The sequence below is a fragment of the Bidens hawaiensis genome, unplaced genomic scaffold (assembly GCF_021521415.1).
Source record: "Bidens hawaiensis isolate Kalapana, Puna unplaced genomic scaffold, B.hawaiensis_p1.1 tig00027335_1, whole genome shotgun sequence".
Taxonomy (NCBI): Eukaryota; Viridiplantae; Streptophyta; class Magnoliopsida; order Asterales; family Asteraceae; genus Bidens; species Bidens hawaiensis.
In genome coordinates this window covers 39,311-111,399 of record NW_027494425.1, presented here as the reverse complement: position 1 = coordinate 111,399, position 72,089 = coordinate 39,311, and the positions used below count along the sequence as shown (strand labels likewise).

The 72,089-nt window shown below is 37.1% G+C and overlaps 3 protein-coding genes and 5 pseudogenes across 5 annotated transcripts in view; 4 read left to right on the top strand and 4 right to left on the bottom strand.

Moving 5' to 3' along the window:
• Positions 1–1,597, top strand: part of LOC143575320 (exosome complex exonuclease RRP46 homolog) — a 4,151-nt gene extending 2,554 nt beyond the window's left edge. For both annotated transcript variants that reach the window (XM_077059724.1, XM_077059722.1), the window contains 2 exons: positions 1,132–1,249; positions 1,342–1,597. In XM_077059724.1, coding sequence (XP_076915839.1) covers positions 1,132–1,249; positions 1,342–1,457 — 234 coding nt within the window. In that variant the 3' untranslated portion in view covers positions 1,458–1,597. The remainder of the gene's footprint in view (positions 1–1,131; positions 1,250–1,341) is intronic.
• A 2,845-nt stretch (positions 1,598–4,442) lies between these two features.
• On the top strand, positions 4,443–5,820 carry LOC143575319 (E3 ubiquitin-protein ligase ATL42 pseudogene; annotated as a pseudogene).
• A 169-nt stretch (positions 5,821–5,989) lies between these two features.
• LOC143575313 (putative glycosyltransferase At3g07620) lies at positions 5,990–9,035 on the bottom strand (annotated as a pseudogene).
• Positions 9,036–10,271: 1,236 nt separating this feature from the next.
• Positions 10,272–12,602, bottom strand: LOC143575316 (bark storage protein A-like; annotated as a pseudogene).
• Positions 12,603–28,913: 16,311 nt separating this feature from the next.
• On the top strand, positions 28,914–33,082 carry LOC143575317 (exosome complex exonuclease RRP46 homolog). Of its 2 annotated transcripts, XM_077059721.1 has the most exons (9): positions 28,914–29,067; positions 29,279–29,387; positions 30,225–30,338; positions 30,454–30,554; positions 31,094–31,114; positions 31,190–31,262; positions 31,343–31,410; positions 32,617–32,734; positions 32,827–33,082. In XM_077059721.1, exons 2-9 carry the CDS (start codon positions 29,282–29,284, stop codon positions 32,940–32,942), a joined length of 717 nt encoding a protein of 238 aa, XP_076915836.1. In that variant the 5' UTR covers positions 28,914–29,067; positions 29,279–29,281; the 3' UTR covers positions 32,943–33,082. The 2 variants fall into 2 exon arrangements, with proteins under 2 accessions (XP_076915836.1, XP_076915835.1); XM_077059720.1 differs by lacking the exon at positions 28,914–29,067 and having other exon boundaries at positions 29,079–29,387.
• Positions 33,083–34,907: 1,825 nt separating this feature from the next.
• On the top strand, positions 34,908–36,230 carry LOC143575314 (E3 ubiquitin-protein ligase ATL42 pseudogene; annotated as a pseudogene).
• Positions 36,231–36,397: 167 nt separating this feature from the next.
• LOC143575312 (putative glycosyltransferase At5g03795) lies at positions 36,398–39,346 on the bottom strand (annotated as a pseudogene).
• Positions 39,347–41,386: 2,040 nt separating this feature from the next.
• Positions 41,387–43,188, bottom strand: LOC143575315 (bark storage protein A-like). Its single transcript, XM_077059719.1, has 5 exons — positions 42,893–43,188; positions 42,593–42,660; positions 42,160–42,315; positions 41,812–42,051; positions 41,387–41,725 (listed from the first exon to the last, which is right to left on the bottom strand). Exons 1-5 carry the CDS (start codon positions 43,101–43,103, stop codon positions 41,387–41,389), a joined length of 1,014 nt encoding a protein of 337 aa, XP_076915834.1. The 5' UTR covers positions 43,104–43,188.
• Positions 43,189–72,089: the final 28,901 nt, after the last annotated feature.

Below are 72,089 nucleotides of genomic sequence, written 5' to 3'. Positions count from 1 at the left end.
GTCTATAACGAATATGTTCGTTTTTGTCTTTATATTGTCATGTGTGAAGTGGTTGCCATGTTGGCTAATTTTGCTGACATTGACATAACAAGTTAAAGTATTATTATTATCAAAGACAAGTAAGGGGCTTTTTTGTGAAAAAACAGGAGTCTGTAGGGTTTTTTCTGCAATGTCTTTTTTGACATTTTTTAATTGGTTTGACATTTTGTGTTGGGAAGGATTTTTCATTGAAGATTACTAACTTTGTTAATGTAAAATAGCTATTTAATATAAACCCTATGGATTTTGTGATTTCATGTATATGTCAATTTACACTTGAATTTGTAACGTGTGTCCGTTTCTATCTTTTAAACAGTCGTAATTGATGTGATTGCCATTTTGGCTATTATTGCTGACATGGACGTAGGGGTGTAAACGAGCCGAGACCTAGCTTGATTAAGCTCGAGCTTGAATCGTTAACTTACCAGCGCTGAAGCTTGATTTCGGCCCGTAAGTAGCTTTTTCATGCTCGTAGTGAGTAATTTTTTTTAAGCTTGAGCTCGGGTAGTGAGTAGTTTTATTAAGCTTGAGCCCCGCTAGTTTCATATTTATTAATTAGTTTATATACATTTAAAATTAGTTTTTATACATATGTATAATTAAAATTTGCATATTGCATAATATATATTATTTAGTTATTTTTATAATAACTTTATATATGATAATATTTGGCATATAAATATATATAATTAATGGGCTCGTGTAAGCCGACTTGAGCTCGATAAATGAAGCTTTGGCTCGGGCTTGATAACTAAAGCTTTGGCTGGCGCTCCTTGATTAAACAAGCTTATTTTGAGCTCGACTCGATTCAAAGCTTGTAGCAAGCCGATCTTGATTATCTTACAAGCGGCTTGGCTCGTTTACATCTCTACATGGGCGTAACAAGTCAAAAGATCCATTCTTGTACAAGATGTGCTTATTTACTAAAAAGGGAGTCTGTAGGGTAATTTTCTTTTTTACATTTAAAGAATCGGGTTGACTTAGTTAAAGCATCTTATTCATGTAAAAATGTGAAAAAAGTATTACAACGATTTTCTTGATACTTTCTCAACTTTCTAGTACTTTTTAGTAACATTTGGCCTTCACTTGCAGACTACAAAGGCATTTGTATATTTGGTCTTTCCAAACTCGACAATGTCAGTCCTTCCACAAGGTTCCGAGGTTAAGGAACATGGGATTATTACATCCGTCACTCATGGCGTAATGGCAGGTACCATTCAGACACACACGCGTTACTTCACTTTTCCTGAAATTAATTAATGTTTTATTAAACTTACAAATATATGTATCGTATTGTATTAGTGGATGACTACTTTAGCTGCGTGAAGATGGGACGCGCTGCGGCAGCTGAGCTGTCCGATTATGTTAGGAACAGTTTGAAGTTGAAAGCTGGGAATGATCTATCTAAAGCCGGTTGACCGTTGACGCGATTAAGAATATGAAGTTGTTAACATTATCATTGCCAGTTTTATGAATTGGAATTAGATGAACAGATTACATCATTTAAAAAATCAGTTTTGTTGTATGTTTTCTAATTTGGTGTTCTCATCTCCTTAAAGATGAAAAAATCATTGCTTCTACAGCACATCATAATCAGTATGATTAAATGGATGTGTTTCTGTTTAGCTAAACGAGTTGTGCTTAGGTTGACTTGTTTAACTCGTAGCCCTGTAGGTTGACCCACCAACCTGTTTATGACCATTTAACTGAATTTTTTTACAACTTACCAACCTTTACAACTTGATTATGACCGGTTAACCTTTTTGACACTCTTTGATAAGTGGTTTGATTAACACATCCAGTGATATAAATATATATCATTATAGAAACATCCTGATTGCAACAAATTATGTTCTTAACATTAACACACCAAATGAATGAATGTTTATGATAACCTGGTATTGTACACATCAACAATATAAATGGCTGGTATATATAAATAGTATTATTTATTTTATATCGACAAAATTTGACAAGTGTATTTGTTTATATTACTAATCATATGTTTGAGTGGGGTATGCTGACCTAAAAAAGTTTGTAAATGGTCCATGGATATGTGTCCTGTTATCAAACAATGACACATTTGTCCTCCAAACACCTTTGAAATTATATGATTTTAAATTATATCATTCGTAACGCTCTGCTTGCGGTGCACGCATATAATGTATATATGTGTGAACCCTCGGGTGAGCCAAAGTAAAATTGCACTAATTTTGACGTTATTTTACTAATCTCATGAAAATAACGTTAAAAGTGGCGGAAGGTTAATCAGGCATCATGTGGTGGCGTTGATAGCCGAAAGACAAGGGCACATGCACCAATCAGCCGGTGTCCCGATGATTGAGTGCTATGTGCCTTATGTCCAAGGCTTGATGCAAAACTACTATCGAGCCGGGGGTCTCACTGGAAGCAGCCTCTCTATCCCTATGGGATAGAGGTAAGGCTGTCTACATCTTACCCTCCTCAGACCCTACCATAGCATTGCTATTGGTGGGATATACTGAGTACGATGATGATGATGAAATTATATCATTCGTGTTAAACAAGTATAAAATATCAACCCATTATATTAGGAAGACATAATTAGTCATTTGGAATTTTTAAAGCACTAATGTTTATTAAAATCATTTTTGGGTACCTTTGCCTTGATTATCCTTGATTAATTTAGTTTTTATTGAAGCCTTATCTTAATCGACTCTTAATTTTTTTAAGAGGTTATTTAATTAGGAATTAACAGTGAAATAAAACAAATAAAAGTGAATAGGAATTAACAAGAAGCGTAGAAGTAAGAACTATCAAGAACTAAATAATTAAACTTATGCATTTAATCTGTGAAATAAACAGGAACTTAACATGTATTAAAAGTAAACTTATCAACTTAGAAAAAGAAGAAATCACAAGAACACTATTTTTATTAAACATTTTTGGGGCATTTTTCCCCTAATATGTCATTATTGATTAGTTTAACTTTTATTCAAGTTCTTAACTTAGTTTACTCTTTCACGTATAATGTTTAATGAGTTATTCGATTAGGATAAGTGTCAAATCAAGCACAGGACATCTTTGTTTTTATCCATGGTATTCTTTGTATTTGTCCTCTGTAACATTTTTGGATCCGTTTAGTGGTCCAATTAAGTACTTGACATTTTTTTTGATTTTTTCCCAAATACTTGAATTTGTAAATAGTAAATAAATGACCCACTTATAATTGACTCTTTTGGAAGCGGCTAATAATATTAAAAACTTCAACCAACAAAACTGGCATAAGGATGGATAGAACCACCTTTGACTTAGTCTTGACAGCCAACTTCGATTTCTATGTACAATGTAGCTTGATCATTACAATACTGTCAATACACCCATGCATTGATGACCATCAATCCCTTATGCTTATGTTCATTCTAGATTAGTTTGTTCTGTAGTTTGATACTCTTGTTTATCATAAGCTAGTTGATGCATCCTATGTATTACATATGATAATCAACAGGGCCAACTATACACACACCATCTTATATTTAATTCTACACAATTTTAAACGCTCATCCAGATAGAGATGGGACAATCGTTTTTACCAAATATGTTTAAAGTTTGAACATCCATGGTCATAACGTTCGTCCGATTGTTAGCTGAACGACCTTTCTGACCAACAATTTTAAGAGTTTGAACAACATGTGGTTAGAACGGCTGTCCGGATAGTGTTCAAACGTCTGCTTAGACCAAATTATCAAAGTATTGACTTTTTTTTTGTCAAAACGGTCAACTGAGTGTATTGTGGACGATCATTTTATAATGTGAAATTAGATGGATATGGTGTAGCTAATAGCATGACCCTAATCACTATATTCCAAAATTTTTGAGGTGCATTTCATCAAACCTTACAACTCCATTGGATCAAGAACTTTTAGCCCAATTGTTTCTTATGTGTTGGGACGACTACGAGCTGCCATAAATACAAATATTGTACTATTTAAACCTTGGCCTGACCCGTGTCAACCCACATTTTTCTAAAGTTTACACAACACGACACATCCGTTTCCCTACTCGCGTAACCTTACAATACAAGTTCAACTCATTTTCGTTGATGTTGTAGAAATATTTTTAGTAATAGGAAGGTAAATACTTTTCAATGTTATATTAAGCATTTCATTATCAAATAGTGAAAAATATTAACATTATGAACTAAACAAGTAAAACTCAAACATTTGTCATTTATTAAAACACGATAAAATACATTAAATAGATGCGGATGGTAGCACGGCACCTTAAAGACAATGAAAGACAAAGGCGGCCAATGAATAAAACAAATTAAGAAGACATGGACCATGAGACCAAATTTTTATTATTTGATACTAAATTTCCACTAATTTATAATATCTTGAAAATGACCAATAAGACAACATTCCATAAAATGAACCAACCAACACCATGTGTTAAACTTAACTGTTAATATCACTCAAGAACTCCAAATCTCTTGAATGAATCACTTAAAATTGATCAAAACCCTTTTCTTGATCTATATCTTCTTCAATCTCTTTTCCAATGTTTTTGCCCAGCAAGATTCACCCGATTCTAGTTCTGATGATGTTCCGCATCCGGTGCATCCTAGTGTTGTTATCATCATTGGGGTCCTATGTACCATGTTTTGTTTATCGTTTCTGATACTCGCGTGCATGAAGTTTTGCAACTCGGATTTCACTCTCCAGGTTCCTATTGTGATTCCTAGCTCACGCTCACGAATCTCTGGGATTGACAAGAAAGCGATAGAATCTTTGCCTCTTTTTAGATTCTCTGCGCTTAAGGGATCTAAAGATGGGCTAGAATGTGTAGTATGCTTGTCGAAGTTTGAAGATTCGGAGCTATTAAGGTTGTTGCCTAAGTGTAGGCATGCATTTCATATGAATTGCATAGATCAATGGCTAGAAAGTCACTCTACTTGTCCTCTTTGTCGGTATAAAGTTAATTTGTCAGATATTACAAATTTTACTTTCTCGAATAGTTTAAGGTATACTCCGGATGAGGGTTTGAACAATCTTGAAATCTTTGTTAAGAGGGAACATGATGGTTCATCTAGGTCATCAAGGTTTAGTATTGGAGGTAGTTTTAGGAAATTTGGGAAAAGTCCTAAAGAAGATGTCTTGATTCAATATGGAGATCAAAGGTTGTTGGATAAGTTCAAACATAGGATCATCGTATCCGACATTGTTTGCAAGAGCCGATGGAGCGATGTGAATTCCTCAGATTTAATGTTTTTGAACTCCATGATGCTTAATGACGCATCAAGCAAGCGTTTTTCTCCTTCAAGTAGTGAGAGATTCGGAATAGATATTGAACAAGTAACGAAGTTTAAGGAGTATATGGAAAGAAGAAGATTATGCGAGTCCATGATCCGTCGAACCACTGATGGTGGCGAAACATCTGTTACAACTTCACACTTTCCTAGGTTTGTGAAAAATGAGGATTATGAAGGTATTGAGAAGAGATCCATGTCAGAGATTACAAACGTCTCAAGATTCAAAGATACTAGAAGTTCGCTTATGGAGAGTAGTCGGAAAGATGACAACTTACAAAGGGTTTGGTTGCCCATGGCGAAAAGGACCATTCAATGGTTCACAAACCGGGAGAGAACTTCGCTTCAATTGAGAACCTGATCACGTTTGAACCTTGTTTGGTCGGTTTTCATTGTTAAAAGTTCTATTTTATAGCTTTAGTTCACACAATATGAAAATGAACTAAAAACAAGATAACTTGTATCATTTACTACTTGTAAAAAGAAATGAAAGTGGACATATAGTGTTTGCAAAGATATATTGTGTAAACTTTCAAAGTTAATATTAATCTCATATTTACTTATAAAAATTGCATGCGAAACTATATATTATTTTCCTTCAAAAATTACACACAAGATCTTTGTCACATTTGTTGACAACAGTTAAAGGTGTTCAAAGCCTTATCACAATGAATTTACTCTAAAAACTCTGTTGCACCATATTGAATGTAATATCATATTAAAAATATCATACTTCACAGGTGTTAAATGCCATAGAAAATGTTGTTGTACCTTCTTAACTCTCTGGAACATCACTAGATATCTCCTATTCGATATCGAAAGAAGAATGTTCTTCAAACTCACGATATCCTTCTCTTTAATAAAGACCGAAAACGACTCCCAACTCAAGATCTCAAAGAACGGTGGCCGACAAAAGTGTTGGATATTATTACAGGAACGCATTCGTAAAAAGTTATTAACTTCATAACCTTTAGCACATGTACAATACTTGCTACTCTTCATGTATTCAGTATAGCTTATCTTGTTTAAAGATTTGTTAAGATTACTGAAGATTTTCATGTCAGGGTCTTTGTTTTCCCAATGTTGCAAGAGACTTGACCGGACTTCACCGTGCATTCGGCCTGCAAAGAAAGCGAGAACCTTGCGTCGAGAAGGGGGTTTTCCTCCAAGTCTACCTTAAAGGGTTTTCAGGTGAACGAATGAACGTTTCAGGGGAGAGATACATCTTTTCCTAATTAGAAATGTTCTTTTATATCCGAATTGCATAGAGCCCTTATGCAACCATCCATAGATCTCCTTGTTTCGTATGTCGCCTGAATGGAATTACAGTGTTCAATCGAATACAAAGAATACCAAGTCAATTAAAACTTGCAAAACTGGAACATATTTTCACACCTGTACGTTTTTATCAAGATAATGATTTAGAATATTACGAGAAGAAATAACATACTTCTCTTAGGTTGATCAAAGCCGTCATGGTTAAAAATTATTAAAATTTGGGTCTGTTTATATGCACACCGCCTAATAACATTTTCGCTGTATTATACGGGCAATAAATATTTTCGCCGTATTATATGGGCAATAGAAGATATGACGAAAATGTAAATACACGCCCATATAAAGTGATATACAGGTTGTATATGATTAGATAATTTGTTTTCTATGGCTCGTATGATTTGAAAATTTGTTTTTACGGCCCGCATAATGTGACAGTTTAGTCGTTTGCGAAATACGAGCCCTAACTTTATTTAAAAACCGTAGAATGTTGTGATTGTATCAAGATGGACGTTGCTACTTGAGTTTTATACATGGGTTAACAGCAAAACGAAAATGTAATATTAGAACATGTAGGCCTACCTAATCATGACAAGCAACAACAAAATGATTCGATCTATATGTTCGATTCCAAAATCTGTATTGTCGCGATCAAATGAATGTAATTCTTCAAGTGTTGTACCAGGTTCTTCTTATTGCGAGACCCGGGCACATATAGTTTCACTTCTAAGATTGGAGAGCTTAAAGGAATGTAAAAAAGATGGGCATTTATTGGGTTCCTAGTAACAAAATGTTTGCTTTCTTTAATATTCTTCATGAACCATCCCTATAGATGCATAAACTCCTCTAAGCATAGCCTCCGGCTCGTGGCATATCGGTTTCTCCCCTTCTTTGTAAATGTAAACCTTAAGAGTCTTTTCCATTAATTCATAGCTACTGCATTATGTCCAAGAATTTTAAATTGAACTTGATCTTCACACATACAGTTGTTAGTGTGGCCAGATGATGACATTGATAGATTGAACAACACAAATATACGTGTTGTCTATCACTTTATTTGTTCAATGTTACGGAGTTGATCCAAGCATAACTTGGGTAGAGAGTGAAGTTACGGGGTTCATAATAGTGGAGGCTAAGGTCTCAACAGCCAGTTGATCATGTGGCAAACAGTCATAGGCGGTTTGACCATTTGTGGCTCCGATTTCATAAAATTTTCCCTCTAATTTTGCATATTTTTAACCATTCCATTTCTGGTGTAAAAACGAGTAAATCATTAATTGCCTTAAGTTAAACATTAAACATATATTTATGTCTTTAATTTTAGTATTTAATTACAAGTTGTCAATCTACAAAACTTAGCAATAATTGTCACATTTAGACTTTTTTACAAAATGGACCCTAATGGGATGTTTTATTCATTCAGTAATACACTACTTTCTTTGAGAAATTCATCTGTTAACTTGTTTTGCTTTCGCTCGACGTCATTCTTGATCATACAAAAACATATTTATCTAAACATAACATAGTCAAGTTTTGCTTACCTCTTAAACCTTGAAATGTATGATAAATAGGAATAAAAGGTTGATCACTGTCATTGACATGAGTATTCTCAATCTGCAACTTTGCATTTAGTAATTCCTGATCAACTGTTGATGACCATTGCGGTTTCTACAAAAGAACAGTAGCAATGTTAATTAATTAAGCAACAAAAAATATCTCGTCGCTATCATAAGAAGAGTTTGTGGAGGTTGCATATATACTATTGAACGAACGGAAGCACGATAATGTCTTAAAGTATCACGCATTTCTGCGATTGTCAATATATCCACAGTAGGACTTTTAGAACTCATTATCACCGGTGGAACAGTGTTCACATACGAGTCATCTGTCGACACAAACGTGGTTTATTGTAAAAGATAGAGCTGATATTTGAAATGTGTTGTTATCAAAAGCCATTGAGGTAGCCTTTATAGCGGTAGACCGGTAGTATCTGTTAAACTTTTGGCAAGTAAATCAATACCATAAACTTTATTAAGAAAACGACAAACGAGAAAAACTTAATAATAACTAACACATTGAGCCTAGGGTATATATAAACCCAGGTTCAAATCTTACACTAACTCAAATACAGAATTTGAATCCAAAACAAATAGGATTAAATAAAAATAAGACTACTATCTTATAATAATAAACTAATTATTATATTAAATATCTCCAAAATACTAAGAGTCTTTAATCTGTTTTGGTGTTGGACACGTTTAACAGTATCGGCAGTCATTTGTGGTGCTTGATGGCTGCTGGAAGAATATAAGGGAATTGTAACACCAACATATGGATATTCAAAGTACTGCCTCATTATTACCACACCAAAAACCACTGCCAATAGCCAAACTAATCTCTTGTGTTTTAATTTATGCTGACTTTGATGACCCATTGCTGTAAAGTAACCAAAGCTTATGTATTTCCACCTGCAAAGGGGAAATTAAGTGCCTTGATATGTAAAATAGAGAAATTAATAAATTTGAAAATATTGTATTATTTAAAAGGAAACATGGTTGAATATTTGGGAGTTTGTTCGAGGTTTTTATGGTAGATGTGCCAATGGGCAAGTGTGAATATATTAATTTTATTCTCAACTTGATTGGAAAACGATGCAAGATCCTTTGTGTATACGCGAATGATAGACAAAATTGCAACTAGCCCTTAGTTTTTAATCTCAACTAAGTAGCAATACTATTAGACATGTGTAGCGGTTTAACTAAAAATTTAGAAACGTCTCATAGCGTCATTGTAACGTAGGCATGCATAGGACACTCACTAATATCTTACTAAAAAATCCGTAACAGTTTAACTAAAAACACAGTTATTATTTTAATTTTTTCTTAACATAAAAATAAGAGTGGGGAATTTTAAATGGTTAGAATTGATTTTGGCCCCACTCTTAAGCCCCTTTGTCATTAATGCAATAGCGCCCATGTGGGTTGTTTCCATTTGGGCGCCCTTGGTTGTGGGGTTGGTTTTGGTTTTAAACTTTGGAAGGCGTAAGTGTGCATGTCCCACTATGAACGGTCTTGTTATAAATTGAATCACAACAAAATCAATTAATATAGTTGAGACTTACTTGATAGTTGATACCATATGGGTTTTAGATTAAGTTATAACATAAGTGCATACTTAGATATATAAGTAGAAAACAAATTTGACTTGTTGGTTGTTTGCTGTTTGAAAAAAGGGAGGGGTTGAAATATTAACTAAATATTTTGTGAAACAGTTCAGTAAAGCTAGGACTAATGTTAGTTTGTTTTAATATCAGGTTATATAAATTTTTGAAATTACAAAGTTGAGGGATTGTAGCAAGACGGGCTTGTGTCCTCCAGATACAAGTGTGAGGGGCTTATAAGTTATAATTATCAAAACAAGGTAGATTGCCCCGCGCGTTGCCAAACGTGAACAGGGACTACATTTGTATTAATGTTTGACTTGTAACAAAGCAAGCGAAACCCATGCGATAACAGAACGTAATTTTTATTATAGTAATGCCAAAGGGTGTAACTTATTACAATTTATGAGAACCAATTGGCCCTTTGCCACCAAACCATCATATTTAAACTACAGTAGTAATTTTTATTATAGTAATGCCAAAGGGTGTAACTTATTACAATTTCATAACTATATTCAAAAGCCCTAAACAAATGAACAAATTCTCTTAGGAACCTTAAGGGATCAACTTAATAAACTCCACTGCGGCTTTGACAGAATTGTTAGCCGCAAGAGTGATGAACGTATCCGCCTCATTGGAGTGTTCACCTCCACCCGCTAAGTCAGAAAGTGCCCTAATCACAATGAATGGCACCCTTTGTTGGTATGAAATGAGAGCCACTGCGGCACTTTCCATCTCCACGGGACTAATGTTGAATTTTTCATAAATGAAGCTTCTGTAGGCGGCGTTGTCTAGGTAAATGCTAGCACTTGTTCCTCGTTCAACTGTAGTAACCTTTGGTGGAGTAGATAAGCATGTTGTCACATTCAAGCATCCTTCCAACTTCAGCGACGACTATATATGGTTTATGTTTCCATAAAACTGTGTTAGTGTCTACTAAAATCAATTAATTGTCATTATTTAAGGATTAAGTTAACTACCTCTAGAGTTTTTGCTAGAATGAAGTAACTTGAGTCAACAGGTACCCAAAAACGCGTGTTGTCTCTCCTCCGGTGTTCCATCCACAGGAAAGATTTCTTCTGGTTGATACCAAATGTTGTTTAGTAAGTTATCAGACTTAATATCAGTCGAATAATTTGCAATGTGTAAGTAGCCGATGTCACGTGTGTAGTCTCCACTGTCTTCAAGGGGTAATTTGTCTTCTGGACCATTTCCATATCTCTACAGTATATAAAAAATATGTTCCAACATACAAATAAATAGATTTAATTATAATCTAAACTTATTATTTTTTTGTTACAATTGAAAATAAAAAAGTTTGTAATTTACCTGCCAACTCCATAGAGCAGAATGAGACCAATATTGAGGAATTGCAACATCTCCAATATTAAGTGAAGGGTTAGCATTTCCAGCTATGCCATAATGTACAATTCCTTCAATGTCAAACAAACTTAGTAATAACTGTGTTGCAACTCCTGCATTAAGCTGTTGTGCATGCACACAATTAAATATAATTAAAACCTACATAATTTTGAGTTTTTAAATCACTCTTTTTGTATTTTGTTTCATGACTTGTCCATATATGATCAATCACTGAATTCAATTTCAATTTCAACTTTTTTTTTGACAATTATATTGAGTGTTTACAAGAGGAAAATTATTTTATAACGAATTACATGCAAGATTAAAACCATCTTGTTTGGTAGTCAATTAAACTCAATATATGATGATAACTTTTGGAAAACATTATCAACCTATGTACCATGCCTAAACCGGTCATAACCAAAACAACCCGTTTTTGGCCAACTGATCCAAACCGAAATCTCCTTCCTATACAAACAATACCAAATCAAATGAGAAGCAAACACCTTAAAGGTATGAATGTCAACGTCTTATCAGTCGGGCATAACGAATTTTGACACCAGAACTTGACGCCTTCACAAGTTTAAGGAACTTGACAATTACGTTATGCAATATCATAAGCATCACATTACCTAAACTTTCACAGTTTATGAGAAAGCTCGTGGCAAGTCAATCATGAGTATTTATTATATATACATACCTCCTACATCGATGACGAGTTTACTAGACTTGTACTCGGGATAATTGAGTAGAGGGTTCATTTCAAATAGGTTAGGGATCACAATGCCTATATATGGCCCCTTTCTGTTAGCCTTGTGGATCAACCTTTTGGTTTCTCCAATCCTTTTACCATTTCCTTGTACAATAAGCAAAACTGAAACAACAAAAACAAAGAAAGTAACATTTTTCATCTTGTTAGAGATAAAAGAATGAGGACTTGGTACTTGAGGGATAAGATTGAATCATATTTATAGAGTTGAGGGTTTCTTAATTTCTTTAGTTTGAATAATGATTCACACATGTGTTGTTTAATAAAATATCTCCAATCACATAAAATATTAATCATAAATGTATTAGGCGATCGATACAACTAATAAACAAAGAGATTTAGTCTGCTTGAAAAAACATGGTAGGATCTTAATTTGTATGTGTGGTTACTGTTAGAAAATATGATAATTATTATTAGGGTGTTGCTATTCGCATGCCATCCCCACTTTTACATACACCTTGCATACAAGTCCTATACATACGACTCGTATGAACTTTGCATACCTGACAGCATACAAAACGTGTCAATTTTGTTGTTGACGGAGCTTCTATAGGAGACCCGGGCTAATTATAGAGACAATAACACTTTCCGGCCAAGTGCCAATTATTGTTTACGACTTGTATAGTGTCATATGATTCGCATATACATGATAATTATTCGAGCCATACCAAGATTCCCATAGGTTCGTGTGACAGAAATTATTTGACACGATACAATCAACTGTCAATTATTTGACAAGATATAATATTCTACCGAAATGAACACACACACACACATATAAGACTATATGTTTCTTCATTTTCTTCATGTAACTATCGTTTTCTGGTTAACTATAGTAGTTATGGAGTTGAGTTTATATTTTTTTTTAAAAGGGTTGGAGATGTTGTATTTAGACGATGACAATCAAGTCAAGATGAAATAAAGGAAACTCAATGGAATAAGGCAATGGATAACGAGATAGCCTCAATGGATGGAAAAAAAGAAGTATGGACGCTGGTTGATACACTACCCTACGTTAAACCTATCGGGTTAGAGTGGGTTCATAATCAAACAAGACGCAAAAGGGGTGTTGCTTAAATACAAGGCACGAGTTTAGAGAATCATGGCTGATTTCGAGTTTAAAAGGCAAATGGAGACCCATTTCAAGATGAGTGATATCGATCTCCTACACTATTATTTAGGTATAGAAGTTGCTCAAAACAACCAAGAGATCGAACTACCGCAAATGAGATACGCCATCAAAGTGTTAAAGCAATCCGGCTAGTGGGATTGTTACTTGACCCGAGACTTATCCAATTTAATATAGGAAAAACAATTGGAATTTTTCGATATCTAACCCACACACTACCCAATATCAGCTACTTTGTCGGTTATATAAGTCATTTAATCCAAGATCCAACTACGATACATGTTGAAGCGGTAAAATAGTGTTATGAGATTTGAAGGGGAGTCTTGGTCATGATATATGATATAGTGTATCCGAGGGGCGGTGACAAAGTTTTATGCAGATTCAATAGTAGTGGTCATTCAGATTAAAGCATTACGTAGTGCCTCATAGGATGGAGTGGAGCCATAAAACGTAACATTAGGGGTTTCCTTTTATTATGCATGAAAGAAATGAGAGTGAAGATAGAAAGAAAGAGAGAGAAAGGATACCATTTGTTAGCGGTGTCCGTGACCATGCTCATGCTCACCCCGTCACTAGTGAGATGGAGGTGGACGACATGGTGTTCGTGTGAGACCATTCGTGGCATGTTAAAGCAAAGTTTTGAGTTTTTTTTAGTTTTCATTTCCTTAAAATTTCGGTAACAATTGTTCTTCATCAACCACTCTTTGTACAAGTCAAATATCCAAAAACATGGATAGTTTAATGCATATGTGAAAGATGAAGGATCAATAGAGTTGAACTAACAATCTATTAAAAATCATGGAGATGCTTTGTAGAATGCAAAATGTGTTTTTAAAATCAATTTCACACCTCACATTTTTAAATTCACTCATAAAGGTAGTGTGTACTATTAAGCGTACAATAATATAAGCTTGCAAACGAATCAAGTCATTACCAATCAAGAAAATGATGCAAACATCAAGAAATTAAATGAGTTAACTTGTAACGAGGCAAGGGTTCAAAGGTAAAACCATCTATAATGGAGCATGATGCCATTACATAATCTCTCACCATTATAAATGCATGGACGTTTCCATAATAAAACTATATGTGACTTGAAATGGTAATGATTGAAGAGACATTAACCATTACATAGCTTGGCTAAAAATAGTAATGATGATGATGCACCGGAAATTGCCCCTTAAAAAGCATTAAACATTAAGTATGGCTAAAGATATTTAGGAATAAATGGCTTAACGTATCAAAACTAGGCGTGTTAAATGATATCATGAAACAGACTAAAGTCAAATTCATTTGGGGTACGAGTCATGATATTAATCCTATGAGTTTTAGGTATATTTGTTTTGCTCATTTATGCGGTTACAACTATATACATAGTTTTTCCTCTTATATTCCAGACTATTATGTTTCATTTCTTTTTAACTTCCTTTTCGTTATTCTTTCACGCTTATACAAAAGTAGACTAACATGGTAGCATACATAAAGATTTCGAGTTTCGATAAAAATAAACGAAATTCTGATTTGTGGATTATTGATGTAGGTGAAAGAAAAGAATGGATTATGCTTAAAGTGTCAAATACGGATAACAAGAGGGTATGGAATATAAACCAAAAGGTTAGCACAGGGCCATCTCCTAAAACTGTCTCTAAAACACTAATAAACAACTCATTTCATGTTCTTTAAACGTATATAATAAACAAACGTGTTACTCAATAAAGACACGTCCATGTTCAAAAAATTAAACTAAACATATAATATGATATATGATCTGTCATACTCAAATTTCAATATACAATCCGGATACGTATTAAGCATGTTTCACATGAAAAAGACTCAAGCAATGAAAACACTGACAGTGCATTCTCGGATTTAAAATACAAAGAAAAGAAATGATAATATTGTATAGGGGAAGAAAGAAAAAGAAATTATATACTTAAAAGACATTCTCGAGTTAAAATAAAATATAAAAAAGTGTTAATTGCATTCTTTAGTTAGATCGGAAAGAAAAGATAGGAAAAAAAATGTAAAATTACAATTATGTTCTCATAGCAATATAAAAAGGAGAATTAAAATAGGGTAAATTAATAACATTGTAATAAGCTTTAAAGTTTTCCTTCACAAATCAGGCCATATTATTATTATTATTATTATTATTATTATTAACTAGGTTTAGTGTATATAGGTTTTGGATGGTATCCATTTACTTATTTTGAACATAATTACTTGAATGTGATACACAAGTAGACATGCACAAATCGGGTTCACCTTGAAAACCCGAACCGGTTCGGAACCGGTTTTTCTTACACCGGGTAGAAAATGACACCGGTTCCAGTCAGGAACCGGTTCGGTTCCCGACCCAAACCGATGCCCAGAAATGCAAACTTTTAGGAACCGAGTAGGGTTGGAACCGGGACCGGTTATTACGTAAAAACCGGTGAAATTCAAACATTATAGCCGTTAGAAACCGATTCCAACGGCTATATAGCCGTTTTTGACCGTTGGAACCGGTTTTATTACTATATTTAGCTAATTTTCATTCTATAAATATCAATGTATGAGTGTGTACTTGTTAAACCACTTCCAAAACTATAAAACACACTCCAAAACACAATTAAGCTTAAACCGACAACAAATGGCAACTAATGACGACGTTGTTATGGTGATCGAAACAACAAGATGCCCCGATGTTTGGGTTCATTACGATTTGTGTCTAATGACCGACTCACATGAGATGGCACGTTGCAAATATTGCTTGAAGTTTCTTAAAGCAGGGTCCAACTCGACATTACGAAAACATACGAATAAGTATTGTCGAGAGAAAAGAAGTTTGGATGCTAAAAAAGCGGAAGTGGGAGAATCGTCCGACTCTACAACCCAAAAATAAGTATTCCCGAATTAAAACGACGGAATTTGTTTTTTAAGTTTTAGTTGTTATGTTTAGTATCGTTTATGTTTTAATAATGTTTATAATAGTTATTGTTTAAATAAATAAAATGTTCGTCGTTATTAAAAAAGTAACAAAAAATTAATCATGAGTAACAAAAGTAATTATAATTAAACAAATCAAAACTAAATATTAGTTGAACAAGTTACAAATAATTTTACTAAAACAAATAAAAAACACAAATTACAACTCTTCTTCGTCTTCATTCTCGTCTTCACCCTCGTCTTCGTTATCGGAAGAAACCCCGTCCTCCGCCTCCTCATCATGAATATGACGCTCTATTGGGTCCTCCGTAGCAGGAACGGGGGCAACAAAAACACTCTTCTTAGCCTTCTTGTTAGTTTTTTTGATGGGTGCCATAATAATATTTAGTTGGATGGTCGGGTAACGGAACGGGTTTGCTAAAGGAGTAGTATTTTAGTTTGTTTTTGAGTTTGGTGGTGAAACAAGTAATGGAAAACAACTTATATATAGTTTTTGGGCTACAAGAACCGGTTTCAACGGCTATATTACCGTTGGAACCGGTTCCAACGGCTATTATTTGTCTCAAAAACCGGTTCCAACGGCTATATTACCGTTGGAACCGGTAACAACGGCTATTTTGTGTTTCAAAAACCGGTTCCACCGGCTATATTACTGTTGGAACCGGTTCCAACGGCTAGTTTGACCTGTGTTTGACTTTTCAAAAAAAACCCGCCGGAACCGGTTTTTTCGGGTAGGAACCGAACCGGTTACAATTAGGAACCGGGTAGGAACCGGGTTGGAACCGATGGGGACATACAAATAGGAGAACCGGGTACGATTTTCAGGTACAAAAATACCCAAACCGGGTATAGGGCCAACCAGGTAGGAACTGGAACCGGTTCCGGTTCGGTTCCACCAGTTAGGTTCAGGAACCGGTTTTTTTGTGCACGTCTATACACAAGTGAGTTAAAAATTTTACAAAAAGAGGTAGAGAAAAACAATTTTACATTCCAAAGATGCCTAAGTACTATCATACGGACCACAAATTAAGGTGTCTAAGCATATTTCAAAGATGCATGATCAAGAAGTGTGTTTTGGCTCTAAAGTACGTTGCCAAAGTATCAACGAATAGTTGACAAAGATGCCTAAGCATATTTCAAGATTGTATGGAGTAACGTATTTGGGCTCCAAACATGTCTTAAATATTAACACGTCGGTTATAAATTAGGTTCCTAAGCGTATTTTAATTCTTAAGATTATATATGGTAGTGTTTGTGAATAATCACTCAACGAGTCAATGACTTTTACTCATTTACGACTTTTGTTCGTAATTCCAATTCCAAAATTTAAGATCCTTTTGAGATAGTTATGAATTTGTTTATTCTTAAGGAGGTAGGTAGCTAGTTTGGTGGTGACCTGGTCATGGCCGACCTAGATATAATAAACGATTAAAAATCAGTTTTTAACTTATACAAAAAGTTATTCGGCACCTATTAATATCTATAATCTATCTATATCTATCTATATTCTATATAAACGAAAACATAAAAATCTTACGTGTCACGATATAGTTGCTTTCTCTTTTTTTGAAATCACCAGATTTGCTTGATTTTTTAAAAGGATTTTTACATATATCCCCTTATTAAGCCTTTTAATTACATATTTCCCCAACTTCAAAAATCTAATTACATATCATATTAAATTACATTTTTACTCTTCTTAAAATGCTTAAATATCCTTTACAACTATAAAACTATAAAAAAACAAAAAAAAAAAATTAATAATTAAGAGAGACATCTTCTTCTCCAACCTAGACTTAGTGACTTGATTTTCCGGTGAGGCGAGTCTCCGGCCACTTCACACTACCGGAAACCACCGTCATCTTCTCCAACCTACTCTCTTTCCCCCTTTATTTATGAAAATGTCAACCTTAATTTCATATTCTACTTGCTCCACACCCTCTCCTCTTCCACCGTTTCCCTCTACCTAACCCCACCGGTGATGCCGATTCCTCACCCCGCTGCTATCAACACGATTGTAGAATCAAACGATTGCCTGAATCTTGAGCTTACTAGTTGTTTGGATAGGTTTGCTTCACATCTGAAAAACTTGAGTGTTGTGGTGTTCGCCGGAAATCGGATCTGCCAAATTGGTAAAACAAGATGGTTGGTTGCGTGTGCTGGTTCGTTAACTCCGATGACGAATTAGGAATCGAGAAGAGTGGCAGATGGAGTGGATGAAGTGATGGTGGTGCGATGGTTGCTCATCGGAGACGAAGACTCTTTCATTTACCTCTTTGGGGCACTAGACATAATACTTGGATAAGATGATGTTTATATATTTTTTTAATATAAAGGGTAAAATAGTAAATTCAAAGGTTATTTTTTATAAAATGGATAAATATGTAATATATATGGTTTAAAGAGGGGAAATATATAATTGATTTTTATGGTTGGGGATATACGTAATTAAAGATGTTTAAGAAGGGGAAATATGTGAATGCCCCATTTTTAAATGGAGGCTTCTTATGTATTTGATCCGAATTCACGGGTATGGGTCTAGCTATAAGCGTTTATTGGAGGATTTCCAAGATATAGCAGCTCCTCCAAGGGTAAACACATAACCACTTGTGGATTTAGAATATTTCATGTCGGATATCCAGTTAGCATCACTGTATCCTTTTACAACAGCTGGGTCTTGGCCATAATGCAGTCCATAACTCCTTGTGTATCTCAAATATCTTAATAATCTTGTCATACTCTTCCAATGTTCAGAGCTAGGATTACTAGTATATCTACTTAGCCTGCTCATAGCATATGCTAAGTCCGTCCGGGTACAAGACATAAGATACATAAGACTGCCAATTATCCTTAAATACTCCAATTGAGCAACACCCTCACCTCTATTCTTTGACAAATGTTTGATAGTATCAATTGGAGTTTGAGCTATACTCGTATCTCCTGTATTAAACTTTTCAAGGATTTTATCTACGTAATGAGATTGACTTAACTCAAAACCGTTTTGGGTTCTAGTGATCTTAACGTACTCTAAAATCACATCGGCTAAACCCATATCTTTTATGTCAAATCTCTACTTCAACATATCTTTAGTAGATTTGATCATCTTATCATCGCTCCCTATGATAAACATACCATCCACATACAGGCATAAAATCACATAACCTCTAGATGTGTCTTTCACATAGACACACTTGTCGCACTCATTTATTTTAAAAACATTTTCCAGCCTGGCTTGGTCAAATTTTTGGTGCCATTGTTTTGGAGCTTGCTTCAAACCATATATGGACTTGACGAGTTTGCAAACTTTACTCTCCTGGACAGGAGCTGAAAAACCCTCAGGTTGTTCCATATATATTTCTTCGTCTAACTCCACATTTAGACATGCAGTTTTTACATCCATTTGATGTATTTCCAAATTTTCTCAAAGCAGCAATCGCAAGCACCAACCTTATAGAGTTTATTCGAGTCACAGGTGAGTATGTATCAAAATAGTCTAGACCTTCCTTATGTCTAAACCCTTTGATTACTAACATCGTCTTGTACTTATCAATGGAACCATCCGTTTTAATCTTCTTTTTGAATATCCAATGATATCCAAGAGGTTTACAACCCCGTGGAAGATCCACTAGTTCCCAAGAATGATTCTCTAAGATAGAATCAATTTCATTTTTAATGGTTTCTTTCCATTGTGGTTCTTTTGAAGAGGTGAATGCCTCTCGATAGGTTTGGGGCTTACCCTCAACCAAGTAAGTAAGAAAATCAGGTCCAAAGGATTTCTCAGTCCTTTGCCTTTTGCTTCTTCTTGGCTCAACCTCCTCAGCCTCTGATTGTTCTTGAGTTTCATCTTGAAAAATCTCATAAACGTGTGTTGATGTATGATGGTCGGTTAATTTGTATATGTTTTAGTTCGTTTATTATTTAGTTTTAATTGTTTATTTTAGGAACTTCGATACTTCATACGTGCAATATTGGATTTCATGTCACATGCATTAAAGTACTCAATTTGGACCTGTTATGGCACGGAATGAAGACCCGGGATTTCCAGCACGCGAAAAAAGATAAGATAATAAAGATTGCTGGTGACAAGTCCTATCGCGATACGCGATGGGCTTGGCTGAAGGCCCATCGCATATCGCGATGGGTTTTAAATTAACTGTTGACTTTCTGGTCCATCGCGATACGCGATGGACCAGCGAAGACCCCATCGCGATGGGGTGTCTAGACGAGAAAATTAGGTTAAAAACATATTCTTCATCATAAAACAACCCTAACTCCGTTTTTATAAAGAAGAGGCGATTTCCAGCAGCTTCAAGAGGCAATTTCACTATAATAGCTCGTTCCAAGACCCTACGTAAGATCCATATCATCCATATTGAAGATTTAACAATGTCAAGGCTCGGCTAATCTTCTCGAATCTCACCCGGGATGTATAGTTTGTAAATTTTACAGTTTTTCTCATGTGATTAAGAACACTCTTGTATAATTATTGATGATTGACATAAAATTATGGATGTTTGGTATTTCTGTGTGTTCAGTCGGTTTAGGTTTACGTTAGCCTGAACGATTTGTTACCAGTTGCTAGATAATTGATCATATGATTGTTTGGTTAGATTGAATACGATAAAACATACGATTGCCCTTGACTGAGTCACACTAGCAAGGACTGTTTGATAACCAGTGCCGTGTGTAAAGTGATTGTTGATGTCTAAGGTTTTGTCTGATTAATCAGTCTGTAGTTAATCATTAATAATTTATCTGTTAGGTTGCATGAGATTCCTGTAGGTTGTTTACTTGAATTCCAGGGTGTGATTTGCTTTATTAATTGCTTGAAATTCGTTTATTTTCTTACTTGCGTAGTTCCATAAATTCACTTTATTTGCTTGTGTGATCAGCACTAAAACCAATTACTTCATAATACTAAATCTGTACACGAATCAGATTGACCACATACTCCTGGTGGATATGATACCTTACTTATCCTATTTAGGTAGTTTAATTAGGTTTTTGCATGACTCAAACGACGGTCATCAAAATGGCGCCGTTGCCGGGGATTTAGGGCGCTTAGTGTTATTCCTGTTAGTTGATTTTTGAGTTTATTTTAGTTTTAATTTTAGCTTTGATTTTCAGTTTTTAGTTAAATTTTATTTTTCTTTATTTTACGCGGGATGTGTTAGTTGTGCAGATAACAGGTTTATGCGTACCCGCCATTCGGGCCGACAGTCACTGTTAATTTTCGAGCCCGAAATCGAGAGGTTAGCTTGGCAGAATTGAGTTTAGAAAAGAAATTCAGAGATGGATGATCAGAACCAGAACCAGAACCAGAACCAGAACCAGAACCATAACCAGAACCAGAACCGAAACCAAGACCCACTCCCACAAAATAACGCATTTCACCCAGATAAAATACCTGACCCATCAAACTTCAATAACCAAAATGACCAAAATCACTCAGCTCGTGCTTCCAGAACCCGAAACAAAAACCAAAACCAAAACCGAAATCGAAACCTAAGACGAAACCTAAACCTCAACTTTGATCAAGCCGAACTATCAGTTCCAAATAATAACCCCAACCGTAGAGTTTGGATAAGTATTCTGACAGAAGATGAAGAAGAGGGGGGAAATAATAATAGGAACGAGGGTTTTGAGATTGAGAACGAGGTAGATCGGTGGGTTAGGAGAAATCAGGCGGTTGAGCCCGAGAACGAGGTTGTGGAGCCGGAAGAAGTGGGTGATGATAATGGGGATGAAGATGTAGAAAAGCCAGTTAATTGAAGACGGGCTGAAGCATTTAACAGAAACGAAAGGGGTCGAGACAGGGTGAATCAGGCGGAACGGCCCGAAAGAGTTCGTGGTATTCAGGTGAACCGGGGTGGTTTGGCGAACCCCGAGGGGATTAGGAGGAATTATATGGCCCCTGTTCATGGTGTTAACAATCGGTTTAGACCGACTATCTCAGATGGAGCATCCCCGTTGGTCCCACAGGAATGACTGTCGGCACATCAAACTTTTAAGTCCCGGCCATCTTACATCAACATTGTTCCTCATTTCCACGGGATGGCTTCGGAGGACCCGTATTCTCACTTGACCGATTTTTCGGCTATTTGCGGGTCTATTGGTGATGGTACGTTTGATCAGGATGAGGTCCGGTTGTGATTATTCCAGTTTTCTCTAAAAGACAAAGCAAAACTCTGGTTTAATTCGTTGCCGATGCACAGTATCAGAAATTTAGCCAAGATGCAGCAGGTGTTTCTAAACGAGTTTTATTCACAACTGAAGACTAGTGAGGTCCGTTCGGAAAATCACAACTTTTCACAGTTTTCTGGCGAATTATTCCATGAAGCCTTTACCAGGTATAAAGATTTGATCAGAAAATGCCCACATCACCAAATCGAACTATGGGAACTAGTAAAGTGTTTTGTTGCAGGTTTGACATACGAGGACCGAAAGCATCTTAAGGCCTCATGTAATGGTCAGTTGCTGAATCAGCATGAGGAGGATGATTGGGATTTTTTGGAGTTTATGTGTGAATACTCAAAATCAGAAGCAGCAGCTGAGAGACGAAGACGTGGTAATTCCTCCAGGTCAGTCATTTTGAGAGGTAAAGCGCCACGTCCTTTTTCATACCCTGCCACCAATAAATAGATCGAAGATCGAAGTACATCTTATCCGCACCGGGATGAACATAATATCGCGACATATGAGCTTCATCTAGGATGAAAATACGAAGTTCATCACTATCTGGAACCCACAAATGATTGAGAAAATAAAGCAAACCATCGTGTTTGGTTTCGAGTTGAAGTTTGGCTCCACATGACATTTCGTCTACATATTGCCAACATCAATAGAGGCGCATTGGGCTCGATAGATGCGGTCTTGAAGATGGGTTTGGATGATAATTCTATGAAGCAGAACGGATTTGACATTAACTTTACTAATAAGGGCATCGGCCACGACATTCTCTTTACCGGGATGTTAGCGAATTTCTCAATCGTAATCACAAAGTAATTCCCCATCGACGTTATATCATGTTGAGATCTTTTTGGTCAAAAATGTGTTGAAGACTTTTATGATCGGTGAATACAACACATTTCTTGCCATAAAGATAATGTCTCCAGATTTTGAGAGCGAAAACGACGACACCAAGTTCGATATCATGAGTTGTGTAACTCTTTTCATGAACCTTAAGTTGTCTTGAGGCATATGTGATAACTTGACCTCGTTGCATGATAACGCAATCGAGACCTTGGTTGGATGCATCACAAAATACCACAAAGTTATCGTTTCCATCGAGAAGGGTTAAGAAGGGAGCATTGCAAAGCATATGCTTTAGAGTTTGGAAAGCTTCTTCTTGTTTCGGTCCCCATTTATAAGGTTTTCCCTTATGAGTTAGTGCGGTGATGGGTAACACGATTTTGGAGAAGTTTAGAATGAATCGCCGATAATACCCGGCCAAACCAAGGAAAGATCGGAATTCCGTGGGTGTGAATGGAGTTTTCCAATCTTCTACCGCCTCGATTTTGGCAAGATCAACATGAATACCTTTATTATTAACGATGTGTCCCAAAAATTGAACTTCCTTTAACCAAAATTCACATTTTGTGAACATGGCATAAAGTTGTTCTTTTCTTAGGAGATCAAGAAAGGAACGTAAATGATGTACATGTTCGGCTTTGGTCTTGGAGAAGATGAGGATGTCATCGATAAAAACAATTACGAATTTTTCCAAGAATGGTGTGCAAACGCGGTTCATGAGGTCCATGAATACCACGAGTGCATTAGTTAATCCGAATGGCATAAGTGCATAACCATGAATTCGTAATGTCCATACCGAGTACGAAAAGCGGTTTTAGGAATGTCATTTTCATGAACACGCAATTGATGATAACCCGATCGAAAATCAATTTTCGAAAAACAAGTTGTGCCTTGGAGTTGATCGAAGAGGTCGTCGATTCAAGGCAAAGGGTAACAATATTTGAAGGTGAGTTTATTGAGTTTACGGTAATCGATACATATGCGAAACAAGCCATCTTTCTATTTCACGAAGAGAACGGGAGCGCCCCAAGGGGAATATCTTGGGCGGATAAAGCCCTTATCGGAAAGTTCTTGAAGTTGGTTCGATAACTCTTGCAATTCTGAATGAGCTAAACGATAGGGAGCCTTGCCTACGGGAGTCGCGCCGGGCACAAGGTCGATTCAAAATTCAACCAGACGAATGGGCGGGAGACCAGAGACGTCTTCAGGAAAACGCCAGGAAATTCACAAACAACGGGAATGTCTTGCATTTTCTTTTGTTCGAGGTCTTTTACCACCGCTTGGGCTAGGAAAGGAACGTACTTTTGGCATAAGTACATTCGGGATTAGAGAATGACATGAGGTTGAGTTTCTTGGGAATTGTTTTGCCAAATACTTTGAGGGCTTTGCCATTGACGAGTGGGTTTCGAATAAACTTGTCATAACAAACGACTTTGGCACGGTGCAAAGCTAACCAAACCATACCTACTCTAATGTCGAAGCTTCCAATTTGCATCGGAATGAGGTCGATCGAGAATTCGTGCTTGCAAAGAGTGAGGATACAATCGCGAATAACCGAAATATGGCGACTTCGACAGAAAAATGGCGAGAAAGTTTAGTGCAAGGCACGGAAAGGATAGATTCAAATTTAAAAGAAACAAAACTCGTTTCAGCTCTGGTATAACAAAAATTGAAGCTAAATTCTCATTTACTAAAAACGTACCGTTCACCACGTCATTAGCAACTTGAGCTTGGTTGGCGTTCATCATAAAAGCATGCCATTGGTTTCCGTGGTTGACTTGTTGAGCTGGAGGATGAGGAGGAAGAGCTTGCATTGCTTGCGGAATGGCTTGCATCGCTTAGAGCGGTTGAGCCGAAGGAGCCAAGAGTTGCGGAACTTGCGGTTGATAGGTTTGAACTTGGTAGGCTTGGGTTTGGTAGTATGGTGCGGGAATGATTTGAGCTTGGTTAACAAACGCAATTCGAGGATAAACATTGTGGAAATGATTCGGATCTCCACAATTGAAACAAGCTCTAGGTTGATGAGGAGGTTGAGCAAAAGGCACGGGACGGTTTTGGTTGGATGGAGCAAATCTTGGTGCAGCGGGTTGCCCACGGGAGGTTTCCCAACACATGTTGCTAAGGTGACCATAGCGGTTACATTGCGTGCAATGGCGACAAGAGGAGTAGGAGGGATGATGGCGTTGGCAAGTGTTACACAAGGGATGCGAGCCGGAATACGGTTTTCGGTTTTGAAGTGTTTGGGATTGAGATTGGGGTTGAGATGGGTGAGTGACGACATAGTTTCGGTAGTTGGGTTTGCTTTTCTTCTTGGAGTGGTGGGATGAGTTGGAGTAGTTGATGGATTGAGGTTGAGGGTCAACTTTGGTGAGGGTTGATGGTTCGGGTGTACTCTTTTCATTGGGTTTGTTGGAGCTTTTGATAGTGAGGGTACCGGCCATGACATGGTTTTCAGAAAGAGCACCGGCTAAGGTAATTGCATCATGGAGTGTTTGCGGTTTACTACTCATCACTGAGTCACGGATTTGCATATGCAAACCGCCGCCATACTTGTCAATTGCCCGCTCGAGGGGAGTCACCAAGTGAGGAACCAAGAGGCTAAGCTCATGAAAGCGGTTGGAGTAGGCGGATTTATCACCACTCTCTTGCTTAAGTTCCCAAAATTTGGATTCGAGTTTTTGAAGTTCATGTTTCGGGCAAAATTTCTTCATCATGACTTTTTTGTGTTTGGTCCATGAGTAGGCCATAGCTACTTCCATCCCATTGGCGAACATTTCGCTATTCCACCAAGTGCGAGCGGTTTTCTCGAACATGCTTGAGGCGTATGTGGTCTTCTTGGATTTGGGGCATTCACAAAGATTGAAAACACTTTCCATGTTTTCGAACCATTGCAACAAGGTAGTGGCACAGTTCTTGCCAAAATATTGAGATGGGTTGGCACCGGTGAATTGTTTCATGGAGAAAGGTGCGGGATTAGGTATGGCTTGGGTAACAGTGGGTTGGGTGGCTTGAATTTGAGTTATCAGTCCAAGAATCACAGCGTCAATTTCTCTAGCAACCATAGCGGCCATCCGACGACCGGAGTTAGTCTTGCGAGTGTGGCGACGAAGAGGAGGCATTCTAAAATAATAAAAGAGAAATGACATAAGTTTAGGGTAATTGATATAAGTATGAGGATGATGTGTAAACATGGAGTGTTAATGATTGTGTTTCCTAGAGTTATGAGGATGAGTATGTTAGAATTTTTTTTCCCTTTTATTAGTAAATCAAGTAATTAAATAAAATGTTAAGTCTTTGGAATTTGAAAATTATGTGTTAGGATTTAAAAGCGAGAAAACTTGCATGAACCACCATGACTAGTTGTCCCAACATTAAATCTTAAAAATTGTGGTAAAGTGGGGAGTTGAACATGTGCACGAAATCCCCGTGTTTGACATGTTTTGTCCCAAATATCGTAATAATAACAATAACAAGTAAACAATGAGGTAATCGAAATGTTGAAAACATTAGTCCATGTATCACCGTGGCTCTTATACTTCCAACAAAAATATAAGGAGGCCATCAGAACGCTTTCATTCGAAAACTTAAAGTTGTTGACTTGTATAACACGGTTCGTTGGCCTAGAAGACGAACACTACAATTCAATCATCCCAGGTAAGTAAATTACCTTCGACTCTTGGAATATTTGTATCAAATGATCGTTTCATATTGTTTCGCCCCCTAATGTGGCTACAAACCCATTATAGCGTCAAGCTTTAAGAAGATTATAAATAACGGGATCCAAATTAAGTTTGTGATCCATAAAAATTATCACAAAAACCTACTTTTTGCGGTAAGGTAAGGATACCTTGGAATACTATAAGAGTGTGTGCATGTGTATATTTTTGGGATTAAATAAAATAAATATATAAGTGTAATGAACAATCAAGTAGGGTAACATGTATAAGCAACATGTATAAGGACCCTAAAGCAAAACTATACTAGGTCGTTACGTCTAACCGCCTATCCTAAATTCTTGGCTCTAATACCAATCTGTCACACCCCGACCAAAGGCGGTGGAACATGCCGGGATGCAACGGATTTCTCAAGAACACAAGACACTATTAAAGTGACAATATTTAAACAAATCATTAATTTCATTCAATCTTCAAAAGTAACACATCGTGTTCATACAAAATAACACCAAATATAAGAATTTAATTGTTCATTCTTCTAATAACCTGAACGGTCTCAAAATAAGATAGCATCTTCAAACTCTAATTAACCAATAATCAAAACTGTAACAATGCATAAAATTATATTTGTCAACACGAATGTTGGTGAGCAATTTTATAGTTTTGAGTATATATAATATGAGGCAAAATCCACAACTCGTACATGAAACGATAAATAAAAGCAACAACTGCGGTATATAAATCATAAATAAACGAGGATCCTTTCTAATCGGTAACAACCGACATACTCGGATAATGAGGCCATATTCTACTGGCACAAGACTAAAGTAGTTAAGGGTGCGTATGATCATACTTATTGAGGCTCAACAACACCAAAAAAGTAAACACTTGTGCACGTAAAACATATGAAACATATAACACACAATAAAGCAAGTATTCTAAGTATTATACAATCTAGAGTTTGTGGTTTGAGGATAGAGTATTATAAATCATTCTTGTTTTGATTAGGTATGCATGTTACCCCCAAAGTATAAAAAGGAAAACGGGGGATGAAATGTACTCATGTGAAATAAGTAAAACGGAATGGTAAGTTCAGCGAGCAAGACCTAGATTAAAAAGGGTCTTGAGTTAGTAGATGGACTTAAAAGCTTTAAAGTAAAATAACATGACAAGTAAGATAAATAATTAAAGTTTGAGGGTTTAAGTGTAAATACATAAGAATTAAAGTAATGGTTTTAGAAAAGTAAGTTTACTCGAAATCGGGTCTTAGTATTCTATTTATTTGTTTTACTTAACCTTTGTTAAGTAAGTATTTGGGTATAATTGCGATATTGCAAGACCCTTTGTTAAATAAATACTAAGACGAGATTTTACGAGTGTTCAGATTTGTCGGTTCGAGTCTTGATAATTGGTCAAGCCCAAAGTCGAGATTCCAAAGTGATAAATGTTATGAAATAACTCAACGAAAACAAAAGAAACTTAACCAAGTGTGTAGTTCTATTAGACCTTAACGCCCGTTAAATGAGTGTTTGGCTTTGTCGGTCCAAACTTGTTATAAGATCAAGTTGGATCCAACATACCAAGTATTTTGAGAAAACAATTAAAATTAGTTTATAAAATAGTTTTAAAGAAAAATATGAGATTCAGTGGCCCAAAACACAACTAGTGTGTCTTAAGCAAGTGAACTCGGTTTAGTTCGGTCTTGATTCGGTCCTTGACTCGGTATAAGACCGAGGATGGTTACCACATACCCAATACCATAGAACTTACTATAATAAACTTATAAATAGATAAGGAACCAACCCCAATCAACACACCCATCCAACCAACCCCAACATACATGCTCAAATACAAAACAAATATTACATATACAAATAGATAAGGAACCCATTTTGTGACACAAAACTTTCTAATTATATTATAGTAATAATTTTTGGATTATGTTCTGATACCATTACGAACCTTATCGATGTTGATCAAATTCATGTCGACTAGGCACGCAGTATCGGTGTTTTACCAATTTATGTTGTTTTAAATATGTTCATTTATAAACTTAACTTTTGAGGTTAGTTATTCTACCGTAACGAACCTAACCGATACCTACATCAATTGATCATTGCAACTCCCAGGTTTTACCAACGCATGTTAACCGATGCCAATCAAACTCGCGTAGCCGCAATGCTGCAGGTTTTACCTAGTTATAAACAATGTGACTTTTTTAAAAAAAAAATACAATAAAAATACTTGACTTAAAAAAATACAATAAAAATACTTAAGCATAAACCCTAAACTGCTAAACCCCACGGTAGAATTGAACAAGCACACACATAATCCCCAAATTAAAACCCTAATTTACTCTCCAGCAAAATTAACCAGAAATCGATTACCTTTAACTAATAATCCGATTCACAGGTTAGTTTGTTGTTCGATTATTAGGGTATACGATTCCAATTTCTTGTTCGATTCAATTTGTATGCTGATTTTTTTGGTTCGATTGAGTATGGGTATTTGTGGGTTTTGATTATTAGTTAACTGGGTGTTCAGTTTTGTTGCTAATTTGAAGTTTTAGATGTTCATTTTGTTCAAGTTAGTTATTTACGAAAATGCCATTTTGTTGTTGAAGAGTATGGAAGTTGATAGATTGGATGGCCGGACTGCGAATCAACGAAGGCCGGTGGTCTGTACCCGAGGCGTACTGCATCGGGCTCATGGGTCTGCTAGCTGGGCTCAAGGTAGTTCAGTTTTTCTATTTCGTTTCGACTAGGTTCAAGATTTGCTCGTTTTGACTTACGAGAGCTCGGCTTGTTTTAAGCTCTTTATATAAAGCTTGAGTTCTCTGGCTCGGCTTGTTTATTATTTATTAAATAGTTATATGCATTTATAGTTCTTTTTATATATTTTATGAAAACCTTTAATGAGCCTAAGCTTGGCTCGAGCTCGTGTGCAGTAGAGGTGCACATAGAAACCAATTAACTGACCTGACACGAGGAACCGAATCGGCGATAGAAACCGTAGGTGCAGGATCAGTTTATAATTCTCACCGTCGAAACTGGTTAACCGAACCAAATTGGCCAAAAATTGATCAAAGCCGGTCAAGAAACTGATCATAACCCGGTCTAGAAACCGGATTGTACTCAACTCGGTTTGATAACCCACCGGACCTGGTTTCAACTGAACCGGTTTGTGCTCCTCTAGTGTGCAGTACCTTAAACGGGCCAAAGCTCTGCTCGAGCTCAGCATTGCAGTGTGAAATTAAAACAAAGAAGCCCTAAAGAGGTTAAACTTAGAAATATACAGGCCTGCTAAGGCTCGACGAGCCTAAATGAGCTTCCCATACAAGGCTCAAGCTCGAGCTGGATAACTAAACGAGCTTTATTTGAGGCTCGGCCTGAGCTCGAAAAAGCTCAGCTTCTTTCGAGCTTTTTATCGATCCGAGCACGAGTAACTTGTGAGCGGATTGGCTCGTTTGCACACCTAGTTTTAGTTTCAAAATTTACAAAATATCTATAAATTGAATGAAAAACTCCAATTTGGATTCAAGATCACATATCGTGTGTTTATGGTATTAGGTGAGACAAAGGTGATTGCAGCTGTTTATGGACCCAAAGCTGGAACAAAGAAAAATGAAAATCCTGAAAAGGCTTGCATTGAAGTCATTTGGAAACCAAAAACAGGACAGAGCGGTGAGTGTTTTGTTTAATGATTATCTGCTACGTATGTCGATTCTTTTTGTTACCATTTATTTCACGGGGTTAGTTTTAGAACAAAATACTAAATTGGGATTGGTTTGATTATTAGGGAAACAAGAGAGGGAATTTGAAATGGTATTAAAGAAAACCTTGCAAAGCATCTGTCTTTTGAATGTTCATCCTAATACAACAACATCGATTATAGTTCAGGTTTGTTGATTCTTAATTCCTTGCTTTTATATGTGTACATATGTATCTATGTGTTTGTGTATGTATATTGGGAAGGGATCATGGGAAAAGAAGTTATGAGAAAACTACGACTAACCAATCAAGTTTTTTTCTCTCTTTTTCTTATAAGGTTAGAATGTATAAAAAATTAAAAATTAGCTCAAAACGTTATCTAATTTTTACGCTACATATGTGTTCCTTGTATGAGTTACGTTTATGTAACTTCGTGACCTACATATATGTAACTTCATGAGTTACATATTTTATTTATTTACTTTTTTTAAATTATTTTTACATTTCTTACCTTATAAATAAAAGATATGAAATATAAATTAAGAAAAAAATGATTGCTTGGTAGTAGTTTTCTCGGTTTTCTCTGGAACCCTATGTATATACGTATATAAAGGGATTCATACGCATTGCTCTAAATGTGACATTTAACGGTTTTATTAATGATTGTTGGCTTCTTTTTCTTTTTCTTGATATTTATGATCAGCTTGATTATTATATATTATGTGCAGGTTGTCAATGATGATGGTGCCGTATCCTTTTAATCTAAGATGTTTTAAGTTTTTCTTTGATCGGTTTTGGTGTTTCTTGACTATATATATGTTTAGCTACTTCCATGTGCGATAAATGCAGCCTGTTCTGCTCTCGTGGATGCTGGAATTCCTTTAAAACATCTTGCTGGTAATATGTTGTGATTGAAATCCATAGTTTTATTTTCTCTATATTAAACGAACTTCATATGGCATTACTGGTTATTGTAGTTGCAATATGCTGTTGTATGGCTGAAAGTGGGCATGTTTTTCTTGACCCCAGCAAGTTAGAAGAGCAGGTTAGTGCAATTTTTCGTTAAACCCCATGGACGTTGGTGGCTTTACAGATACACCCTTTAACGCTCTAGTCTATAACGAATATGTTCGTTTTTGTCTTTATATTGTCATGTGTGAAGTGGTTGCCATGTTGGCTAATTTTGCTGACATTGACATAACAATTTAAAGTATTATTATTATCAAAGACAAGTAAGGGGCTTTTTTGTGAAAAAACAGGAGTCTGTAGGGTTTTTTCTGCAATGTCTTTTTTGACATTTTTTAATTGGTTTGACATTTTGTGTTGGGAAGGATTTTTCATTGAAGATAACTAACTTTGTTAATGTAAAATAGCTATTTAATATAAACCCTATGGATTTTGTGATTTCATGTATATGTCAATTTACACTTGAATTTGTAACGTGTGTCCGTTTCTATCTTTTAAACAGTCGTAATTGATGTGATTGCCATTTTGGCTATTATTGCTGACATGGACGTAGGGGTGTAAACGAGCCGAGACCTAGCTTGATTAAGCTCGAGCTTGAATCGTTAACTTACCAGCGCTGAAGCTTGATTTCGGCCCGTAAGTAGCTTTTTCATGCTCGTAGTGAGTAATTTTTTTTAAGCTTGAGCTTGGGTAGTGAGTAGTTTTATTAAGCTTGAGCCCCGCTAGTTTCATATTTATTAATTAGTTTATATACATTTAAAATTAGTTTTTATACATATGTATAATTAAAATTTGCATATTGCATAATATATATTATTTAGTTATTTTTATAATAACTTTATATATGATAATATTTGGCATATAAATATATATAATTAATGGGCTCGTGTAAGCCGACTTGAGCTCGATAAATGAAACTTTGGCTCGGGCTTGATAACTAAAGCTTTGGCTGGCGCTCCTTGATTAAACAAGCTTATTTTGAGCTCGACTCGATTCAAAGCTTGTAGCAAGCCGATCTTGATTATCTTACAAGCGGCTTGGCTCGTTTACATCTCTACATGGGCGTAACAAGTCAAAAGATCCATTCTTGTACAAGATGTGCTTATTTACTAAAAAGGGAGTCTGTAGGGTTTTCCTGCAATTTTCTTTTTTACATTTAAAGAATCGGGTTGACTTAGTTAAAGCATCTTTTCATGTAAAAATGTGAAAAAAGTATTACAACGATTTTCTTGATACTTTCTCAACTTTCTAGTACTTTTTAGTAACATTTGGCCTTCACTTGCAGACTACAAAGGCATTTGTATATTTGGTCTTTCCAAACTCGACAATGTCAGTCCTTCCACAAGGTTCCGAGGTTAAGGAACATGGGATTATTACATCCGTCACTCATGGCGTAATGGCAGGTACCATTCAGACACACACGCGTTACTTCACTTTTCCTGAAATTAATTAATGTTTTATTAAACTTACAAATATATGTATCGTATTGTATTAGTGGATGACTACTTTAGCTGCGTGAAGATGGGACGCGCTGCGGCAGCTGAGCTGTCCGATTATGTTAGGAACAGTTTGAAGTTGAAAGCTGGGAATGATCTATCTAAAGCCGGTTGACCGTTGACGCGATTAAGAATATGAAGTTGTTAACATTATCATTGCCAGTTTTATGAATTGGAATTAGATGAACAGATTACATCATTTAAAAAATCAGTTTTGTTGTATGTTTTCTAATTTGGTGTTCTCATCTCCTTAAAGATGAAAAAATCATTGCTTCTACAGCACATCATAATCAGTATGATTAAATGGATGTGTTTCTGTTTAGCTAAACGAGTTGTGCTTAGGTTGACTTGTTTAACTCGTAGCCCTGTAGGTAGACCCACCAACCTGTTTATGACCATTTAACTGAATTTTTTTACAACTTACCAACCTGTACAACTTGATTATGACCGGTTAACCTTTTTGACACTCTCTGATAAGTGGTTTGATTAACACATCCAGTGATATAAATATATATCATTATAGAAACATCCAGATTGCAACAAATTATGTTCTTAACATTAACACACCAAATGAATGAATGTTTATGATAACCTGGTATTGTACACATCAACAATATAAATGGCTGGTATATATAAATAGTATTATTTATTTTATATTGACAAAATTTGACAAGTGTATTTGTTTGTATTACTAATCATATGTTTGAGTGGGGTATGCTGACCTAAAAAAGTTTGTAAATGGTCCATGGATATGTGTCCTGTTATCAAACAATGACACATTTGTCCTCCAAACACCTTTGAAATTATATGATTTTAAATTATATCATTCGTGTTAAACAAGTATAAAATATCAACCCATTATATTAGGAAGACATAATTAGTCATTTGGAATTTTTAAAGCACTAATGTTTATTAAAATCATTTTTGGGTACCTTTGCCTTGATTATCCTTGATCATTACAATACTGTCAATACACCCATGCATTGATGACCATCAATCCCTTATGCTTATGTTCATTCTAGATTAGTTTGTTCTGTAGTTTGATACTCTTGTTTATCATAAGCTAGTTGATGCATCCTATGTATTACATATGATAATCAACAGGGCCAACTATACACACCATCTTATATTTAATTCTACACAATTTTAAACGGTCATCCAGATAGAGATGGGACAATCGTTTTTACCAAATATGTTTAAAGTTTGAACGTCCATGGTCATAACGTTCGTCCGATTGTTAGCTGAACGACCTTTCTGACCAACAATTTTAAGAGTTTGAACAACATGTGGTTAGAACGGCTGTCCGGATAGTGTTCAAACGTCTGCTTAGACCAAATTATCAAAGTATTGACTTTTTTTTTTGTCAAAACGGTCAACTGAGTGTATTGTGGACGATCATTTTATAATGTGAAATTAGATGGATATGGTGTAGCTAATAGCATGACCCTAATCACTATATTCCAAAATTTTTGAGGTGCATTTCATCAAACCTTACAACTCCATTGGATCAAGAACTTTTAGCCCAATTGTTTCTTATGTGTTGGGACGACTACGAGCTGCCATAAATACAAATATTGTACTATTTAAACCTTGGCCTGACCCGTGTCAACCCACATTTTTCTAAAGTTTACACAACACGACACATCCGTTTCCCTACTCGCGTAACCTTACAATACTAGTTCAACTCATTTTCGTTGATGTTGTAGAAATATTTTTAGTAATAGGAAGGTAAATACTTTTCAATGTAATATTAAGCATTTCATTATCAAATAGTGAAAAATATTAACATTATGAACTAAACAAGTAAAACTCAAACATTTGTCATTTATTAAAACACGATAAAATACATTAAATAGATGCGGATGGTAGCACGGCACCTTAAAGACAATGAAAGACAGACAAAGGCGGCCAATGAATAAAACAAATTAAGAAGACATGGACCATGAGACCAAATTTTTATTATTTGATACTAAATTTCCACTAATTTATAATATCTTGAAGATGACCAATAAGACAACATCCCATAAAATGAACCAACAAACACCATGTGTTAAACTTAACTGTTAATGTCACTCAAGAACTCCAAATCTCTTGAATGAATCACTTAAAATTGATCAAAACCCTTTTCTTGATCTATATCTTCTTCAATCTCTTTTCCAATGTTTTTGCCCAGCAAGATTCACCCGATTCTAGTTCTGATGATGTTCCGCATCCGGTGCATCCTAGTGTTGTTATCATCATTGGGGTCCTATGTACCATGTTTTGTTTATCGTTTCTGATACTCGCGTGCATGAAGTTTTGCAACTCGGATTTCACTCTCCAGGTTCCTATTGTGATTCCTAGCTCACGCTCACGAATCTCTGGGATTGACAAGAAAGCGATAGAATCTTTGCCTCTTTTTAGATTCTCTGCGCTTAAGGGATCTAAAGATGGGCTAGAATGTGTAGTATGCTTGTCGAAGTTTGAAGATTCGGAGCTATTAAGGTTGTTGCCCAAGTGTAGGCATGCATTTCATATGAATTGCATAGATCAATGGCTAGAAAGTCACTCTACTTGTCCTCTTTGTCGGTATAAAGTTAATTTGTCAGATATTACAAATTTTACTTTCTCGAATAGTTTAAGGTATACTCCGGATGAGGGTTTGAACAATCTTGAAATCTTTGTTAAGAGGGAACATGATGGTTCATCTAGGTCATCAAGGTTTAGTATTGGAGGTAGTTTTAGGAAATTTGGGAAAAGTCCTAAAGAAGATGTCTTGATTCAATATGGAGATCAAAGGTTGTTGGATAAGTTCAAACATAGGATCATCGTATCCGACATTGTTTGCAAGAGCCGATGGAGCGATGTGAATTCCTCAGATTTAATGTTTTTGAACTCCATGATGCTTAATGACGCATCAAGCAAGCGTTTTTCTCCTTCAAGTAGTGAGAGATTCGGAATAGATATTGAACAAGTAACGAAGTTTAAGGAGTATATGGAAAGAAGAAGATTATGCGAGTCCATGATCGGTCGAACCACTGATGGTGGCGAAACATCTGTTACAACTTCACACTTTCCTAGGTTTGTGAAAAATGAGGATTATGAAGGTATTGAGAAGAGATCCATGTCAGAGATTACAAACGTCTCAAGATTCAAAGATACTAGAAGTTCGCTTATGGAGAGTAGTTGGAAAGATGACAACTTACAAAGGGTTTGGTTGCCCATGGCGAAAAGGACCATTCAATGGTTCACAAACCGGGAGAGAACTTCGCTTCAATTGAGAACCTGATCACGTTTGAACCTTGTTTGGTCGGTTTTCATTGTTAAAAGTTCTATTTTATAGGTTTAGTTCACACAATATGAAAATGAACTAAAAACAAGATAACTTGTATCATTTACTACTTGTAAAAAGAAATGAAAGTGGACATATAGTGTTTGCAAAGATATATTGTGTAAACTTTCAAAGTTAATATTAATCTCATATTTACTTATAAAAATTGCATGCGAAACTATATATTATTTTCCTTCAAAAATTACACACAAGATCTTTGTCACATTTGTTGACAACAGTTAAAGGTGTTCAAAGCCTTATCACAATGAATTTACTCTAAAAACTCTGTTGCACCATATTGAATGTAATATCATATTAAAAATATCATTCTCAAACTCACGATATCCTTCTCTTTAATAAAGACCGAAAACGACTCCCAACTCAAGATCTCAAAGAACGGTGGCCGGGACAAAAGTGTCGGATATTATTACAGGAACGCATTCGTAAAAAGTTATTAACTTCATAACCTTTAGCACATGTACAATACTTGCTACTCTTCATGTATTCAGTATAGCTTATCTTGTTTTAAGATTTGTTAAGATTACTGAAGATTTTCATGTCAGGGTCTTTGTTTTCCCAATGTTGCAAGAGACTTGACCGGACTTCACCGTGCATTCGGCCTGCAAAGAAAGCGAGAACCTTGCGTCGAGAAGGGGGTTTTCCTCCAAGTCTACCTTAAAGGGTTTTCAGGTGAACGAATGAACGTTTCAGGGGAGAGATACATCTTTTCCTAATTAGAAATGTTCTTTTATATCCGAATTGCATAGAGCCCTTATGCAACCATCCATAGATCTCCTTGTTTCGTATGTCGCCTGAATGGAATTACAGTGTTCAATCGAATACAAAGAATACCAAGTCAATTAAAACTTGCAAAACTGGAACATATTTTCACACCTGTACGTTTTTATCAAGATAATGATTTAGAATATTACGAGAAGAAATAACATACTTCTCTTAGGTTGATCAAAGCCGTCATGGTTAAAAATTATTAAAATTTGGGTCTGTTTATATGCACACCGCCTAATAACATTTTCGCTGTATTATACGGGCAATAAATATTTTCGCCGTATTATATGGGCAATAGAAGATATGACGAAAATGTAAATACACGCCCATATAAAGTGATATACAGGTTGTATATGATTAGATAATTTGTTTTCTATGGCTCGTATGATTTGAAAATTTGTTTTTTACGGCCCGCATAATGTGACAGTTTAGTTGTTTGCGAAATACGAGCCCTAACTTTATTTAAAAACCGTAGAATGTTGTGATAGTATCAAGATGGACGTTGCTACTTGAGTTTTATACATGGGTTAACAGCAAAACGAAAATGTAATATTAGAACATGTAGGCCTACCTAATCATGACAAGCAACAACAAAATGATTCGATCTATATGTTCGATTCCAAAATCTGTATTGTCGCGATCAAATGAACGTAATTCTTCAAGTGTTGTACCAGGTTCTTCTTATTGCGAGACCCGGGCACATATAGTTTCACTTCTAACATTGGAGAGCTTAAAGGAATGTAAAAAAGATGGGCATTTATTGGGTTCCTAGTAACAAAATGTTTGCTTTCTTTAATATTCTTCATGAACCATCCCTATAGATGCATAAACTCCTCTAAGCATAGCCTCCGGCTCGTGGCATATCGGTTTCTCCCCTTCTTTGTAAATGTAAACCTTAAGAGTCTTTTCCATTAATTCATAGCTACTGCATTATGTCCAAGAATTTTAAATTGAACTTGATCTTCACACATACAGTTGTTAGTGTGGCCAGATGATGACATTGATAGATTGAACAACACAAATATACGTGTTGTCTATCACTTTATTTGTTCAATGTTACGGAGTTGATCCAAGCATAACTTGGGTAGAGAGTGAAGTTACGGGGTTCATAATAGTGGAGGCTAAGGTCTCAACAGCCAGTTGATCATGTGGCAAACAGTCATAGGCGGTTTGACCATTTGTGGCTCCGATTTCATAAAATTTTCCCTCTAATTTTGCATATTTTTAACCATTCCATTTCTGGTGTAAAAACGAGTAAATCATTAATTGCCTTAAGTTAAACATTAAACATATATTTATGTCTTTAATTTTAGTATTTAATTACAAGTTGTCAATCTACAAAACTTAGCAATAATTGTCACATTTAGACTTTTTTACAAAATGGACCCTAATGGGATGTTTTATTCATTCAGTAATACACTACTTTCTTTGAGAAATTCATCTGTTAACTTGTTTTGCTTTCGCTCGACGTCATTCTTGATCATACAAAAACATATTTATCTAAACATAACATAGTCAAGTTTTGCTTACCTCTTAAACCTTGAAATGTATGATAAATAGGAATAAAAGGTTGATCACTGTCATTGACATGAGTATTCTCAATCTGCAACTTTGCATTTAGTAATTCCTGATCAACTGTTGATGACCATTGCGGTTTCTACAAAAGAACAGTAGCAATGTTAATTAATTAAGCAACAAAAAATATCTCGTCGCTATCATAAGAAGAGTTTGTGGAGGTTGCATATATACTATTGAACGAACGGAAGCACGATAATGTCTTAAAGTATCACGCATTTCTGCGATTGTCAATATATCCACAGTAGGACTTTTAGAACTCATTATCACCGGTGGAACAGTGTTCACATACGAGTCATCTGTCGACACAAACGTGGTTTATTGTAAAAGATAGAGCTGATATTTGAAATGTGTTGTTATCAAAAGCCATTGAGGTAGCCTTTATAGCGGTAGACCGGTAGTATCTGTTAAACTTTTGGCAAGTAAATCAATACCATAAACTTTATTAAGAAAACGACAAACGAGAAAAACTTAATAATAACTAACACATTGAGCCTAGGGTATATATAAACCCAGGTTCAAATCTTACACTAACTCAAATACAGAATTTGAATCCAAAACAAATAGGATTAAATAAAAATAAGACTACTATCTTATAATAATAAACTAATTATTATATTAAATATCTCCAAAATACTAAGAGTCTTTAATCTGTTTTGGTGTTGGACACGTTTAACAGTATCGGCAGTCATTTGTGGTGCTTGATGGCTGCTGGAAGAATATAAGGGAATTGTAACACCAACATATGGATATTCAAAGTACTGCCTCATTATTACCACACCAAAAACCACTGCCAATAGCCAAACTAATCTCTTGTGTTTTAATTTATGCTGACTTTGATGACCCATTGCTGTAAAGTAACCAAAGCTTATGTATTTCCACCTGCAAAGGGGAAATTAAGTGCCTTGATATGTAAAATAGAGAAATTAATAAATTTGAAAATATTGTATTATTTAAAAGGAAACATGGTTGAATATTTGGGAGTTTGTTCGAGGTTTTTATGGTAGATGTGCCAATGGGCAAGTGTGAATATATTAATTTTATTCTCAACTTGATTGGAAAACGATGCAAGATCCTTTGTGTATACGCGAATGATAGACAAAATTGCAACTAGCCCTTAGTTTTTAATCTCAACTAAGTAGCAATACTATTAGACATGTGTAGCGGTTTAACTAAAAATTTAAAAACGTCTCATAGCGTCATTGTAACGTAGGCATGCATAGGACACTCACTAATATCTTACTAAAAAATCCGTAACAGTTTAACTAAAAGCACAGTTATTATTTTAATTTTTTCTTAACATAAAAATATGAGTGGGGAATTTTAAATGGTTAGAATTGATTTTGGCCCCACTCTTAAGCCCCTTTGTCATTAATGCAATAGCGCCCATGTGGGTTGTTTCCATTTGGGCGCCCTTGGTTGTGGGGTTGGTTTTGGTTTTAAACTTTGGAAGGCGTAAGTGTGCATGTCCCACTATGAACGGTCTTGTTATAAATTGAATCACAACAAAATCAATTAATATAGTTGAGACTTACTTGATAGTTGATACCATATGGGTTTTAGATTAAGTTATAACATAAGTGCATACTTAGATATATAAGTAGAAAACAAATTTGACTTGTTGGTTGTTTGCTGTTTGAAAAAAGGGAGGGGTTGAAATATTAACTAAATATTTTGTGAAACAGTTCAATAAAGCTAGGACTAATGTTAGTTTGTTTTAATATCATCATCATCGTACTCAGTATATCCCACCAATAGCAATGTTATGGTAGGGTCTGAGGAGGGTAAGATGTAGACAGCCTTACCTCTATCCCATAGGGATAGAGAGGCTACTTCCGGTGAGACCCCCGGCTCGATAGTAGTTTTGAATCAAGCCTTGGACATAAGACACATAACACTCAATCATCGGGACACCGGCTGATTGGTGCATGTGCCCTTGTCTTTCGGCTATCAACGCCACCACATGATGCCTGATTAACCTTCCGCCACTTTTAACGTTATTTTCACGTGATTATAAAATAACGTCAAAATTAGTGCAATTTTACTTTTGCTCACCCAAGGGTTCACACATATATATATTATATGTGCGCACCGCAAGCAGGGCGTAGTTTGTTTTAATATCAGGTTATATATATTTATGAAATTACAAAGTTGAGGGATTGTAGCAAGACGGGCTTGTGTCCTCCAGATACAAGTGTGAGGGGCTTATAAGTTATAATTATCAAAACAAGGTAGATTGCCCCGCGCGTTGCCAAACGTGAACAGGGACTACATTTGTATTAATGTTTGACTTGTAATAAAGCAAGCGAAACCCATGCGATAACAGAACGTAATTTGGTATCGGGTCATAGTGCGGAACTGTAAAAAATATAAGTTCATTTACTTTTATTCTTTCGGTATCGGATTATGGCGCCGAAAATAAACTAAATAATAAAATTTTCAACACCTAAATACAAAAAAGTCACATATTTAAAACGGAAACCATGACGAAGATGAAAAGAACTGTGTGCCGTGGTGACGAACAAACACGAATTTGGCCGGAATCAACGATGTCAACACTTAGTATATAACAAAATGTTACAACTAAATTTGTTTTAAATAAGAGAACAGAAAAACTAAATGAAAAACAAAAAACAAAAATGAAATCAAAATTTTGTTTTAAACAAAATAACAGAAAATAAAAAATAAAAAACAAAAGTATAATCAAAATTAAAAGGACCAAACTGGTGCCACAATATATGAGAACCAATTGGCCCTTTGCCACCAAACCATCATATTTAAACTACAGTAGTAATTTTTATTATAGTAATGCCAAAGGGTGTAACTTATTACAATTTCATAACTATATTCAAAAGCCCTAAACAAATGAACAAATTCTCTTAGGAACCTTAAGGGATCAACTTAATAAACTCCACTGCGGCTTTGACAGAATTGTTAGCCGCAAGAGTGATGAACGTATCCGCCTCATTGGAGTGTTCACCTCCACCCGCTAAGTCAGAAAGTGCCCTAATCACAATGAATGGCACCCTTTGTTGGTATGAAATGAGAGCCACTGCGGCACTTTCCATCTCCACGGGACTAATGTTGAATTTTTCATAAATGAAGCTTCTATAGGCGGCGTTGTCTAGGTAAATGCTAGCACTTGTTCCTCGTTCAACTGTAGTAACCTTTGGTGGAGTAGATAAGCATGTTGTCACATTCAAGCATCCTTCCAACTTCAGCGACGACTATATATGGTTTATGTTTCCATAAAACTGTGTGTGTGTCTACTAAAATCAATTAATTGTCATTATTTAAGGATTAAGTTAACTACCTCTAGAGTTTTTGCTAGAATGAAGTAACTTGAGTCAACAGGTACCCAAAACGCGTGTTGTCTCTCCTCCGGTGTTCCATCCACAGGAAAGATTTCTTCTGGTTGATACCAAATGTTGTTTAGTAAGTTATCAGACTTAATATCAGTCGAATAATTTGCAATGTGTAAGTAGCCGATGTCACGTGTGTAGTCTCCACTGTCTTCAAGGGGTAATTTGTCTTCTGGACCATTTCCATATCTCTACAGTATATAAAAAATATGTTCCAACATACAAACAAATAGATTTAATTATAATCTAAACTTATTATTTTTTTGTTACAATTGAAAATAAAAAAGTTTGTAATTTACCTGCCAACTCCATAGAGCAGAATGAGACCAATATTGAGGAATTGCAACATCTCCAATATTAAGTGAAGGGTTAGCATTTCCAGCTATGCCATAATGTACAATTCCTTCAATGTCAAACAAACTTAGTAATAACTGTGTTGTAACTCCTGCATTAAGCTGTTGTGCATGCACACAATTAAATATAATTAAAACCTACATAATTTTGAGTTTTTAAATCACTCTTTTTGTATTTTGTTTCATGACTTGTCCATATATGATCAATCACTGAATTCAATTTCAATTTCAACTTTTTTTTTGACAATTATATGGAGTGTTTACAAGTGGAAAATTATTTTATAACGAATTACATGCAAGATTAAAACCATCTTGTTTGGTAGTCAATTAAACTCAATATATGATGATAACTTTTGGAAAACATTATCAATCTACGTACCATGCCTAAACCGGTCATAACCAAAACAACCCGTTTTTGGCCAACTGATCCAAACCGAAATCTCCTTCCTATACAAACAATACCAAATCAAATGAGAAGCAAACACCTTAAAGGTATGAATGTCAACGTCTTATCAGTCGGGCATAACGAATTTTGACACCAGAACTTGACGCCTTCACAAGTTTAAGTAACTTGACAATTACGTTATGCAATATCATAAGCATCACCGTACCTAAACTTTCACAGTTTATGAGAAAGCTCGTGGCAAGTCAATCATGAGTATTTATTATATATACATACCTCCTACATCGATGACGAGTTTACTAGACTTGTACTCGGGATAATTGAGTAGAGGGTTCATTTCAAATAGGTTAGGGATCACAATGCCTATATATGGCCCCTTTCTGTTAGCCTTGTGGATCAACCTTTTGGTTTCTCCAATCCTTTTACCATTTCCTTGTACAATAAGCAAAACTGAAACAACAAAAACAAAGAAAGTAACATTTTTCATCTTGTTAGAGATAAAAGAATGAGGACTTGGTACTTGAGGGATAAGATTGAATCATATTTATAGAGTTGAGGGTTTCTTAATTTCTTTAGTTTGAATAATGATTCACACATGTGTTGTTTAATAAAATATCTCCAATCACATAAAATATTAATCATAAATGTATTAGGCGATCGATACAACTAATAAACAAAGAGATTTAGTCTGCTTGAAAAAACATGGTAGGATCTTAATTTGTATGTGTGGTTACTGTTAGAAAATATGATAATTATTACATACACCTTGCATACAAGTCCTATACATACGACTCGTATGAACTTTGCATACCTGACAGCATACAAAACGTGTCAATTTTGTTGTTGACGGAGCTCCTATAGGAGACCCGGGCTAATTATAGAGACAATAACACTTTCCGGCCAAGTGCCAATTATTGTTTACGACTTGTATAGTGTCATATGATTCGCATATACATGATAATTATTCGAGCCATACCAAGATTCCCATAGGTTCGTGTGACAGAAATTATTTGACACGATACAATCAACTGTCAATTATTTGACAAGATATAATATTCTACCGAAATGAACACACACACACATATATAAGACTATATGTTTCTTCATTTTCTTCATGTAACTATCGTTTTCTGGTTAACTATAGTAGTTATAGAGTTGAGTTTATATTTTTTTTAAAAGGGTTAGATATGTTGTATTTAGACGATGACAATCAAGTCAAGATGAAATAAAGGAAACTCAATGGAATAAGGCAATGGATAACGAGATAGCCTCAATTGATGGAAAAAAAGAAGTATGGACGCTGGTTGATACACTACCCTACGTTAAACCTATCGGGTTAGAGTGGGTTCATAATCAAACAAGACGCAAAAGGGGTGTTGCTTAAATACAAGGCACGAGTTTAGAGAATCATGGCTGATTTCGAGTTTAAAAGGCAAATGGAGACCCATTTCAAGATGAGTGATATCGATCTCCTACACTATTATTTAGGTATAGAAGTTGCTCAAAACAACCAAGAGATTGAACTACCGCAAATGAGATACGCCATCAAAGTGTTAAAGCAATCCGGCTAGTGGGATTGTTACTTGACCCAAGACTTATCCAATTTAATATAGGAAAAACAATTGGAATTTTTCGATATCTAACCCACACACTACCCAATATCAGCTACTTTGTCGGTTATATAAGTCATTTAATCCAAGATCCAACTACGATGCATGTTGAAGCGGTAAAATAGTGTTATGAGATTTGAAGGGGAGTCCTGGTCATGATATATGATACAGTGTATCCGAGGGGCGGTGACAAAGTTTTATGCAGATTCAATAGTAGTGGTCATTCAGATTAAAGCATTACGTAGTGCCTCATAGGATGGAGTGGAGCCATAAAACGTAACATTAGGGGTTTCCTTTTATTATGCATGAAAGAAATGAGAGTGAAGATAGAAAGAAAGAGAGAGAAAGGATACCATTTGTTAGCGGTGTCCGTGACCATGCTCATGCTCACCCCGTCACTATGAGATGGAGGTGGACGACATGGTGTTCGTGTGAGACCATTCGTGGCATGTTAAGCAAAGTTTTGAGTTTTTTTTAGTTTTCATTTCCTTAAAATTTCGGTAACAATTGTTCTTCATCAACCACTCTTTGTACAAGTCAAATATCCAAAAACATGGATAGTTTAATGCATATATGAAAGATGAAGGATCAATAGAGTTGAACTAACAATCTATTAAAAATCATGGAGATGCTTTGTAGAATGCAAAATGTGTTTTTAAAATCAATTTCACACCTCACATTTTTAAATTCACTCATAAAGGTAGTGTGTACTATTAAGCTACAATAATATAAGCTTGCAAACGAATCAAGTCATTACCAATCAAGAAAATGATGCAAACATCAAGAAATTAAATGAGTTAACTTGTAACGAGGCAAGGGTTCAAAGGTAAAACCATCTATAATGGAGCATGATGCCATTACATAATCTCTCACCATTATAAATGCATGGACGTTTCCATAATAAAACTATATGTGACTTGAAATGGTAATGATTGAAGAGACATTAACCATTACATAGCTTGGCTAAAAATAGTAATGATGATGATGCACCGGAAATTGCCCCTTAAAAAGCATTAATCATTAAGTATGGCTAAAGATATTTAGGAATAAATGGCTTAACGTATCAAAACTAGGCGTGTTAAATGATATCATGAAACAGACTAAAGTCAAATTCATTTGGGGTACGAGTCATGATATTAATCCTATGAGTTTTAGGTATATTTGTTTTGCTCATTTATGCGGTTACAACTATATACATAGTTTTTACTCTTATATTCCAGACTATTATGTTTCATTTCTTTTTAACTTCCTTTTCGTTATTCTTTCACGCTTATACAAAAGTAGACTAACATGGTAGCATACATAAAGATTTCGAGTTTCGATAAAAATAAACGAAATTCTGATTTGTGGATTATTGATGTAGGTGAAAGAAAAGAATGGATTATGCTTAAAGTGTCAAATACGGATAACAAGAGGGTATGAAATATAAACCAAAAGGTTAGCACAGGGCCATCTCCTAAAACTGTCTCTAAAACACTAATAAACAACTCATTTCATGTTCTTTAAACGTATATAATAAACAAACGTGTTACTCAATAAAGACACGTCCATGTTCAAAAAATTAAACTAAACATATAATATGATATATGATCTGTCATGCTCAAATTTCAATATACAATCCGGATACGTATTAAGCATGTTTCACATGAAAAAGACTCAAGCAATGAAAACACTGACAGTGCATTCTCGGATTTAAAATACAAAGAAAAGAAATGATAATATTGTACAGGGAAAGAAAGAAAAAGAAATTATATACTTAAAAGACATTCTCGAGTTAAAATAAAATATAAAAAAATGTTAATTGCATTCTTTAGTTAGATCGGAAAGAAAAGATAGGAAAAAAAATGTAAAATTACAATTATGTTCTCATAGCAACATAAAAAGGAGAATTAAAATAGGGTAAATTAATAACATTGTAATGAGCTTTAAAGTTTTCCTTCACAAATCAGGCCATATTAAATTACCTTTTTACTCTTCTTAAAATGCTTAAATATCCTTTACAACTATAAAACTAAAAAAAAACAAAAAAAAAAATTAATATTTAAGAGTGACATCTTCTTCTCCAACCTAGACTTAGTGACTTGATTTTCCGGTGAGGCGAGTCTCCGGCCACTTCACACTACCGGAAACCACCGTCATCTTCTCCAACCTACTCTCTTTCCCCCTTTATTTATGAAAATGTCAACCTTAATTTCATATTCTACTTGCTCCACACCCTCTCCTCTTCCACCGTTTCCCTCTACCTAACCCCACCGGTGATGCCGATTCCTCACCCCGCTGCTATCAACACGATTGTAGAATCAAACGATTGCCTGAATCTTGAGCTTACTAGTTGTTTGGATAGGTTTGCTTCACATCTGAAAAACTTGAGTGTTGTGGTGTTCGCCGGAAATCGGATCTGCCAAATCGTAAAACAAGATGGTTGGTTGCGTGTGCTGGTTCGTTAACTCCGATGACGAATTAGGAATCGAGAAGAGTGGCAGATGGAGTGGATGAAGTGATGGTGGTGCGATGGTTGCTCATCGGAGACGAAGACTCTTTCATTTACCTCTTTGGGGCACTAGACATAATACTTGGATAAGATGATGTTTATATATTTTTTTAATATAAAGGGTAAAATAGTAAATTCAAAGGTTATTTTTTATAAAATGGATAAATATGTAATATATATGGTTTAAAGAGGGGAAATATATAATTGATTTTTATGGTTGGGGATATACGTAATTAAAGATGTTTAAGAAGGGGAAATATGTGAATGCCCCATTTTTAAATGGAGGCTTCTTATGCATTTGATCCGAATTCACGGGTATGGGTCTTATTAAATCCATATATTTCTTAAACGAGTTATAATATCTCATTAAATTAAAAATTAATCTCACCAAATATTCGATATAAAAATCCTATAAAGTAGGGATATATTAAAAATTAATATCTGCTTTATTTAAAAAAAGATATATATTATTAATAATTAAAAAACCAATTTTATAGTAAAAAAAATAAACGGGTTTTGGGTCTCATCAAACCCATATAGCTTTTAAACCGGGTTATAACATCTCATTTATTTGTAAAACAATTTATCATCAAACCATAAGTATATTATTAACTTTCATAGAATAAAAAAATAAATAAATATTAGAAACAAATAATATAAAACAACCCCCGTAATACACCGGAATTCTTGTGTCGCCTCCTAGCTTCGTTCGTTATACCTCCGTGTCTCAACCGGTTATTTATTAACCGACGTAAACTTAAATACCGTCATTTAATGTTTATCTTTGTTTGGATGATTGATTCGTGCTCGTATTGTTGTAACTGTATCATGCTCGGTTCCGTTTTGATGGTTACCCATTTTGTTTTCCGTTGTGTTTTGTTTACATGTTAATATGATTAATAACTTCGAAACAAATCTTATAATCGGCTTTAAATTATTAAACCATTGTCTGAAGATATTTCTTAAACGAGTTATAACATCTCATTAAATTAAAAACTAATCTCGCCAGATATTTAATATAAAAATCCTATAAAGTAGGGATATACTAAAAATTAATATAAGATTTATTTAAAAAAAAGATATATATTATTTATAATTAAAAAACTAATTTTATAGTAACAAATATACGAGTTTTGGGTCTCATCAAACCCATATAGCTTTTAAATCGGGTTATAACATCTCATCTATTTGTGAAACAATTTATCATCAAATCATAAGTATATTATTACATAAAATAAAAAAAATAAAAATTCAACAAATAAATAAATATTAGAAACAAATAATATAAAACAACCTCCGTAATACGAGGGATAAAAACTAGTAATCATATATAGCTGCATAATTGCTGCACAATAAGGATATTTAAGTTCTTTATTTTTGTACCAAGTTGGCGTTTATAATGTAGAAACACCGTTCATAAAATGCAATAAAACTGAATTTTTATTTCTATAACGCATATTACAATACAAAATAAGAAAAGAAAATTACAAGATAGGAACTAGAATACAAACAAATTAGAAAGAAATAACAAAACTAGAAACAAGGTGACTTTGGCACGTGTAAAACACGTTTCCCTTAAAATAAATTTTTGGGCCACCCAGGTGAACCCGTCTGTTTCCCATGGTACAACAACTTAAGCACCTGAACTATACCTGAAACAAAAGTGTGTAAAACAAAGAAGTCTAGAAATTCCTTTGGAGTTGTGGGTGGTGTATTGTTCATAAGGTTTTTAATTATCTTTATCAAAAAACACAAACCTTTATTTATAATGTTCACAAAGCCATATAAAGAGTCTAGACTAATTCAATACATGATTGAATAATCTAGAATAATTCAATACATGATTGAATTTCTCATTCAATGTTATTGAATTGCAAATATATAAATGGTTTTGTCATGTGAAAATCTGAAGAGTCTCTTCAAGACTATTCCTGCCAATGTGGCAGGCACTATTTCCTACACCATGTTTACCATACAAACTTAACGACTTGTTCTCTCATTCATATAAACATTATAATAAAGTAACAATTATATTAATGACAAATGTAATTATTATTTCATAATTTCCAACAAACTCCCACATGAATGGAGATCGATCCGTACGCCCACGTATCAAATATAGTTACAGCGGTTGGGTGTTGCAGGAGAAGTAGGTGGTCCCTTTGAACCCTCCTTTGTGAAATATACTTTGTCTCCTAGCGGTTAGTAGACGCGGTGTCCTTGAACCAACCCCTTTTGACGTAGACGTTATTACATTTCACACAACACTCTTCCTAGTCTGGCCAACCCCTCATTGTCATGTCCGTTATAATCATGGAACACAAGCCTGATTCTGCAAGAGCTGTAGGATTTGCACGCCCCACAAATCCATTCGAAGCGACCCCACTTCTCTCTCACATAGGTGATTTTTTTGTTCTACAAATCATTAAAAGCGTTATGCTTAACCTCCTTTGACATCACTGATTTATTATCGGAATGGAATAGGAAGTATACAACTCCTTTTATATGTTGAGGTACTCCCCACTACCTTAGTGTATGCAGTTAGGTTGTCCTATTGAACTTAGATCATGGGATCTCCACTCTTCTAGGATAGGTTTTCCTTTGTAAAAACTTACTCCATGGGCTTTAGTCCCATTCCACTCAAAGAATTACATACGATCTCTCTTCTTAATCCTTTTGTAAGCGAATCCGCAATGTTATCATCACGTAGTCAATGGTGATAACTCTCGTTGAGAGAAGTTGTCGTATAGTATTGTGTCTACGGCGTATGTGTCTAGATTTGCCATTATACATTGCACTTAGAGCTCTTCTAATCGCCGACTGGTAGTCACGATGTATGCAAATAGCCGTAACAGGTTTTGGCCATCCTGAAATATATTCCAAAAATTGGCGTATTCATTCCGCCTCTTCACCAGCTTTGTCTAGAGTAATGAACTCAGATTCCATCGTAAATCTAGCTATAAGCGTTTATTGGAGGATTTCCAAGATATAGCAGCTCCTCCAAGGGTAAACACATAACCACTTGTGGATTTAGAATATTTCATGTCGGATATCCAGTTAGCATCACTGTATCCTTCTACAACAGCTGGGTCTTGGCCATAATGCAGTCCATAACTCCTTGTGTATCTCAAATATCTTAATAATCTTGTCATACTCTTCCAATGTTCAGAGCTAGGATTACTAGTATATCTACTTAGCCTGCTCATAGCATATGCTAAGTCCGTCCGGGTACAAGACATAAGATACATAAGACTGCCAATTATCCTTAAATACTCCAATTGAGCAACACCCTCACCTCTATTCTTTGACAAATGTTTGATAGTATAAATTGGAGTTTGAGCTATACTCGTATCTCCTGCATTAAACTTTTCAAGGATTTTATCTACGTAATGAGATTGACTTAACTCAAAACCGTTTTGGGTTCTAGTGATCTTAACGTACTCTAAAATCACATCGGCTAAACCCATATCTTTCATGTCAAATCTCTACTTCAACATATCTTTAGTAGATTTGATCATCTTATCATCGCTCCCTATGATAAACGTATCATCCACATACAGGCATAAAATCACATAACCTCTAGATGTGTCTTTCACATAGACACACTTGTCGCACTCATTTATTTTAAAAACATTTTCCAGCCTGGCTTGGTCAAATTTTTGGTGCCATTGTTTTGGAGCTTGCTTCAAACCATATATGGACTTGACGAGTTTGCAAACTTTACTTTCCTGGACAGGAGCTGAAAAACCCTCAGGTTGTTCCATATATATTTCTTCGTCTAACTCCACATTTAGACGTGCAGTTTTTACATCCATTTGATGTATTTCAAAATTTTCTCAAAGCAGCAATCGCAAGCACCAACCTTATAGAGTTTATTCGAGTCACAGGTGAGTATGTATCAAAATAGTCTAGACCTTCCTTATGTCTAAACCCTTTGATTACTAACATCGTCTTGTACTTATCAATGGAACCATCCGTTTTAATCTTCTTTTTGAATATCCAATGATATCCAAGAAGTTTACAACCCCGTGGAAGATCCACTAGTTCCCAAGAATGATTCTCTAAGATAGAATCAATTTCATTTTTAATGGTTTCTTTCCATTGTGGTTCTTTAGAAGAGGTGAATGCCTCTCGATAGGTTTGGGGCTTACCCTCAACCAAGTAAGTAAGAAAATCAGGTCCAAAGGATTTCTCAGTCCTTTGCCTTTTGCTTCTTCTTGGCTCAACCTCCTCAGCCTCTGATTGTTCTTGAGTTTCATCTTGAAAAATCTCATAAACGTGTGTTGATGTATGATGGTCGGTTAATTTGTATATGTTTTAGTTCGTTTATTATTTAGTTTTAACTGTTTATTTTAGGAACTTCGATACTTCATACGTGCAATATTGGATTTCATGTCACATGCATTAAAGTACTCAATTTGGACCTGTTGTGGCACGGAATGAAGACCCGGGATGTCCAGCACGCGAAAAAAGATAAGATAATAAAGATTGCTGGTGACAAGTCCTATCGCGATACGCGATGGGCTTGGCTGAAGGCCCATCGCATATCGCGATGGGTTTTAAATTAACTGTTGACTTTCTGGTCCATCGCGATACGCGATGGACCAGCGAAGACCCCATCGCGCATCGCGATGGGGTGTCTAGACAGGAAAATTAGGTTAAAAACATATTCTTCATCATAAAACAACCCTAACTCCGTTTTTATAAAGAAGAGGCGATTTCCAGCAGCTCCAAGAGGCGATTTCACTATAATAGCTCGTTCCAAGACCCTACGTATGATCCATATCATCCATATTGAAGATTTAACAATGTCAAGGCTCGGCTAATCTTCTCGAATCTCACCCGGGATGTATAGTTTGTAAATTTTACAGTTTTTCTCTTGTGATTAAGAACACTCTTGTATAATTATTGATGATTGATATAAAATTATGGATGTTTGGTATTTCTGTGTGTTCAGTCGGTTTAGGTTTACGTTAGTCTGAACGATTTGTTACCAGTTGCTAGATAATTGATCATATGATTGTTTGGTTAGATTGAATACGATAAAACATACAATTGCCCTTGACTGAGTCACACTAGCAAGGACTGTTTGATAACCAGTGCCGTGTGTAAAGTGATTGTTGATGTCTAAGGTTTTGTCTGATTGATCAGTCTGTAGTTAATCATTAATAATTTATCTGTTAGGTTGCATGAGATTACTGTAGGTTGCTTACTTGAACTCCCGGGTGTGATTTGCTTTGTTAATTGCTTGAAATTCGTTTATTTTCTTACTTGTGTAGTTCCATAAATTCACTTTATTTGCTTGTGTGATCAACACTAAAACCAATTACTTCATAATACTAAATCTGTACATGAATCAGATTGACCACATACTCCTGGTGGATATGATACCTTACTTATCTTATTTAGGTAGTTTAATTAGGTTTTTGCATGACTCAAACGACGGTCATCAAAATGGCGCCGTTGCCGGGGAGTTAGGGCGCTTAGTGTTATTCCTGTTAGTTGATTTTTGAGTTTATTTTAGTTTTAATTTTAGCTTTGATTTTCAGTTTTTAGTTAAATTTTATTTTTCTTTATTTTACGCGGGATGTGTTAGTTGTGCAGATAACAGGTTTATGCGTACCCGCCATTCGGGCCGACAGTCACTGTTAATTTTCGAGCCCGAAATCGAGAGGTTAGCTTGGCAGAATTGAGTTTAGAAAAGAAATTCAGAGATGGAAGATCAGAACCAGAACCAGAACTAGAACCAGAACCAGAAACATAACCAGAACCAGAACCAGAACCAGAACCAGAATCAGAACCGAAACCAAGACCCACTCCCACAAAATAACGCATTTCACCCAGATAAAATACCTGACCCATCAAACTTCAATAACCAAAATGACCAAAATCACTCAGCTCGTGCTTCCAGAACCCGAAACAAAAAACAAAACCAAAACCAAAACCGAAATCGAAACCTAAGACGAAACCTAAACCTCAACTTTGATCAAGCCGAACCATCAGTTCCAAATAATAACCCCAACTGTAGAGTTTGGATAAGTATTCTGACAGAAGATGAAGAAGAGGGGGGAATAATAATAGGAACGAGGGTTTTAAGATTGAGAACGAGGTAGATCGGTGGGTTAGGAGAAATCAGGCGGTTGAGCCCTAGAACGAGGTTGTGGAGCCGGAAGAAGTGGGTGATGATAATGGGGATGAAGAGGTAGAAGAGCCAGTTAATTGAAGACGGGCTTAAGCATTTAACAGAAACGAAAGGGGTCGAGACAGGGTGAATCAGGCGGAACGGCCCGAAAGAGTTCGTGGTATTCAGGTGAACCGGGGTGGTTTGGCGAACCCCGAAGGGCTTAGGAGGAATTATATGGCCCCTGTTCATGGTGTTAACAGTCGGTTTAGACCGACTATCTCAGATGGAGCATCCCCGTTGGTCCCACAGGCATGAGTGCCGGCACATCAAACTTTTAAGTCCCGGCCATCTTACATCAACATTGTTCCTCATTTCCACGGGATGGCTTCGGAGGACCCGTATTCTCACTTGACCGATTTTTCGGCTATTTGCGGGTCTATTGGTGATGGTACGTTTGATCAGGATGAGGTCCGGTTGTGATTATTCCAGTTTTCTCTAAAAGACAAAGCAAAACTCTGGTTTAATTCGTTGCCGATGCACAGTATCAGAAATTTAGCAAAGATGCAGCAGGTGTTTCTAAATGAGTTTTATTCACAACTTAAGACTAGTGAGGCCCGTTCGGAAAATCACAACTTTTCACAGTTTTCTGGCGAATTATTCCATGAAGCCTTTACCAGGTATAAAGATTTGATCAGAAAATGCCCACATCACCAAATCGAACTATGGGAACTGGTAAAGTGTTTTGTTGATGGTTTGACATACGAGGACCGAAAGCATCTTAAGGCCTCATGTAATGGTCAGTTGCTGAATCAGCATGAGGAGGATGATTGGGATTTTTTGGAGTTTATGTGTGAAGACTCAAAATCAGAAGCAGCAGCTGAGAGACGAAGACGTGGTAATTCCTCCAGGTCAGTCAAGTCAGTCATGAGTGAATCTGAAAGAATTGCTGAGTAGAACGTGAACTGGCTGGGATTAGAATGGGTAAGAAGAAAGAAGTCGGGAAAGTTGGAGTTAAATTCCCGGTTTGTGATGATTGTGGTGAACTTGGGCATAAGACAGAAAATTGCCCCGAGTTTTATGATGACGAGGAGGATGATACTGAAGAGGTTAACTATGCTTATGGGGATTCCAAAGGCCAAGGGTTCAATTCAAACACATATCACCCGGGCCTGAGGAATCACCCGAACTTTCTCTATGGGAACGCGTCTTCTCAGTTGAACCCGAACTTTCAGGGAACGAGCCAGAACAGGTCACAGGGTAATTACCGCCAGGGCGGTTATCAACAGTAGGGTTCGTACAGTCAGAATAGGCGGTACAACAGAGAAAGCAACCGGGGTGGAAACTCTTCGGGTAATCAGGACCAACAGAAAGGGTCCTCGGGAAATTCAGATGAGTCGGTGCATTCAAAGTTGGATGCATTGTTGAAATTCATGACTGATCATACGGCCGAAACGAAACAGCAGTTTGAGTTGCGGGATAAATCTTCAGAGACGATGTTGAAGCAGATTAGTCAGCTCGCTACAGATGTGGAAAAGTTACAGAAGAATACGGGCCAACTCCCGAGCGACACCAAAGTAAACCCGAACCACTACAGTTCCAGTTCAAAAAAGCACGTCAATCAGGTAAGTATTTTACGTAGTGGTAAAAAGTATGATAATAAAGTTGGGGTTCCACCACCATCGGTTGAGGGGGTGGTGGAAGAGATTGATGAAAATCTCGTCAGTGATGACGAGCCGGAACTGGTTAAATTAAATGAACCTAATAAAAGTGAAACTAAAATTAACAAACCAGTTCCGAAGGATGACACCAACAATTCTAAGGACAAGGAGAAGGTGAAAACCGTCCCCTATCTCACTGCTTTGTTGGCGCCATCGAAGGCGAATATGGCATCAAAAAGGGGCCCACATCAAGAGGAAATGTGGGAAACTTTTAAACAGGTTAAAATCAATATACCCCTCTTAGATGCCATAAAACAAATTCCCGCCTATGCTAAGTACTTCAAGGAATTGTGCACAAAAAAAGGAGTCATAAGATTCCTAAACACATTGACTTTACCGACAATGTGAGTGCAATTCTCTCGGGTTCGCTTCCACCGAAGCTACAAGATCCGGGAACATCCATTATACCCATTCAAGTGGGTGATTTTAGAATGACTCAAGCGCTTTTAGATCTTGGAGCTAGCATCAGTATTCTCCCGGGAAGTCTATACGATCAGTATGACTTCGGTCCGCTTCGAGGAATACTGATTGATGTTATTGTTAAGGTGGAAGACTTTTATTTTCCAGTTAACTTTTTGGTCCTCGATTATGTTTCGGGTGAAAGGACCAAACAGCCTACGGTTATCCTCGGTAGACCATTTTTGGCTACCTCAAATGCCAACATTAATTGCAGAAATGGTACTGTTGACATGATATTTGGTAATCGTAAGCTGAGGATTAATGTTTTCACACGTGGAGATAATTCTCCGGTTGATGACGAGTGCTTCATGACTGATGTCATTGACGAGTGCATCCCGCTTTACGACTCTGTCGTCAGCGCGGATGGCACAGCGGAGACGTGTTTTTTTGTTTGACAGGTTATAGGTGGAAACAGACAAGTTGCTGGAAGAGGAGGAAAAACAGATGGAGATCGCAGCTGTGTGAGGAAACCGTCCACCATGGTCAGTTCAGGTGGAACCACTTCCCGAGAAGATCGATACCGTGTTGAAACCGTCAATGTTGGAAGCACCGAAAGTCGAGCTGAAAGAGCTCCCGAAGCATTTAAAATATGCTTTTCTTGGTAAGAATAATACTTTGCCTGTTATTATAGCTTCTAATTTATCTGTTGAACAGGAAAATTTTTTGATGGCGGTGCTGGTTGTGAACAAGGAAGCAATCGGGTGGACAATAGCGGATTTGAAGGGAATTAGTCCTTCAATTGTGATGCACAAAATTTTAACAGATCAGGCTGTCAAACCCGCATACAATGCTCAGCGAAGGTTGAACCCGAACATGAGGGAAGTGGTGAAGAAAGAAGTGCTGAAATGGTTGGATGCTGGGATTATTTTTGATATCTCAGACAACACGTAGGTGAGCCCGACACAAACAGTACTGAAAAAGGCGGGCATCCAAGTCGTTAAGGACGACTCAGGTAACGAGGTCGCCACCCCGGCCGGTAACCGGGTGACGCATTTGTATTGATTATCGAAAACTGAACGCGACAACATCGAAAGATTACTTTCCGCTTCCGTTTATCGATCAAATTGTCGAAAAGCTATCTGGTCAAAAATTTTATTGCTTTTTAGATGGGTATTCCGGGTATAACCAGATTATTCATCCTGAGGATCAGGAGAAGACTACGTTTAGATGCCCGTATGGCACATTCGTGTTTAGGCGAATGCCATTCGGACTATGTAACGCCCCCCGCCACCTTTCAAAGGTGCATGATTAGTATCTTTTCCGATATGGTGGGGGAGTCTTTAGAAATATTCATGGATGATTTTTTGATTTTCGGCACGTCTTTTGAGACATGTTTAAATCAACTCGGAAGAGTTTTGAAAATATGTGTTGAAACGAACTTGGTTCTTAGTTGGGAAAAGAGCCATTTTATGGTCCAAGAGGGGATTGTATTGGGCCATGTTGTGTCGAGTCATGGGATTGAGGTGGAACGAGCTAAGGTTCAAGTTATTTCCACTTTACCTCTTCCCACGAATGTCAAAGGTATTAGATCATTTTTGGGGCATGCCGGGTTTTATAGACGGTTTATTAAGGGTTTTAGTGATATTACCAAACCCTTATGTAATTTATTGCTTAAAGATGCCCCGTTTGACTTTAATGATGCATGTACTAAAGCCTTTTACATTTTGAAGTCAAAGTTAGTTGAAGCCCTGATCTTGCAATCACCCGATTGGAGTTTACCTTTTGAAATAATGTGTGATGCAAGTGATTATGCAGCCGGGGCTGTTTTGGGTCAACGGGTTGACAAGAAACCCGTTGCCATATACTATGCAAGTAAAACTCTCTCGGATGCTCAATTAAATTACACAACAACCAAGAAAGTGTTACTAGCAGTAGTACATGCTCTAGATAAATTCAGGTCATATATTTGGGGAAGTAAAGTAATCATTTATTCTGACCACTCTGCAGTTAGGTACCTTATGGATAAGAAGGATGCAAAATCGAGGCTCATCAGATGGTTTTTGTTGCTGTAGGAATTTGATCTAGAGATTTGGGACAAGAAAGGAAATGAAAATGTTATTGCAGATCAATTGTTTTGAATTATGATGAAAAATGGGAACACAGACGGGTCCATTAACAAGTCCTTCCCGGATGAGCACATCTTGGCAGTCTCACAAAATCCCTGGTTTGCTTATATTGTTAATTTTATAGTTTCAGGTGACATACCCGAGCATTGGCCAAGGAGAAAGAAGAAACAGTTGATTTCCCAAGCTAAATAGTACATTTGGGATGATCCAGACTTGCTCAAGATTGGTGCAGATCAGATGATCAGACGAAGCATACCCGAGGAGGATTTCAGATCAGTGTTGGAACACGCACATTGATGTGTAGTAAAACACACTTACTTTCCTTATGATTTTATCATGGTTTTTATGCTTAATTGTTTATTTTATGAAAGTATTGAGGGTTAAGTGCAATAATTTACAAAGTTTAAATGTTAATTGTAGGTTTATGAAAGATGGTGAAAAAAGAGTTAATTTGAAAGATTCTAGAGACCTTGTTGGTCAAGTTTTAAAGCTACAACTCAAGGCCCAACCCAAGCCCACAAGTTAGAAGCCTTGTATAATATTATATTAAGATAATTAATTGAGTTTTCAGCCATTATCCAGCCAACAAACCCGAAATCAAAAAAACCCTAACTTTCTACAAAGTTCCGATCGGAACTGCAGCAGCCAAAAAAGGAAGAAAAAAAACTAAGTGGCGGCTGTTGTGGCGGATGGAGAGGAAGAGGAACACCAAGGAGACTCTTGTGCAGCTGCTAGGCATCAAATACATCCATAAACTCAGCCATATAACCCTAAGTAATCATCTTTAAACTTTGTTTTTGTTCAAGAACCCTAACTAGTTGAATTGATCTTTTTCTTTGGATTGTTTTGCAAGTAATTGATTGTTTGACTTTGATTTAGTTATTCTTGGATCTTGAATGAGTTTGGTTATGTTTATGTTGATGTTTATGATGATTTACTTGAATGTTAATGGCTGTCCAAACTTAATGAGTAGCTAATCTTGTTTGTTCTACCTAGGTTTGATGAATATTGTTAGGTTTTGACTAGTAATATGGATTGTTAATGATCATGGCTTAAATTGTTAATGTAAAGTTTGATTTAACAGTAAATTAGATTGTGTTTAGTGGCTGTGTTTTGTTTGATTATACCTAATAACCTCGTGCTTTAATTAATTGAATCGGTTTTGATTAGTTGCATGTTTAAGGCTCTTTACTTTATGTTTAGGGTTTACTTGCGGGAAGTACAACCGTAGGGATAAGTGGGTAAATTAATTAGATAAAATCAGTTGTGAAACACCTTCTTAAAGACCGAGAGGTGATAAGAAGTAAACTCGTCTCATTACTTTTACTTGTTAGAATTAAGATCGCGCGAGAGCGGGTTTTGTTCTTGTCGGGTTTGGGTATTTGAGCGATTAGTTGGTCTAGTTTAAGTTAAGTTGAATTGTTCCTCTATCCTTGGTTGCGTAGTATTCGTTTCCATTAGGCTAGTGTGTCGGTGAGACCGAGAGGTGATTCGGTATTAGAACACGTTAACAATTTGTTTTCCCGGTTTGTTCTTAAAATCAACTAAAATAAGTTAGAGTTTGTTAGTGAGACCGAGAGGTGATCTGACCTTCTTGAGCGAACCTTAGTTGTGTCATCCTTTAGAACCGGTGTCGTGAGAGTTTTCAATCCATTGTCTTGTCATGTCCTTCAATATGATTCTTACATAGGTAGATGTTTTTATCACTGCAGTCAAAGTTTCTGAAGTTTTGTTAAAAGTTTTCATTTAGTTAAGTTAAGTAGTTAAATCAATTCTAAAATAAATCAATTAAATATTTTGGTGAGTCTTGGTTAGATTTTAGTGATTATAAATGTTTTCACGTGTCTTCGAGTTCGATATCCGGACTTTCCTCATCTGTGCTATATGCGATCGGTACACTTGCCGTTTGTGTGAAGTAGGATAGATTGTTTGGTTTTTAAAGCTTAGTTGCGACTTGTGTGTTATTTATATATATATTTTCACCGATGCCCTTGAACCCGATCCTAGTTGTTGATATTTTTGATGTTTGGGGGATCGATTTCATGGACCCGTTTCCTAATTCGCACGACAATTTGTATATCCTAGTGGCCGTTGACTATGTGTCTTAATGGGTCGAGGCAATAGCCACTAGGACAAATGATCACATAGTCGTTTGCAATTTCGTTCAAAGTAATATTTTTTCGAGATTTGGGGTCCCCCGAACCATCATAAGTGATGGGGGATCCCATTTTATGAACTTAAGTTCGGGAAATAGCTTAAACGATATGGTGTTGATCATAGAATAGCAACTCCTTACTATCCACAAATGAGAGGACAAGTGAAGATTTCCAATAGGTAAATTAAACAAATTTTTACAGAAAACGTTTGGGCAGACCGAAAGGATTGGTTAACTAAGTTGACCGATGCTCTATGGGCCTACCGAACCGCATATAAAACGCCAATTGAAACCACTCCTTATAGACTTGTGTATGGAAAGGATTGTCAATTTATCGGTAGAAATTTCACAAAGAGCGTTTTGGGCTACTAAACAGGTTAACATGGATTATGATGATGCGGGTAAGGCGAGAAAATTGGCTTTGTGCGAGATAAAGGAGTTGAGAGACGAGGCATACGATTGCTCGTCTGCTTACATGGCAAAGATGAAGAAAGTTCACGATGCTAACATCCGGTTGAAGAATTTTGAAGTTAATCAACGAGTATGGTTATACAACACAAGGATGAAACTCTTCCCGAGTAAGTTGAGGAGTAAGTGGACGGGCCCGTATTCAATTGTAAGAGTCGGGAATCATGGTCAGTACGAGATTGAAGACTTTGATGATCATTTGATGCAAGTGGTAAATGGCTATAGATTGAAGCCATACTTGGAGATGAAGGACGTACACGAGATGGAGGAGGAATCGGTGAATTTCATTTTGACTTCACCGGTTTATGAAAATAATTGAATTCGAGGCACTGTCGAGCTGTAGAATATAAATTCAGCGCTTACGGGAGGCAACCCGGGATTTGTAAGTGTCTATCCAGTTTATTTTCATTTTGTTGAGTCTTGTACTTAGTGTCGTCTCGAGTTTTGTGCAGCAAACGCCAAGTGTGGGGAAGCTCGTTGAAGAGTTGGAAGTTCAAGACGTTCGGTAAGCGTTGGGTTAATTACATGTCTTTCCAGGTACGTGTAGTATGTTTTGAGTTTGGAAGCGTGTTTGGGGTGATGTCGGGATGCCGGAAAGTGCGTTTTCGAAAGATGTTGTTTCTGTTGACAGACGCGATGGGCTACTTACTACCTCCATAGCGTATCGCTATGGAGAAAGGCATCTGTGACGTCATCGCGATACGCGGTGACGTCACCAAAACCCCATCACGTATCGCTACGAGGTCAAACCCTAATTGCAGTTCAATTGGGTGGCGATACGCGATCACCACCCTTTTGACCCATTGCGTATCGCGATGGGTCGTGGTTGACCCGAAATTTTTTTTAATATCATGACTCTTCGTCTTCTTCATTCCTTCTTCTTCTTCTCATTCCCGTCCCCTTTCTCCGGTGAACACCATAACACCACCATCATTAACCACCACATACACCGCCATCTACCCACACCACCACCACCGTCCATCTACACCCCGCCGTCCATCTACATCATCACCACAGTCGCTCTACACCACCACGACCTCTCCTCCCTCTCGTTATCATCGCCGTCCACCACCACCCATCCACCTACCACCTCTATCCCTAACACCACCATCTCCCATCACCACCTTCACAGCCACCTATAACCATCATCTACCACCACTTACAGTCAACCACCACCGTCACCGCTATTACTATTATTATCTTCAGTAATTCCGACTACGAGGTATGTTTTTAAATTATGTTAATGTGTTCGGAAACTTTGTCGGGTAGCGGGCAGTTATTCTCGGGTTTATCGGGATGATTGTGTAGTTTCTTAGTTTGTTACTTTGAGATTAGGGTTGTCGAGATTGTTGCTTAACATTGTCGAGTTGGGTTAGTTGTTCGTTAACTTGAGGTTTCCGGGTTAATTGGGGACCGTGGTGTGATTTATTGAATGTCGGACTCAAGTTAAACGAGAGGGTGAGATGAAACGGGTTTTAATAGTTCAATATTTAAATTCATTATTTTATTATTAAATAAATGATAGTGGTTGTTCGATTCGCAACGATTATTTTGAACTTAATTTATTAACATTTTATTAATATTTTATTTGCACAACCCGATTTGTCACATAATTCGTTGTTACCGGCAGTTCATTGGTTAGTTTGCACATTTTCGAGACAGTCTATCAATTTGTACGTTTGTTTATTTAATTGTGTCAGTTTGTTAGTGTCTGTTTGTTTTGTGTCAGGTCGTGTCCATTGTATGTTTGTTAATCGTGTTGCGGGAACACTTGGCTAGTTTGAATTTAATTATTTTGAATTGCAAATTGATTACCCGCCCCTACTCAATCTCTATTCGGGCGGGATAATCTGGTTTGAGAAATACGCAAAGGGTGTCCTCGAATTTTTCGTTTTTAATTGTTTTATTTTATTATTTTAATATTATTTTATTATGTGGGACGACCGCGACCAAAATGCTATACGGTCGTCGCCACATTGACCGTTGACATATCTAACTTACATGTTTGATTTTGCAGATATGTCTGACGCTCAGGAGTCTTCTCGCGCCACCGGGCGCAAGAGACAAAGGTCTCAGGGCGCGGGCCGCCGTGGTTCTGTCGCAGCTGCTCTGGGTGACCCCGAAGCACCCCGTTTCATTCAGCGGAGGGACCCTTGGGTTATGCATTACGATGGTCAGGAGTTACCGATTAACCTTGACATCGACCCTGAGGAGATCATGGGTGATGGACGCCGCACACATCACCAGGTGCCGAGGTTCAGGATTCTTACAGATGAGTATACGAGGCTGGACAGGATCCGGCGGATGGATCTGTTGCACCGCCGGTCATTCGATTGGACGTTGCGACGGGATTTAGGCATCGACGTCCAGGTCCGTGGGTTGTTGACTGGTCCATGGGAGGACGTGCACGCGTGTGACTCGATTCAGTATGTCAAGCTCACACGCGAGTTTTACCCGACTTTTTCATTTACGCCCACAGACTTTGTGGAGCCACATGTGGTGTCATTTTTGCTGGGACGACATCTGTATGAGATGTCCGTCCCTGACTTCGCTGTGGCCACCGGATTTTATATGGCTGAGCAGGTTCGGGGTGCTTATTTCCTGCAAAGTTTTCGTGGTTACATGACACATACTCAGCAGCCCAGTGAGCATTGGCTCATGGAGGACCAACTTGGCCGGTATTGGGCAGAGATCGCCTACGGGGCCCACACCAGCGCCGTAGTGGGGTCGTCCATCAGGGACCCCGTCCATCGCTACATCAACATGGTCATTGCTTGCACCATCGTGGGCCGACATTCAGGCCACGAGAAGTGCAGTAACCTTGATATGCTGTGTTTTTTGTCTATCATTGGCTGCAGATCGGCCAATGTGGCGATGCTCCTGCTCACGTCGTTCGCACGAGGTCGCACTTTACAGGGGTCCTCGACACGCTTATATTTAGGGCCTTATATTACGAGGATTGCCCAGCGACTTGGGGTGTTCGACCGTTATCCGGTCGGTTATTTCACTCTTGGACCAGCTACGGGGGTGTTCGGATTAGGGGAGGCACGTCGGGTCGGGATCGTCGACATGTATGATCAACTAGCATTAGTCCCGGCCCGACAGGGTCCATAGGTGCCACCACCAGAAGGATCAGATGCTGCCGTTTCACTACAGAGGGGGATCCCGACTCATCGGCAGCGTGCACCGTTCATACACATCATGCGACCTCAGCAGCAGCATCCGTTGAGGCAGGCAGCATCATCATAATAGCCACCACCGCCGCAGCCGCCTGTCACACTCACAATGATCTAACAGCAGCAGCAGCAGATATTGGAGGAGGCTCGAGCAGAGATTGAGGAGGTTCGACCCAATCAACAGGAGGTTCGGGCCGAGATGAAGGAGGCCCGAGCACACAGACAGGAGACGAGGGCCCACCTGGCACGACATGACGATTATTTTTGTTTATTGTTTGTCTCTTCGCAGGTACTGCTCCTGCAGTCATTGATTATCACAGTGGAGCAGCCTGTGGTCCCGCAGGTTGATACTACTGACAATCCACCAGCACCGTAGCTTTTGGTTACCTTTTTCACTTTATTTTGTTTTTATTCTCATGGTTTGTATTATATTAATATTATATAATATTGTATGGGTAACCGGTTGGGTGTCTATGTTTATATATCTTTTGGTTGCTGCTGTGTTTGATTTATTTTTTTATTTTGTTGTAATCGAACGTTGTGGGTGTTGTTCACTATTAACCCTCAAGAGACCCACTCGTCCTCCCGGGATACCACGAGGTTTACAGGGCTTGTTGCATATGCTAAACGCAATCGTGATTCCTACGAAAGTGAGTTAGGTATTTTAACGTTTTAACTTGTTTAACAAAATTTATTATGAAATGACTTAATTTGGCTCGGTAATTGCATTAATAAAATTAACAGAAACTCTTTTTCATAACTCGTAAAAGACCTATGTCTTACACTTGTGAGAAGCTTGCTTCTACACGTCTCGAGAATTTTGCAAGTTCGGTTGTCAGTTTGGTACTTGGTCGAGACGAGAGCATACGAGTGTTTATGAGAGTTTATGAGCCGACTGGTCCTTTTCCAGTCTCATTGATATCAGGTGATTTTAGTTTCATAATTTATTTTGTTTTCTTAGTTTAAATGTTAAATGTGTAATTGTATAGTTGCTAGTAGAACCGTCACATTTGAGCCCCGAATTTTTAAAATTGCTTAACAGTCAAAAATTCAATTTCAACCCCGTCCCTCAAATGTTCATTTATTGTTTAACTATTTTCATATTGAGGACAATGTAAACCTCAAGTGTGGGGATGAGGGAAATTTGAAAATTTTAACCCGATAGTACCTCGAAGAGTGTTAAGAAACCAAAGTTGTTAACTGTTAATTATTGCTATTAATGCCAAGTTATAGGTTTCTGGTCATGGTTGGTTTTTTAGCTTCTCGATTGTCTTACTCACAAATGTTTTCATAACGAGAAGTTGAAAATGAGGTCGTTTAGGCGGGGATAACGAGTCATGGGGACACGAACACATGTTTATATCAGCAACCTTATTCCTTCGGTACGTGTGTGAGTTAACCACATATATATAATACACATATAATATATAGTACACACATGTCATTTGAGTGCTTTCATTGATGTTCATGGATTACGGGATCGTAGTTGGCAAAATGCAAAAGTGATAGAGGCAACTAGGTTAAGCCTCTTCTGGATGAGCGAGAGTGTGGGTACTGGGTGGTTGGGCCTCATACATTATACATATGAGTGTCGGTAATGAGAGGGGCAGGGGGTTGGTTCCCTTAGAAAACATTTCTTGGACCTATTTTTCATTTGATTAACCCCGACATTATGTTATGAGACGATCCGGCTTAACAGGTTTCTTTGTATTTGTTTTTGTTTTTGTATTTGTAGTTGTTTCAGTATTAAGCTGTAACATCCCAAAGATTTCAAATAATAATATTTTATATATTATTTCTTATAATGGAAAAGTTTACCTGGATTAGTAAATAATAAATAATAATGGTAGAAAGATAAGTAGGCTAATTAGATAGGTTAATCATGGACTAAAAAGGAAAGATGAGCCTTATGTAACATCCCAAATTTTCAAAGAATAATTTAAATATATTATTTATTTATGGCGTAATAGTTACTCGGATTACTGGAGAAATAATAAAAGAATAGAATTATAAAGAAGGAAAGATAAGTAGGCTATTAGATGGATTAATCATGGACCAAAAGGAAAGATGGGCTTTAGGTCCATGGGCTTAAGGGAGTATAAATACCCCCTTAAACCCAAAATCTTTCCATTTCTATCCATCTTATCCATCTTATTCTCTCTACTCACCATAAAACACACACACCCTCCCTAATACAACCGGCACCAAAGGGTAGACCCTAGATCAAATCGAACCTAGATCTTGGTAAATCTAAACTATACAAGTAAGATACGAGATTAGCACTTCATACCGGAGCTAACCATGGTCTAAAAACGCATAAAGGTATGTTCGTTATCCGTAAAGGTTACATTTTTATGAACGGTTAGCCATGGAATTAAGCCCTAGAGTAGATCGGGCATAAACGAACCATAAAGTTGCAAGCTTGAAGATTAAATGGACTTAATGGACCTTCGGTTAGATACGGTTCATGAAGGGAACCCTAGATTTAGCTTGTAACGTTTTAAATCCGTAAAGGTTTAAACTTTACACCTAAAAGGGGGTAGATCTTGGTGATGTACTATCATGGGGTGCAAAATGGTTAAGCATGGTAGAAAAGGTTGTGAAAGATTAATGAAATGGGTACCTGAAGCTGGGTTAAGGGTATTAAGATAAGAAATCAAGCTGAAAGCATCAAACCTGGGCGTTCTCAGTCAAACCTGGGCGTTCTCGGTCAAACCTGGGCGTTCTCGGTCAAACCTGGGAGTTCTCGGTCAATACAAGGGTTCTCTGCTTGGGGTTCTCGGCCATCCCATTTCTGCTGGGTTTGGGCCTAAACCCATCCAGGTCTAGGTGCTTTACTGGATAGTTGGGCCTGGTCTAAATTAAAGTCCACAAGTTGTTAGGCCCTTGTCTAAACTAAACAACGAGCCCAACCTAGATTAATTATTTGGTTTATTAACGAGCATATATATATTTAACAGTTAGCTGGGTTCAGTTAAGGACGAGAATAACGATTAACGGCGAGCGTAACAGGATCCAGGTGAGTTTCTAGCCCCATTCCTTGCTATGTTTTCGGGGCTGTGTACATACTCGATGTGATTAGTTAATACATTTACCTTAAGTGGTAAGTGTATGCCTTATATGATATTTGTGATAGATATGAATGATTGCTTGTTGGTACGCGAACGATATTCGGATATTGCGCGTACTGTCAGGTTGTAAATAAATGTATGAATATTATATATGGATAATGTATGAACTTTATCAATGAACACTTGTCGGGGCGTGAACGATCTTCGGATATTGCACGTATCGACAAGGAGTAAGATTGTTAAATGAATGATGTAAAGAATGCCTAGAGTGTTCTTATGTTATAATGTAATTATTGTATTTGTAAAGTATGTGTATACAGGTGGTATAGGTGATAGATGTAAACGTAGATAGGGACGGTGGGCCTTATTCGTGTTATAGGTGATAGGTGTCAACGTAGATAAGGACTGTGGACCTTATACGTATGGTAGATAGGCACCAGCATAGGAAAGGACTGTGGACCTTATACGTGCTGCATTTGTGTTGTGGTAGCATAGGGGAGGACTGCGGACTTCGTACGTGCTATGGTTTAGGTTGCAACATAGGGAAGGAATGAGGACCTTGTACTTGTTGCTAATATAGGATGGTATAGGGAAGGATTGCGGACCTTGCACGTACCATAATTGGTGAACATAGGTAAGGACTGCGAACCTTTTACGTGTTCACGACCTTGAGTACTGGTGTAGACGGCGGACTAAGAACGTACTCTCGGTAGACTGAGGTTAGTGATTGTCATGAAACTCAAACCTAGAATAGATCGGGTCTAAAGGTTTCATAAAAATGCAAACTTGATGATTAAAATGAACCTAATGGTCTTATGGTGGTACAAGGCTCATAGATGAACCCTAGATCTAGCCTATATCATTTTAACTCTATAAAGGTTTAAGCTTTATGTCTAAAACGGGTTTGACATTGAAGCCGAGATGATAATGGGTATAAAGCGGTTATGAATGATGATGAAAAGGGGTTAAAAGTTCATGATCTGAACCATGGAACAGTTAACTGAGCAAGGTAGAAACGTAAAGATAGAAAGATGAGCCGAACTGGGGGTTCTCGGCCAGGACTGAGGGTTCTCAGCCAGCTCATGTTTTCGGTCAGGTATGAGATTTCGGTTAAACCGAGATTCCGGTCAGAATGAGTTCTCGGTCAATGAGAGTTCTCGGTGACCAAGGGTTCTCGGTCAGTTAGAGATCTCGGTAACCATGAGTTCTCGGCCACTTAATTATCAGATACGGTCTGTGGGCCCGGCCCAAACTAAACCCCGAAACAAAAATGAACAGTGGGACCTGAAAATAACTAGTTGGCCAATCTATATAAGTTAAATGAACGAGCCCAACTTAGACAAATGTGATTGATTAACTAAAATACCGATTTAATCAGTTATGCGGTTAATTAACAAATATATATATATATATAACAGTTAGCCGTGCACAAGTAAACAAGAGGATAACAATTAACGGCGAACGTAACAGGATCCAGGTGAGTTTCTAGCCCCATTCATTGTATGTTTTCGGGGCTGTGTGCATACTCGACGTGATTAGTTAATATACTTAGCTTAAGTGGTAAGTGTATGCCTATTATGATATATGTGTATGTTATAAAAGGATGCTTGACGGTACATGAGCGATCTTTGGATATTGGATGTATTGTTAGGAGATAGTTAGAAGATGTGATTGTTTATATATATGTTGTATGTATGAAGTATGTACGCTATAGAATATGAGAATAAAAGAAAATATGTAAAATATATAAATGAAAAGGAAAGTATGATATGAAGGAATTGACGGAAAACGGTGGCAGACCCTAATAATATCTGTGAAGAAGGATGGCAGACCCTATAATATCTGTGAAGAAGGGTGGCAGACCCTAATAATATATGTGAGGTTATAGGGCGAAAGGCTCTTTAAGGGTGGCAGACCCTAATAATATCTGTGAGGTTATAGGGAGAAAGTCTCTTTAAGGGTGGCAGACCCTACTAAACATCTGTGAGGTTATAAGGCGAAAGACTCTTTAAATTGTATAAGTATGTATGTAAAGAAAGATAAGATATGAAGTAAGAAAGAAAGAAAGAAAGAAAGAAAGTATGAAAGTAAGAATGAAAGTATATACTTACGTATGTATGAAAGAAAGTAAAGAAGGACAAGTATGTAATATAAGAACGTATAATATGTTGATTGTATTAACTAGAACTCACTCAGTGTAGCTGACTTTTAGTATGCACGCAAGTGAGTAGAATGAGGCAGTTAGCTTGAGGAGGACACATGGTAGATTTGGACGAAGCTGGCACCTGAGGATTTTGCTATGATGTTTATTTCTTTAATTTAAGTTATGTTTTAAAAGACAAAATATGGTTTTTTGTAACAAATGGTTTAAGTTCTATGATTTCCGCGAAAGTTTTAATTAACTCTGATATTTAGAACTGCGTTTATGCGTAAATCCAACGTCCAAATGTGAGGCACCGGTAGTGGGGCCTTACAAGTTGGTATCAGAGCAAAGTTTGAGAGATTTGAGCATCCTACATGCTTAGACTCGAACAGAGAATGGGATTTAAGTAAGAAAAGAATGACGATGCCTGTCCAAGAATGCCATGTGTCACTCAAGCAAGCTCGGTAATGGTAAAGTGAATAGTTAAACGACGTATGTGAATATTAAGGATAGGATTAATTGATTACTTTGATTGACTAACTGTTTAAAGTAGAACCAGCACAAATCGACTCATAAAGGGAAGTGTATAGGACACGGAAAGTAACGTGATCAACTAATCACAGCTGGCCACTGTTATTACCTGTTAGCCTTACTATCCTTGTACTAAACAGTTCTTGGAGTGATGATGTTTGTGTTTTCCCTTTTAGAATACTATGGCTTGAACAGGAGGAAATGTGGAAGCGGTAGATCGCACTGGACGACGTGGCAGGCCTCGTCGTGTCCAGCAACCTTCGGGTGAGACAGCTTCCAACACCGGAGATGAAGAGAGCACAGGTGGAAGAGACTCGAACAACAACGAAGTGGTTCAACTGGATCCCGTAATTCAAGCAGCTATTGTTCAAGTTGTAGCCACTGCTGTGAAGAATATAACTCAGGGAGGGTCTGCTGGAAGTCGTGAAAGAACTGCTGAAGGGGCGGGTGGTGATGGTGGGAGAGATGAGGAATGGGAGAGGGAGGCCTCGAGTGCGGTTAAGTCTGTGAAAGCTGATGATAGAAAGAGAGGCCAAGGCGGGTGCAACTATAAGTCCTTCAAGGGATGTGACCCGCCAAAGCTAACCGGTTTAGGCGACGCAATCGTTACTCTCCAATGAATAACCGCCATGGTTAAGATTATCCGCATTAGCGAGTTCCGACCCGACCAAGCTGTCGGTTATGCCACCCAATCGTTTGGTTAGGAGGCGATGTATTGGTGGGAGTTAGTTGAGCAGAGGAAGAGTCGGGAAGAGATAAAGGTTATGAAGTGGGATGATCTGAAAGAGTTGGTAATGAAGAGATTCTGTGCTGATGCAGAGGTTGAAAGAGTTGAGATGAAGATTTTGAATTTGAAGGAGGGTAAGATGACACACCGTGAGTACACTACTGAATTCAACCGCCTGTCTAGGCTCGTTCCGGACATGGTGAACACTGAGGCCAAACGAATCAAGTGTTATGTGAGAGGGCTACCGCAGAACGTCTGCACATTGGTCAAGACTAGTAAACCTGCTACCCTTGACTCTGCTGTCGAACTCGCAGAGATGGTTTACGATGATCTGGCGGTGGACGATGTGGTGTAGAAGAGAAGAAATGGGTTGTTCCTGCTAAACGACCTGGTACTCATCATGAACCCCAAGGAAAAGAAACAGAAGGTGTGGGAAAGGAAGCCGTGTAAGACGTGTGGTAAGATGCACGGTGGTGAGTGCAAGTGGGGTACTGGTTCTGATGTGTGCCATAAGTGTGGGAAATCTCATGGTGGAGAGTGCAGGCTAGGGTCAAATGCCTGTACAAATGTGGAAAGGTGGGGTATTACGCTCATGAATGCAATGCTGAACCCACATGTTACAAGTGCAGGAAGAAGGGTCATATGGCTAGGGAATGTACTGAAGCTGGTAGTGGTGGAAAGAAAGATGCTGAGCCGTCAAGGCCAAAGACTAGGGCCTACATGCTGACTCAGGAGCAAGCCAAACAGATTCTAGACGTTGTGACAGGTACGTTTTAAGTAAACGGAGTTTCTGCTTCGGTATTATTTGATTCGGGTGCTAATAAAAGTTTTGTAGCTACGCCCTTTAGTAAATTAGCTAAAATGAACTGTTGCCGAGTTTCTGAAACTTTTATAGTAGAAACCGCTAGTAACACTTCGGTTAAAATAATGAAAATGGTTAAGGACTGTAAGATAGAGTTAGAGGGACATGAGTAACCTGTTACCTTGTACGTTATGACCTTAGGAGGGTTTGATGTGGTTTTGGTAATGGATTGGTTGTCTGAGTACGAAGCTCAGATAGTGTGTAAGAGTAGGATGATAAGGTTAAAGTCCTTGGATGGTAGTGCGGTGACGGTTTATGGTGATAAGGAAAGTTCTGAGCTTAATGTCATTTCAATGATAAAAGCCGAGAGATTGTTAAGGCGAGGGTGCGGTGCCTACCTGGCATATGTTGTCAACGCTACGGCCGAGAAGAAAGAATTGAAAGATGTTCCGGTCGTGCCCAATTACCCAGAAGTATTACCAGAGGATCTTCCAGGGTTTCCACCGGAGCGAGAGATAGAATTCCAGATAGATTTAGTATCAGGGGCCCAACCCATCGCGAAAGCACCTTACCGTCTAGCACCGTCCGAGATGAAAGAATTGATGTCCCGGCTGCAAGAACTCCTCGACAAAGGTTTCATAAGACCTAGTGTTTCCCCTTGGGGCGCACCAGTGCTATTTGTGAAGAAGAAGGATGGAAGTATGAGAATGTGCATAGACTATCCTGAGTTGAATAAGCTTACGGTAAAGAATAGATATCCTTGGCCAAGAATTGATGATCTGTTTGACCAACTGCAAGGTTCAAGTTGGTTCTCACGAATAGATCTCAGATCAGGCTATCATCAGTTAAAAGTGAAGGAGGCAGACATCCCTAAAACAGCGTTTCGGACGCGGTATACACTACGAGTTCCTCGTAATGTCATTCGGTCTAACGAATGCTCCCGCAGCATTTATGGACATGATGAATAAGGTGTGTCGGCCGATGTTGGATAAGTCGGTAATCGTCTTCATCAATGATATATTGATTTTTTCTATAAGTGAGTCTGATCATGCAGAGCATCTGAGGGAAGTGTTGGAGACTCCGAAGAAAGAGAAGTTGTATGCTAAGTTTTCGAAATGCGTGTTTTGGTTAAGAGAAGTTCAATCCTAGGTCACGTGATAAATCCTGAAGGGATTACCATGGACCCAGCTAAGATCGAGTCAGTAATGAATTGGAAGACTCCACAGAATCCGACTGACATACGAAGCTTCTTAGGGTTAGCTGGCTACTATAGGAGATTCATCGAAGGTTTCTCCAAGATAGCCGCACCGTTGACCGGTATGACCCGAAATACGGTAGTATTCAGTTGGGGTAAGTTCCAAGAGGAAGCTTTTGAAGAATTAAAGAAGAGACTCACACAATCTCCAATCCTTGCTTTACCCGATGGTGACGAGGATTTGGTTGTCTGTACCGATGCTTCGTATCGTGGGTTAGGTTGCGTGTCGATGCAAAGAGGAAAATTGATAGTCTATGCGTCTAGATAGTTGAAAGTCCATGAGAGTACTTATCCGACGCATGATTTGGAACTAGCGGTAGTTGTGCATGCTCTTAAGATATGGAGACATTATCTGTATGATACTAAGTGTACCATTTACACAGATCATAAGAGTTTAAAATATTTCTTCGAGCAGAAGGAGTTAAACATGAGACAGAGGAGATAGTTGGAGTTGATTAAGGACTACGACTGCGACATTAAATACTATCCTGGTAAAGCTAACGTGGTGGCCGATGCGCTAAGTCGTAAGAATGAGGAAGTCATCTCGATAGTAAAGTCGTACCGGCTGATTATGAATTCAAGTCTTTTTGAAGAAATCATCAAAGTACAGTCAGAGGTGTTAGTAAATGAAGGGTTAGTGAAGAAAGAAAGAATTTACAGCCAGCAATATGAGTTGA

Excerpts from the sequence above, each read along its gene's own strand:
- LOC143575317 (XM_077059720.1), top strand. The coding sequence starts at position 29,225 with ATGTTCATTTTGTTCAAGTTAGTTATTTACGAAAATGCCATTTTGTTG. Across the intron at positions 31,115-31,189 it reads TTGTCAATGATGATGGTGCC|CTACTTCCATGTGCGATAAA; the intron begins GTATCCTTTTAA and ends ATATATGTTTAG. Across the intron at positions 31,263-31,342 it reads TCCTTTAAAACATCTTGCTG|TTGCAATATGCTGTTGTATG; the intron begins GTAATATGTTGT and ends TGGTTATTGTAG.
- LOC143575315 (XM_077059719.1), bottom strand. The coding sequence starts at position 43,103 with ATGAAAAATGTTACTTTCTTTGTTTTTGTTGTTTCAGTTTTGCTTATT. Across the intron at positions 42,316-42,592 it reads TTATGACCGGTTTAGGCATG|CTTAATGCAGGAGTTACAAC; the intron begins GTACGTAGATTG and ends CATGCACAACAG. Across the intron at positions 41,726-41,811 it reads TTCTAGCAAAAACTCTAGAG|TCGTCGCTGAAGTTGGAAGG; the intron begins GTAGTTAACTTA and ends AACCATATATAG.